Here is a 71,032-nt window from a genome sequence, read left to right as displayed (position 1 = left end):
TTTTTCTAAAAAGAATTATGTTAATTCTTTCCTAGAGATTTTTCTAAAAAGAATTATGTTGATTCTTTTTTAGAAATTTTCTAAAAAAATTATAATAATTATTTTTTAATAAATTTTTCTAAAAAGAATTATATTAATTCTTTCCTAGAGATTTTTCTAAAAATAATTATGTTGATTCTTTCTTAGAAATTTTCTAAAAAGAATTATACTAATTCTTTCTTAAGAAATTTTTCTAAAAAGAATTATGTTAATTCTTTTCTAGAGATTTTTTCTAAATAAAAATCTATTACTTTTTCTACTTTTTTATCTGGGGCAAAGGGTTATAAAAGGAGAGGAGGTTGTGCCACAAAAACCAACAATTCAATTAAGAATTGATAAGTTCCTCTCCTTTCCCTTAAGGTCGGGGCCCATTTTTTTTTTCTTTTCTTTCCTCTAGGGTCGGTGCCCCACTTCTTTTCTTCTTCCCTTTTCTTCCCTCTAGGGCCAGCGCCCCATCTTCTCTTGGTGGCCAGAGCTTGGAGGAAAAGAAAATGAAGAGACAAAGCACCTTGGTGGCCGGCGATTTGGAGGAGAAGAAGAAGAAGAAGGCGTTGCTTTCTTTGCATCTTTTGGTAGTAGGCGGCTTGGAAATAAAAGGGGTTCGGGTGTTTTTTTCTTGGTAGATTGTCACCCACACGACGTCCAAAAAGAGGAGAGGAATACGGCAGAAGATCAAGAGATATTTATCTATGAAGAAAGGTACAACTAGTTATTTATTCTGCGGCACAACTAGTTTTGTTTTCTTCGTATGGATCCTGAAATACCAACACAAGAGGCTAGTGATTTTGTGTTTTCATTTTTGTGCTTCGATTTTGTATTTCGATCTTGTGCTTTGATTGAGGTCTCTGTAGTTAAACCTAAGGTTACTGTGAGAAGTTTAAATATTCAATTTCTTTGAAAGGATTTGTATAGGAAGTGGTCGATGATCCCATAACCAAGAAGGCCTAGTGCCTCGCCAACGACCTGGAAGTCAATCCTTGAAATAAATATTTAATCAACTTCTGTAATATGGTTTAATTTTATAAGAACACAAGGGTTGAACTTGGAGTAAAAATGTAAAGTTTCGTTTCCAATCCAGGTTTAACTTTGAAGACCGAACTTAGAGTAAAAATGTTAAGTTCCATTTTCAATCCAAGTTTAACTTCTGAAGAGCACATGGGTTGGTAGAAAACGTTCTGTGCTTGTACAAATTTTTGTACAGGGGAAACAGAACAGTATTTCGAGTAGCACACAATAATTGGTATCAGAGCTAGTTTTCTGCCTCTGTGTGTTTGGTTTTCGATTAAATTATGCACTGCTCATACATAAGTTTAGGCCGAATAATAGTAGGATGTGCTAGATAGATTAACTCTGTGGTTGCAGGCATCTTAGATCCAACTATTATGGTTTTTGTGTGCTTGTGTGTGATTTGAACCCTTGAGCATGTCGAGGTTGTTATGTGTGCATGATTGTAATAATTAAATATGGTTGGTTGCCTTATTATTATTATTGTTCTTTTACATTCTATTTGATCTAGATTACATGTACATTTCCTTGTGGAATATAGGATCGATAACTATAAACTTTATTTTTGTTGCGGATGGTATCCTTGTAAGGCATGGTGCTATTTGAGGACCAGAGGCGCAACGGAAAAGGAAGCAATATAGACGCGATGATATGACCCGTTGGTGGCGGTTAGGGTCAACGGTATACGGAGGACAGCTATGGATGAGGCCATAATAGTTGGAAAATTATTTTTTCATATTTATTGCCTTTAGGTGTTGTGATGTGTATGCTTTTGTGTGTATGTGTGTTATGTGTACATGTTAAAATTTCTCGTTTAAATAACTAAGTGGGAGAGGGTTTATTTAAATAAATTTCACGGTCTCCATTACTGGTTTATAAGTGATGCATTCAAACTTGCGTGTTGGCTTTAAGTGCCTTCCTCCACATCGGATGAGTTTGTTTGCAGATCACTAGATCAAACTTCCTCTATGGATGATTATAGGAAATTATTTAGTTTTGTGTGATCTTCTCCATCTGAAGGGGCACAATCCTAATTAATGGACTAAGTATCAAGTAATGGTATACACTTAGGTGCATTTAATAGTATCCTCCCCATCGGAGTCACTGCTATTATTTTGTGTGACCGAATACAAACCAACTATTAATTTTATTTGTTATAAAGTTAGGTTGACAAGATAATAAAATTAATGGGTAAAACCTCCTCTTACAAATGTTTGAATTAGTATACGTCCACACTATCGTGGCATAATAAATTCACGGTGTTTTGAGGTGTTGGTGAATTTAAATTATATTGTTTGAGGGATCAATATTATTTTAAATTCTAAAGTTTTGACCAAATATCTTATTTTGTGATTCTCAGGATTTCAAATGGTTTTCAATCCTCTCGATGTTATTTTAAAAGAAAATAAACTTACTGGTCCGAATTATATTGATTGGAAACAAAACTTGGGTTGCCCTCACAGAAACAAGAACAATGAAGGTGTATCTTAGTCATTAGTTGTCGAAACATGTTTAGTGGTGTTATCTAGCGGTATCTGGTGTGTAGATATGAGAGCCACTGATCATGTCTGCAATTCATTGCAGGGGTTCCAGGAAACCCGACGACTACATGAAGGAGAAATCACCGTCTACATGGGTAATGCTATGAGAGTGGCGGCTGTTGCAGTGGGAGGTGTTTTATTATCTTTCGATAGGAATAAAACTTTGATTTAAGATCAACAAAGATGTTTATTTTAATCAAGCTATAAGATCAACAAAGATGTTTTCTTGTTTATATCGTGCAGGGAAATTCACTCTCCTCTTGCCGGCCGCAAGGGACCAACAATTCCAAGCGCCCATAGTGGATTATAAAAGGAGGATTCGACTAGCACCTTAAACACAACATTCCGAACAAGTTTCTCTCTTGCGCGCTGCTCCAATAACCGAAGTCAAGAATCTTAAAATTTGTAGCTGTCGATAACCTTTAAATATTTGCATTTGTATTGTAATTCAAATACTCTTGTAATATTCGAACTGATAGTAAATTGCCCAATCAAAGCAATTGATGATCGAGGGCCTTGGAGTAGGAGTCGTCAAAGACGCCGAAGTAAGTAAAAACAAACTTTTTAGCGTTGTTTTTACTTCTATTCTTTATTGATTCCGCTGCATTTTACTCGATCAATTTTAAACGAATGTGAAAGCCACGAGTGTTATCCCCCCTCTAGCGCAATAATCTATAATTGGTATCAAAGTGGGGTAGATCTGAATCAGTACAACTACCATATGAGCATTCTTTATCGTTGCTTTTTCATCCGTTTTTGGTAAAAATAAAATTCTTAACCTTTTTTTCATTTTTAAATTTTTACTATAAGTTAAAATTGGTCTAATAACCTCTCCTAATAAATTTGTCAATTCATCAAATTTTTTCTCGAAATTGGTGCAACACCAGTTAGGCTATTTTTCTATCTTTTTTTTATACCGCACTACTAATCCAAAACTAAGTCTTGGAACAAGTTTTATTATTTTTGTCGGTGCATGATCTTAACTACAATGGTCCACCAAGAAGGCTATAGTACCACTCGCCTGCCTCTTTTCTCTAGCGAGGACTTCGGATACTCGAAAAGCTGGATGAAGTACCATCTCAAGACCCAAGTAGAAATATAGATCATAATTCAAACCGAATTCACATTTTCCACAAAATACGGAGTACTCATCATTTCTGGTAAGTGGGGCGCACCAACAAAGAGGAAGATTGAGGTTGATGTGAAAGCCACTCAAACTTTCCAATGTGGCTTAACCAAAGAAGAGTTGAACTGAGTCAGCCCCTTCAACAATGCTAAATAATTATGGAAAAAGCTAATCAAGCTGCATGAGGGCACCTCCGACACTAAGATAAGCAAACGGGACTTAATTCTAAATAAATTATACAATATTAAAATGCAGGATGGTGAGTCAGCAAGTCAACTCCATGCTCTGATTTAAGACCTGCTTAACGAACTACATGCAATCGGCCAAAAGGTAGAGAATTGTGATATAATAAGGTACGCATTAAATACTTTTTTGAGAAATACCTTATGGGCATCGATGGTAGATGCTTACAAAATATCCAAGGACCTTTCTTTAATTAGACTAGACGAGTTATTTTTAGAATTTGAATTGCATGAATAGACTAATGCACTTCTGGCCGAAAAATGTATTGCGTTGGTTGCAGGTACAAACAAGACCAAGGAGTCTAAGAACAAGCGCTGGACCGAACCCGAGTCTGAAGACAAATCTGACTAAGAAGATGATGAAATTACCGACGAACTCGTTAAACTGATACGAAAACTATACAAGAAGAAGAAGGGATTCACAAAATGTGAGATCAAGAAGGTAACTCAGTCAAACATAAAGATCAAGCCTGAAATCACCTGCTATGACTGCAATAAGAAAGGGCATATCATGTCTGACTATCCAAACCAAAAGCAAAGAAGAAGGAAAGCTTTGAAAGCCATGTGGTTCGAATCCTTGAAAGACTCTGACAAAGAACACGAGCAAGCAAACTTCCTTGCTCTACCAGTACAAGCTCATGTTGTCGAGACTGAATCTGAGTCCAAGATAGAATTGGAAGCTGAGTCCGAGCGAAGCCACGGATCCATATCCGATTCAGAAGGTTCTCAATCCACTGTAAGTATCTCTTTAATTAGATCCCATAATTTAATTTCATACTTGTCTAGAAAATTAGCTAAGTCCAATATCTGGGTCAAGACACTCCAAAAGGAGATTGAATCCCTTTAGGAGGAGACTAAATCAAGTCATTTGACTGAGCCAGTTCAAAGTGGAAATTCAACCTAAGTCCAACAACATGAGGAAGAAAATTTCAATTTAAAGACTCAAGTCAAAGGACTTAAGGACACGTTAGAACGATTCACTTTGGGTTCCAAAAATCTTGACCTAATTCTTAGGAAACAAAGGGTCATACACAACCGAACCAAACTTGGGTATAAGGCTAAACATAAATTTAAATCTTACCTATCTTGCGAATCGATCAAATAGAAACCTAGTTCAAGCATGAGTTCCCAAGTCTAACTTGATTAATCAAGTTGGACTTAATCAATATTGAATCCCCAAGAATCAAATTCACTATCTTGATAGACCTTATCGAGGCTATGATTTAGGGGGAGTCAATAAAAAAACCATTTTTGTTATTAAATAGAATTGTGTGATGCTTGATTTACCATTTTCTTATTTATGCATAGATTATGGTAGATAAGGACTTAGGCTTGATCGTCACTTAACTAGTTAGACTAAGGATTTTTAGAAAGAAAATTAAATATTTAATTTCTTTAAAAGGTAGATCCGCTACCTTAGCGCCCCCTTAGTGTTGGCCCCACGGATATGGAGATTCAATTTCTTTAAAAAGTTTATCTAAAAGTGGTTATTGCTCCAATAACTAAGAAGACCTAGTGTCTTGCCACAACCTAGAAGGTAATTATTGAAATGAATGTTTAATTGATTAACTGTTAAAGCTTAGTGATCCGGCGGTAAGGACAGGGGACCCCCTTTAAGGGGAGTCAACGCCACGTGGAGGTCAAAAGTCAAATGGCCGATCGTAGAAGAGTAGGGTCAACCGGCCGAACGTCCAAGCGGAATCAAAGACAACCCGACTAGGAGTTGGGTTTCCGACGCTTATGGTGAATAGAGTCGTCGGGCGAGCGTCCTTCCGCTCGGCCGAGGCATAAAGCAGCAATGCTGTGAAGGAAGTCTCAGCCGAGCATGCGACCGGGCATCTTCCCGGTCGGACTGATAAGGACGTCCGGTCGAACGTGATGCGCCTGCCGAGCGGCTGGACGCTCGGCGCGGGAATAGAAGAGACAAAAGGACAAGGGGAACATCTTCTGACAACAAGCGTGTTCGACGACTAAGCCATACGCAGAAGCCTATGACGGAAGGTTCTACTGTCCTATCAGAGAGGTGCTCGGACTGTAGCAGTATGGTGTCAGGCATACTTCTCTGGCAAGCCCATACTACGGTATGGGAAAGGACACGTGTACACCTCGGTAAGTGTGCACAAGCCTCCCCACAGCTCTATATAAGAGACCTCAGACTTCGATGGAGGTATGCAATGACGCATTCTCTGAGATTCGAAGCCACTTCATAGTTTCCTTTTGCCTGACTTGAGCGTCGGAGGGTCGTCGCCGGGAACCCCCTCCCGGCCCGACTTCCTTGCAGGTTCGCCGGAGATTGGTGCAGCTGTTTGGAGATAGAGGAGAGCGCCACGTCCCCAACGTCCGTCGACTCATCATTCGGATAGGATCAAATTGGCGTCGTCTGTGGGAACGCACCTGCATCCGAGCGGAAGAGATGGACGAAGCTGGACGATCTCACACCGTGATGCTCTCCCAGGAGGAGCTCGACGCTCAAATCGAGGCAAGAGCAGCTAAACTCGTAGAGCAGCAGAAACAGAAGGCGCAAGCCGAGTGCCTAGAGCAACAGGCGACGTCAGCATCAGCTGGCCAAGTGGCAGCAGAGTTCCGACCGAAAATTATCTCAACAGGGGGCCGAGATAAAGATCCGGTCGGCATTCAAGGGGAAGCACCACTTACCGAGCGGGGTGAAAGGTGCGCCAATGTAATGTATGCTGTATATTTTTCATTCGGCTGTATACTTGAAATGCAGGAGTAAAAAAATCGGAAAATTAGCGCAAGTATAAGGCATCGTCACCGTCGAGCTCCAACGTTAAAAATCGAGAGTCGCGCCGGCGACTATAAACCCTCCGGCCGGAAGACCGTCGAGCTCCGACGTTAAAAATCGAGAGTCGCATCGATGACTATAAACCCTCCGGCCGGAAGACCGTCGAGCTCCGACGTTAAAAATCGAGAGTCGCGCCGGTGACTATAAACCCTCCGGCCGGAAGACCGTCGAGCTTCGACGTTAAAAATCGAGAGTCGCGCCGGCGACTATAAACCCTCCGGCCGGAAGACCGTCGAGCTCCGACGTTAAAAATCGAGACGCGCCGGCGACTATAAACTCTCCGGCCGGAACGAAGCTCCGACGTTAAAATCGAGAGTCGTACGGCGACTATCAATAATCGAACCACGACTATAAACCCTGAGTCAAAGAAGTCAAGAGTCACGCGGTGACTATAAACCCTGAAATCAAAAAATATCAAGAGTCGTACGGCGACTATAAACCCTCCGGCCAGAAGACCGTCGAGCTCCGACGTTAAAAATCGAGAGTCGCGCCGACGATTATAAACCCTTCGGCCGGAAGACCGTCGAGCTCCGACGTTAAATATCGAGAGTCGCACCGGCGACTATAAACTCTCCGGCCGGAAGACCGTCGAGCTTCGACGTTAAAAATCGAGAGTCGAACCGGCGACTATAAACCCTCCGGCCGGAACACCGTTGAGCTCCAACGTTAAATATCGAGAGTCGCGCCGGTGACTATAAACCCTCCGGCCGGAAGACCGTCGAGCTCTGACGTTAAATATCGAGAGTCACGTCGGCGACTATAAACCCTCTGGCCGGAAGACCGTCGAGCTCCGACGTTAAAAATCGAGTCGCGCCGGCGACTATAAACCCTCCGGCCGGAAGAAGACAATAAAGAAGTCGACTTGTGAGTCATTTAGCCAATCGTCCAAGTAACCAAAAGTACTTCATGAACATCTAGCGAAAAGTTCATTTGTGAAACGGGATATATTCTGCCGAGCGGACTAGCTATGCAAAATACTTCGTAAAAAATCCCTTTCGAACCCAAGAGAAGTGGGATGAGAGGCGAATAACGGGTAGAAGTACGGGAACATGAACAACGGTAGTTGGTGAGCCGAGCGGACAGCACGCGTATTGATTAGCAAAAGAAAAAGCAAGCGAAAGGATAGCATATCATTAGAGAAATTAAGGCCGAGCGGCGGAATTACAAAACAAGGATAGTTTTTGGCCGAGCGGCCTAATTACATAAAAACTTCTATTCAAGGAAATCATAAATGTCCTGGGGGATGGTGCCGAGGAGCGCCACCTAGTCTTGGGCCGGGATGAGGATGGAGTCAGTAAGAAGACCCTTGGATTTCAAATAAGTTGTGGTGGCAGTCATAGCAAGCTCAAAGGCAGTGTACATCCGTTCGCAGACTTTCTCCGAGAATTCGTTCGAACGGATGTAATTCATCCTCAGGGCTGCGACTCGGCCAGGCTCAGCCTCTTGATATTCCTTGAAGGCCGCTTGGGAGGCTGCGAGGGACTCCTACAGAGTTTTCAGTTCATCCTTATGCTTAATTGCCTCGGCCAAGCGGCTCGCCTTCTCGCCATCCAGCTGATCCATCAGCTCCTTAACCCGTTGCTCCAGACCCCGAGCCTCGACATTCTTCTTCTCCAGATCGGAGATAGCCGTTTTCTTCCGCTCGGTGGCCAGGCTTATTTTGCGATCCAGTGATTTGTTCTGGCGATCAAGTTTGGCCAGGGTGTGAGCCTGGTCGGTCGTCTTCTTCCGCTCGGCCTCCAACAGATTTTGGGTCTTCTTGAACTCCCTCTGCAGCTTGGCATATGATGGACCCTGGGAAGGTGCGCCGCCCGAACTCCTTAATCTTTTTAGCTCCTGGTCCACCATGGCGAGGCGGTTGCAGATGGCAATCTCCTCCACCCATCTCTGGCATAAACAAGATTGTTATTGGCCGATCGGAAAGAATGCGTAAAGAACTTGAGAAAATACGCTTACCCCAATGGCCTGCTGCATGTGGCTGTTGGCCAAATTACTGAGTGGAATCATAGCGACGCGTGCCCGAGCGTCGGCCCACATTTCGACTAAAGGCCCCTTCATTGTGATCATGTGCTCGGGCGTAGTTGGCCGATCGGTCTCGGGCATCAATTCTTCGGTTGGAAGATGCAAGGAGACCCTGACGGTACGACACCGACCGGGAGTCGTCTGAGCGGAAGCTGGGGAGGGATCGGAGGCCGGTGCAGACATCTGGGACAAAATGGCCGAGCGTTGGACTCGGCGGGGAGAAGGCGGAAGGACGCTGACTGGAACGGCCTCGAGAGGGTCCGCGGATGCGTCCAATTGGGACGGGGTCCGATCGGACGAGATTGCCTCCACCGCTGGGGCTTTGCCTCGGGAATCGGCGGTGGTCCGCTCGGGCGGCTGGACTGCGAAAGTGGCCGATCGAAGGGGTGTCTCCGCTCGGCGCCTCTTCTGTCGAAGAGGGCGTTCTTCCTCTTGAGCGGAGCCTTCCTCCCGGACGAAAGCCCCTCAGCTGGAAGTTATGCCAACCGCCGGCTCCGGGAGAGAAGCCTGAGCGGCCGACTCCCCCGCATTCGTCTCGCTCTCTCCTTCATTAGAGCCGATCTACTGAATGCAAAGCGACTCCATCTCTTTGGCAGCCGCGGCCTCGAGCGCCGCTGCTTTTCTTTTCAAAATGCCGGCCATCACTGACTCCATGACAATGTCCGCTGCAAAGAAAAAAAGGAGAAAATCAGTTAGCAATCAAGGCAAATGTACCGAGTAAAATTCTTACCGAAGCCGCTCGGGAGGGGGGTTCTGATCGGACTCAAGCCGAATATGTACATCACCCCTTCAGGCAAGAATTTATTGATGTCAAACTTCAGACCGGCTAGCATGTTGGCCGCGTGAAGATAGTCCGGTCGGGTCTTGAACCTTTTGAGCTCTGGGGAGATTGGCGGTCCGACCTGCCACTGGGTTCGGAAAGAGGCCCGCTCGGGGAGACGAAGATAGAAGTAAAACTTTTTCCAATGTTTATTGGAAGAGGGCAATTTATTGAAGAAAACTAAACCGGGCCGAGCCTGGAACATGTATGTGCCCAGCTCGGACTGTTTAGGGTAATAAAAATAATAGAAAACCTCTGGTCGGAGGGGGATGTTGTGGATTTTGAACAAGACGACGACGCTGCATAGAAGGCGAAAAGTGTTAGGGACTAGGCTTCCGAGTGGAATGCCGAAAAAATTATAAACTTCTATGATGGATTAGAAAGCGCAGACCGGCTGTGAACTGGTCGCAGAAAACACAGAAAGCTCCGCGTGGAGGCTTGTGTGGCCGAGCGGAGGGGGAGGGTAGGATAATTTCAAAATCAGAGGGAATTTCGAAAGAGTCCATCAGAATATCGGTGTCGCGCCGATCGAAGCGCGACTCCATGGTAGTATACCATGGGCCGAGGGCTTGGTCTTGAGGCTGAGAGGAACTAACCATTGTCCGAACGGCAGAGCAAGCGAAAGGCAAAAAAAAAAAAAAAGCCAACGACAGAGGAAAGAAGAGGAGGAACAAGACAACGACTAGAGGACGAAAACACAACAAGAAACACAAGGGTAACAAAGAGAGAAAGTAGGAGAACCTTACAATGAAACGGAGGATCGAGGGAAGAACGCCGGAGATCGTCGAAAAACAGAAGAGCAGGATCGCCGGAGTGCTTAGATAGAAAAACTGGGGAGCACGCGAAGGCAAAGATGCGGCTGGGGGAGAAGGCGAAGGCTTTATAGGGTTGGGCCCGAGCGGCCTCCACCGTCGGATGCAGGTCGCGAGAACCGGAGCACACATCGCGCCGTCCATTTCAAACCGCCTCGATCCCGTCGGACACCACGCGCCGTCGTACGATGACAGCAGCATCGCCACGTGGCATTCAGCTACTGGAGCGCATTTAATGAGCACGTGCTCGGCCTTAATCATGAAGATTAGCGCAAACTTCGAAGAGATACGAGGAATGTTGGCGTTGACCGACGTTATAGCTACCCCCGTGGGGGCCGAGCGGAGGATAGTTACATATAGACGCCGCTCGGCGTGACTGATGGTCCAGTCAATCGGACTAATCGCCTCCTTCGACTAGACTTGAAGGGGAGGCAAGTGATCCGGCGGTAAGGACAAGGGACCTCCTTTGAGGGGAGTGAACGCCACGTGGAGGTCAAAAGTCAAATGGCCGATCGGAGAAGAGTAGGGTCAACCAGCCGAACGGGTCCAAGCGGAATCAAAGACAACCCGACTAGGAGTTGGGTTTCCGACGCTCATGGTGAATAGAGTCACCGGGCCGAGCGTCCTTCCGCTCGGCCGAGGCATAAAGCAGCAATGCTGTGAAGGAAGTCTCAGCCGAGCATGCGACCGGGCATCTTCCCGGTCGGACTGATAAGGACGTCCGGTCGGACGTGATGCGCCTGCCGAGCGGCTGGACGCTCGGCGCGGGAATAGAAGAGACAAAAGGATAAGGGGACATTGGGGAACATCTTCTGACAACAAGCGTGTTCGACGATTAAGCCATACGCAGAAGCCTATGACGGAAGGTTCTACTGTCCTATCAGAGAGGTGCTCGGACTGTAGCAGTATGGTGTCAGGCATGCTTCTCTGGCAAGCCCATACTACGGTATGGGAAAGGACACGTGTACACCTCGGTAAGTGTGCACAAGCCTCCCCACAGCTCTATATAAGAGCCCTCAGACTTCGACGAAGGTACGCAATGACGCATTCTCTGAGATTCAAAGCCACTTCATAGTTTCCTTTTGCCTGACTTGAGCATCGGAGGGTCGTCGCCGAGAACCCCCTCCCGGCCCGACTTCCTTGCATGTTCGCCGGAGATTGGTGCAGCTGTTTGGAGATAGAGGAGAGCGCCACGTCCCTAGCGTCCATCGACTCATCGTTCGGACAGGATCACTTAGTGTAACTCAAATATAAATCAATGCTTATAATTTTATTTAAATTGAAGATAAAACTAACCATCTCACAAAACAGATAAAGTTCCATGATTGACAATCTAGAAAAGGGGAGAGATAGATTTAGGTTTAAAATTAGTTAATCAAACTTAACTATACTTAAATTTAATCAAACTTAAACCTAATTTAATCTTCAGAACTTAATGTCAAATGTTAATTAATTTTCAAATCATAATTAATTTTTAAATATTAATTAATTTTAAAATCTTACTTATTTTTAAATATTAACTAATTTTTAAATCATAATTAATTTTTAAATTTAATTATTTAAACTTATATTTTCAAAATTCAAAATTAAATATTATTTTCAAAATTTAAAATTAAATATTTTTAAAATTTATAATTAAATATTATTTTCAAAATTCAGAATTAAATATTATTATCAAAATTCATAATTAAATATTATTTTCAAAATTTAGAATTAAATGTTATTATCAAAATTTAGAATTTAATATTTTAAAAAAAAATCAGACTTAAATATTTTCTAAAATTTAGAGATAATATTCTAAAAAATTAAAGTCAACTTCAACTCCATCTCATACAAACTCATAAACTTAATATGTTTAATAACTTAGAAAGGGTGAGATATAGAATCAGGAAAATTAATAATAACTTTTATGTTTTCTTCCTATGTTTCGAGAGGAGAGGGAGGGGGGGGGGGGGGGGGGGACATTAATCAAGCGAGAGTGAAAGAAAATAAGTTAAACTTTTTTTAAAAAAAATGGTTAAATGTTTTCTCAAAGTTAAAGTATTTTTAAAATTTTTAAAGTTAAATATCTTTATAAGTTAAAGTTGTTTTTAAATCTCAAGTTAAATTTTTCAAAATTTAGTTTTCTTAGTAAAGAAAGTAAGTACTTTTCAAAAAATAAGTTACTTCTTCAAAGTTAAGTTTTTTTTTTTTAATTCCTTTTAAAACTAAGTGTTTAGCTAACTAACTTTCAAAGAAATCCTTTTCAAAGATAAGTATTTAGCTAAGTTTTTTTTAGAAAAACTTTTTTAAATCTAAGCATTTTTTTGGAGAATCATTTAAAAAGTTAAGTACTTAACTAAATTTTTTTTAAATATTTTCAAAAAGTTAAGTACTTAACTAAGTTTTTTTTAAGGAAATCTTTTAAAAAACTAAGTACTTAACTAAATTATTTTAATTTTTTTTAAAAAAAAAAAACTAAGTGTTTAACTAAGTTTTTATAAAAATCTTTTCAAAAGCTAAGTACTTGACAAAGTATTTTTTTCAAATCGAAGAATTTAGCTACCTTTTTTATTAACAAAAAAGCTAAGAAAGTAATGATTTGAGGGGGAGCTTAAGGGAAAAATATTAAAAGTTAGCTTCTCAAATTTGAAGTTTTTTTAACAACTTTTCTCTCTCTACTTAGTATTATTTTTGATATATGTTAAAGGGGGAGAGAAAATTTAAAGTTAAGTTAACTTAAGTCAAAACATAAGGGAGCATTTTTTTATAAAAATTGTCAAATGATTTTACTTATGTTAATGCTCAAATGTCTTATATTACATTAATTTTTGTTATGCTTTACTTAACTTTGAACCGAATTGTCATAATAAAAAATAAGGAGATAGTTGGTGCAGGGAGCATTAAACAATCGAACCTAAGTTTTGATTATGCAAATGGTTCAAAGTTAAGGTTTCTTGTTATCCAACAAGTGTGACTAAGTGTATAAGAAAGTTCTAGTTAAGACTAGCCAGGTGGAAAGTCCTAACTGTGGTTAGACAACGAAGTCTTGATCTAAGGGATTGGGCAAAGTCTTGGTGGATCAAGGACTTTGGGTGAAATTCTAGAGTCGAGTACTCTAGGTGAAAATCTTAAGGGTCGCGGACACCAGGTGGAAGACTGGATGGGTCATGGATCGGACGTTCAGTATTAAGACCTGAAGTCTCGTACGTTAAGCAAAAGTCAGATGGTTTGGAGGAACAGTTCGACAAAAGGTAATTTCTCCTGAGAGGAGTAGGTGAGGATGTGCTCCCCGAAAAGGGAACAGTAGGTGTCTGTCTGACCGAGAATTTCATGGAAACTCAAAGTCAGGATCGGACAGCCCGAAGGCTGTCAAAATTTATCATTATTTAAATATTATATGCCTAGACTAACATTGTTTTGTAGAAAAAGAAGTAGGCAGAAAATGGTGGTCCAAGCATCCAGAGGGAGTCTGGGCACCCGGACTTCGGGCCCCCTCAGCTGCTTCAGGCACCCAGGATGCCTTCACCGAGTAGCAGGGTGCTTGTCCAGGCACCCGAATGGCCAAAAATCAATCTGCACGGCGAGATAGAGCGCGATGATTGGCGGACCTACATCATGGTCCGGGCACTTGAGGGTGGTTCGGGTGCCCGAATGTGGATAATGTTAGTGCAGGAAGCACCAGACGATCAAACATGTATTTTGATAATGGCAAAGGGTTCAAAGTTAAGTTGTCTTGTGATCTAACAAGTGTTAAACCAAGTGTATAGGAAAATCCTAAGTGTACTTAGGCAAAAGTTTTAGTGGATTCTAGGCAAGTGGAAAACCCTAGGGAAAGGTAAGCCTAGGTCCTAGGGGATGGTAACCCTAGGTTATGGAAAGTCCTGACTGTAGTTAGGCACGAAGTCCTGGTCCGGGGGAACTGGGCGAAGTCTTGGCAGGTCGAGCACTTTGGGTGAAATCCTAGAGTCGAGGACTCTAGGTGAAAATCTTGGTAGTCGCGGACCAGGTGGAAGTCTAGACGGGTCATAGAGTGGACGTTCAGCATGAAGACCTGAAGTCTCGGATGCTGAGCAAAAGTTTAGATGGTGTGGAGGACTAGTCTGACAAAAGGTAACTCTCCTGAGAGGAGAGTGTGAGGACGTGTTTCCCAAAGAGGGAACAGTAGGCATCAGTTCGACCTAGAGTTTCAGCGAAACTCAAAGTCAGGACTGAACAGTCCGAAGGCTATCAAGTTACCTATTTACATATTATTTGTCTTTAACTCTAACTCTATTTTATAGGAAACTAACATTTTTGTAAAGTTAATTTCGGCCTTGATCGGTGATCGAACATCCGGATCGATCAACCGAACCCCTGAATAAAAAGATCAGATCTCTAACATGTTGATCGAGTTTGACCAAGGGATCGGTCGACCGAACCTTGAGATCGATCGACCCAACATTGGATATGTGGTGACCAAGATCAGGCCGGATTGATCTGATCAGACCAGATAAGCCAGCGAGGATAGTAGAATCGGTTGATCGAATGAAGGGATCGGTCGACCAAATGAAGACTCATCTGAAGCTGCATCTGGACGGTAAGATGGACAGATTCAGGCAAGATCGGTCGACCAAATGGTGGGATCGGTCGACCGATCCCACCATTCGGTCGACCAATTCAGCGATGAGTCAAATCTGATCTTAAGATCATTGAATCTGGATCAGGTCAAGCTTGGCTATTTAAGGAGGGGTCGACCAGTTGCTTCGACAAGACACTTTCTAAGATCAAGAACGAACAACTGCTGCTTTCTTCTACACTACTCCGACAATCAACGAACAACTTTTATTTCTATTGTTGTCGATAACTTTATTATATTGTTGTTGTACTTCAAGTTTGCAATCTTTGTTTGAACTATTAGTGATTGCTCACTGAAAACGATCAACAAACGCGAGCCTTGGAGTAGGAGTCGTCACAGACTCTGAACCAAGTAAAAGAAACCTTGTTAGCATTGTTTCTCGTCTCTTTCTATCTTCCGCTACATTATTCTATGTTTTCCGAAACGAATGAAAAAGATACGAGTACTATTCACCCCCCCCCACCCACCCTCTAACACGCATCGATCCTATAGATAACTCTTGTCGGATCAAGTTTTTACAAGAGCATGCCACATCAACCCTGTGGGGGCGCCCGGGGGAGGTTACAGGTGCCCTGAGTGGGCTATAAAAGGAGAATTTGACCAGCACCTTAAACACAACATTCCGAACAAGTTTCTCTCTTGTGCATTACTCTAGAAACGACTCGACGACGTCCAAACGCTGTTCCGACAACCAAAGTCAAAAATCTTTAAATCTATAGTTGTCAGTAACATTTAAATATTTCATCTATATTGTAGTTCAAATATTTTTGTAATATTCGAACTGATAGTGGATTGTCTAATGAAAGTGATCGTCGATCACAAGCCTTGAAGTAGGAGTCGTCAAAAACTCTGGACCAAGTAAAAACAAACTTGTTAGCATTGTTTTTACTTCTGCTCTTTATTGATTCCATTGCATTTTACTCGATCGATTTTAAACGAATGTGAAAACAACGAACGTTATTCACCCCCCCCCCCCTCTCTCTCTCTTGTGCAATGATCCTACAGACCCTTCTCTTAGCATACACAAGGAAAGATTGAATACATAAAAAGATAATAGAAAACAAAATGGTTAAACATGACTAATAAGCATATTCGAGAAAATAAAGTTTTAGATACGACAAAAAGTTCATTTACATAGTTATCTGTAAGAAAAGGAGACGGACTACTTCAGAACCAGAAAGAATCCAGGTGGGCGCTCCTTGATTAATCTTTAGTAGTCGAAGCGAGCAGGGGGTTCAGATGCTAAGTAGCCTCCCTCCCTAAGTTGCTTTATAGCACCATTAGCCCCATGAAAGAGAGTTTTGTTGATTGAGTTGAAGATGGGCACAACGAAGTCATGTGATTGGAAGAAGGTCATCTTTCTCACCTCAAACCACTCATACTCTCCCACCTGATAAGTTACTAGCTCCGCCCGAGCTGTTGTCAGCTCTGAAGAGAGACCGACTGATTCAGATTTTAAGACCGTTAAGGCATTCTGGTCGGCCTCTAAGTTCACCCGGAGAACTCTAGTTCCGCCATTTGGGCGTCAAGGCTTTATTGTCACTCAGATGCCAATTGATCTTGGACCACCCACTCTGCCACGTGTGTGGTGTTCATTTCCTCTAGTTGGGCAGAACGGTGCTAGACTTCTGATATCTTCTCGTCTAGTTCAGCCACTGTGTTCTCTCGGCGGACTATCTCCGAGTGAAGTCTATCTTCTGCACTTTTCAAGGCAGCCTCTGATGTTCCTGCCCACTCTACCTCATCCTTTCTCGACGCCTGAGCCACGTGAAGTTCCTTTTCTACTTAGCTCAATCACTCAGTCGCTAAGAGGACCGGCCTTCCATGAGACCGGTCGAGAATTTATTCGGCTAGGCCTCAAGGACCCAGTCTTCCCCTCTTAGAGTATGACTCCATATGCAGCTGGTCTAGCATATGGACTTTCATTGCTCATTATTCCTCCCTCCTACATAGATACTGTAGGACCGTTGGGCCGGCTAGAAGGGTTGGTAAATAACCTGTCAATTAAAAACAAACAACCCTTCCTCGTACGATTAAGCTAACACTTGTAAAATGAATTAAGCAGATAAATAAAAGCATAAAAGAAAAGACGAGGCACCAGATGTTTACTTGGTTACAACCGATGTGGTTGTTAATCCAAGGAAGATTAAGCTCAAAAACTCCTTCAGGCGGAGAAGCCTCTTACAGCGTTTAGGCACAGAAAACAGAAGCTTAACTACAACTAAAGCATACAAGTGTTTGGAAATAGAATGATCGTGATTGTTGAAAAGCTTCTGGACCAAGCCTATATTTATAGCCTTGGTCGGGGCGCCTGGAAGGGTTCCGGGCGCCCTGGGGGGATAAAATTTATCCCCCAACGGTTGGATCGGTTCCAGGCGCCCCGGACAGCTCCGGGCGCCCCGGACAGTTCCAGGCGCCCCGGAGCCAAAAGTCAACCCAGTTGACTTTTGGTCCGTGCTCTCTTCTCCGGTTCAGCTCGCCTCTGGTCCGGATCTTTCTGCTCCGGCTCCGCTTGCTTGGGTGGTCTCTGACATCCGGAATAGGGCTCACCCGAACCCATCTTCCGGTCTTCTCGAGCGTGCTTCCCTCCGGCTTCTCGTCCCTCGGAATTGCCGCGTGTCCCTTCTCATCCACCAACGTACTCATCCGCAGACTTCGTCCCTCGGTCGCACCCCGTGCTGACCTTCGCACTAGCTGCGTCTCTTGCTCCCCGAGCAATCTTCCGCTCCAGCTTTCGTATCTCGGAACCACCGCGCGCACTTCCTTCTCGTCCGCCGGTGTACTCTTCCGCAGCACCTCGTCCCTCGGACGCACTGCGTGCCATCCTTCTCGCTAGCTACGTCTTCCGCTCGAGTACTTGTGCTCCTAAGCTCCTGCACACTTAGACACAAGGTTAAAACAACGCAGGACCTAACTTGACCTGTTGATCACACCAAAATAACCTTGGGGTTCCAACAATCTCCCCCTTTTTGGTGTGATCAACCCAAGTTAAGCTAGGGTCAACAATAGATATGAAATTAAACAGTTTATTGCAATAACATGCAACATGATAGAAAAAATTAAATTTCAAACATTCCAAATTTTAATTTTCAATTTTCTACCTCCCCCTAGACTTATACTTTCCTTCTCCCCCTTTGATCACAATAAAAATGGGGAACAACCAAAATCTAAGGGTTGACATTAAAAAAAATTTGAAAATATATTTCAATAATTTTCAGGGAAATATTTCTAAGTCAAGACAAATTTCTAAGTCAAGAAATAACCTTTTTTTAAAAAAAAAAAAATTCAAGTATTCGTCATCAATAATTAAAAACTTTCTAAGCTGAAAAATTTATGCAAAAAAATTTTAAGAGAATTGATAACATTAAAAGAAATTTTCTATGCATTTATTTATTTATATATTCTAATGTTTTTATCAGAAAATTTTAAATTTCCATTTTAATTTATCATAATTTCTTAACTTTGAAGCAATAAATTTTGAGCATGTAGAAATTTGTGCAAATTGTAACATGTCATTTTGAATTTCTAATTTGCAAAGATATTTCGATAATATAAACTTGATAAAGTTTTTCGACAATACTTCTGATTTGCAAACTTCGTTCGACAAAATATTTTGTAATTTCCAAAAGTATTTTGACAACATAAATTTGCAACAATCTGTGGATAATAGATTTACTACTCCGAAAAACTCTTTCGATAATATCTCTAATTTGCAAACTTTGTTTAAAAAAATGTTTCGTAATTTGCAAGATTCTTTTGTCAAATCATTTTGTGATTCAAAAAACTCTTTCAACGAGATAATTTGTACTTCGGAAAAAATTTTAGATCCGGAAAAAGTTTTCGAAAAATTACTTTATGATTTGCAAGAATCTTTCGTCAAAACACTTTGTAATTCGAACAAATTTTTAGATCCGGAAAAAGTTTTCGATAATATTTCTAAGTTGCATAATTCTTTCGTAAAAATATTTTGTAATTTGTAACAATTATTCAACCGAAGATTTTCTAATCCGGAAAGTTCTTTCGATAATTCAAATTTTGGTTCCCAAAAATCTTCAGGTAATTTGATTAATTGAACCAGTTGTTCAAAGGGTAGAGGTCATACCTTACTTACCTTGTCGGCCGTTGGTTCTCGCCCTGTTGAATTAATTTCTTCCGAAGATTCTCCCCCTTCATCAATCTCGGGATGTACTTCGGCTGTTGGGGCTGTCTTGGTAATTTCTTCCGTCTCGGATTCTTCTGATGACGGCTCGATGTCTATTGAGGAGACGACTTCAACCGGTTCTTCGTAGAGCATTAAGAACTTTTCCCAAAGTTCTTTCGCGCTTTTGTACTCTCCGACTCTGTCGAAATCTTTAGTTGGTATTGCGCTTAGAATGTGAAACTCTGCCCGAGAATTCGCCATGGACTCTTCACGTTGCTTCTCGTTCCAGAGGCGTATGCCGATTTTCTCTCCGTTCGTGTCTTTCGGTGCTTCATAACCTGTTTTCATTATTAGAGAAATATCAATATCAGAGTTAAGAAATACCTTAATTTGTTGCTTCCATAAAGAAAGCTCCCCCTCGAATGTTGGTGGGTAGTCGTTAGCTCCGGCCATTGTTGCTTCAGACGGCGGTTAGTCCTTCTGAGGCGTTTCGGCTCTGATACCACTTGTAGGACCGTTGGGTCGGCTAGAAGGGTTGGTAAATAAACTGTCAATTAAAAACAAACAACCCTTCCTCGAACGATTAAGCTAACACTTGTAAAATGAATTAAGCAGATAAATAAAAGCATAAAAGAAAAGACGAGGCACCAGATGTTTACTTGGTTACAACCGATGTGGTTGTTAATCCAAGGAAGATTAAGCTCAAAAACTCCTTCAGGCGGAGAAGCCTCTTACAGCGTTTAGGCACAGAAAACAGAAGCTTAACTACAACTAAAGCATACAAGTGTTTGGAAATAGAATGATCGTGATTGTTGAAAAGCTTCTGGACCAAGGTTATATTTATAGCCTTGGTGGGCGCCTGGAAGGGTTCCGGCGCCTGGAGATAAAATTTATCCCCAGCGGTTGGATCGAGTCAAAGCTCGATCCGTGAAAAACTGACGCTCCGGGCGCCTCGGAGCCAAAAGTCAATCAAGTTGACTTTTGGTCCAGGCTCTTCTCTGGTTCAGCCCTCCGGATCTTCTGCTCCGGCCCGCTTGCTTGGGTGATCTCGACATTCGAATAGGGCTCACCCGAACCCATCTTCCGGTCTTCTCGGGCGTGCTTCCCTCGTCCCTCGGAATTACTGCGTGTCCCTTCTCGTCCACCAGCGTACTCATCCGCAGACTTCGTCCCTCGGTCGCACCCCGTGCCGACCTTCGCGCTAGCTGCGTCTCTTGCTCCCCGAGCAATCTTCCGCTCCGGCTTTCGTATCTCGGAACCACCGCGCGCACTTCCTTCTCGTCCGCCGGTGTACTCTTCCGCAGCACCTCGTCCCTCGGACGCACTGCGTGCCATCCTTCTCTCTAGCTGCGTCTTCCGCTCGAGTACCTGTGCTCCTAAGCTCCTGCACACTTAGACACAAGGTTAAAACAACGCAGGACCTAACTTGACTTGTTGATCACACCAAAACAACCTTGGGGTTCCAACAGATACAACCGGGTATAACTCTAATCGGGATTATAGGGCTCAACATCCTTATCTCTATAAGGTAAACATACAAGGCAACTCTCAGAAAAAACTCGACCGAATTCCTAAAGCTCAAGATATCACTTCAAGGATAGGCCTCCAAACATAAGAATGACCATCTAAAAGTACAGGTCGGGCCTTTTGGGGCTCAACTCCCCATTCTCTAGAAGCAAGCATCCCTACATAAGGTCAGTCGGTCATGAAACCGCCCGGACTTAGGGGGTTCGGTTCTCTACCATTTCATAATCAAATCTACATCACTAACATATATCTGAGCGACCTCAAGGGCTGAACGTCCTACCATACTCGGTACTCTTCATATACAATATGCAGTCAGTTGGCTAACTGCCCAACCAGGATATACTCAGGAGACAACATTATCAGAGAATCACAACAATCTGCCAAAAAATAGCAATCGTTTGTCAGATAATATTTTTCTGTTATTACATGGGCATTCAATGGAACCTTCCTCGAAAGTGACTTTACACTTTCTCTTAGCCAACATATTATGACAGTATATTTTTTCAACCGTCTCATTAATAGCGTCAGTTACAAAAAAGGGTGTACACGGGTGAGGGAAGATTCCTCAGACGATGATTATACACCTCCTAGGCTATACGTATTCCCTTACTCGATAACTTCTGACATCCGACATTATCTGTCACCTCATAATTACAGAGGTTATAGAGATGATATATAAAGAGAGATCCTCTCTGATGGCAAAGTACATGAACACACACACTTAATACATTTACTACGCGTGCGTCCTGCTACTCGTTTACTGTTCTACTTTCCGTTTGGACAATACACTAACTTGAACATCAGATGACCTTTACCACGAACCCTTTGGTTTTTGACACTGATGTTCTGTCTGTTCATTTGAGTGTATAGAGAGGATTTACATACCAACCCACAACCCCTTCATTTGATCAAAAGGTCTTCATCCCGTTAATATTACAGCTATCTACTCAATGCATCATCTACAACTTTAAGATAGTTACATATGAATGCAAGTGTTATAAGTAATAACAATTGTTATCATCGTTGCTATAACAATATTAAATCTATTTTAGCCAACTTTAGTAAAGAGCATTTTAATATAATAGTATTTTATTATTATAAAATTTTAACCATGTTACAACGGCATTACAACATTATGATAAGAGTATTTTTAAAATAATAAATAAATAAATAAGTATTATTTTGATTTTTTAGAAAAAATTATTTTTTGATAAAAATGATAATAAAATGGTGTTTTAAAAAAAAATGAAAATGAACAACAAAAATTCATTATTTTATTTTCCTATATTTTCCATCATGATGTCAAAAAGTATACATTATTTTTTGTTAATGTAATAATCAATCCAACCTCCCCATTACGATTGACTTCCTGTCGATAATTAATTATTAAACTACCCTTTCATCTCATCACCCTGCAAACCCTAGCTTTTAAGTACCATTAGGGGCAGCATCTCTGCCCAGGATAAGCTTAATTAAGACCTAATTATTCTTAATTATTTGCCATCCCTAATTATCTTCTCCATGCACTATCATTGATTTTTGTCGTCATGCCCTACAACATTAATTAATGAGCATGCAAACAAGGTGTAAGTTAATTATCTTTGTTTAACAAAGTATTATAACCCTCTAATCCCCCATTAATTCTCTAACCTTTTCAATCCCTAAATTAACTAATACGAGGCATGGGGAAAGCTTTGCAAGCATGACGTGCATGAGGTGGGAGGGCGGTGGGAGGCGGTTGACTTGTTCATGGTCATGATGGTCAGCCGAAAGAGAAAGTGGAGTTTTGGTAGTGACGTTGACTTTTAACTCAACCTCACAATTGAATTAGATTTGATAATGTATATTCATTGTTAAAATCTAATTTAAATTACAATCGACATTATAAAATTTAGAAAGATCACTATATATATTTAAGGAAAAAATGATGATAAGATCTTTCGCTAAATTTCATTGTCCATTTAGTTAATAATACTGTGGCATTTAGAATATAAATGTGATTATGTTTATTAGAGGCCATGCTAACCTTAATCATGTAAACCATTTCGCTATCAAACTATATAAACTATAGAGTGCCTTTGAGTTTAAGCAAAGTCACGTCCAACCGCGACAGTGTCATTTTTGTTTTTCAAAAAAACCAATCGAATAAAAGGAAGTAAAGGATGCCAACGATGTGTGGAGAATTGAGGAGACGAGGTCATGTTTACTACCAAGGAAGCCAGAGAAGTTGAGAGCCAAGTCGATGAAGTGTACCTAACTTTATCGTCAAACTCAATCTAATTCGATTATGATTTAATCTCATATAATAATTTTGAAATCGTCTTCATTTGAGTTAAAATTTACATCATTCTGTCTTGTCCTTTCCAAGGAAATAAACAGGGCCGGTGGAAACCTTTTTCTCTCCTTTCCAGTAAACACGGCCGGCCAAAGTCAGTGCCCCGCACCATTGAGCGCGTGGTCAGCGCCTGAGGGAATCACGAAGTCGACGTGTCATGGCCAGGTGCGCCGGCCGGGTCCACAGGCATGACTAGCAAAAAAAAAGATGTTGCGTGGCGGGCCCCGCGCACCGACTGTTCCTCGGAGGGCAAAAAAAAATATCTGCATTTCTTATTTGTTTTACCCCGCTGCTTAAATCGCTGTCCGCGCAGCGTCACCAAGCACGCAAACAAGCGCTCCAAAAGCCACCACGCTTCTCGCCCCCTTTCGCTCGAGATCAAATCCCGTCTCCCCATTGGCCCGAGCGCAATCGCGGCTCGCCGGCCGGTCGTCCGCTCTCTCAGCCATTTGGTCGAACGACTTGCGTTCAGTCCTTCTGCTTCGGCTCTTCCATGGAGCGGGCGGCCGGTTCGGGCGTGGAAGGCGAGGAGAGGGGCGGCGGAGGGAGGAGGCAGAAGGGGAAGGCGCAGCAACAGCAGCTCGCGGTGTCACCGGAAGGAGCACGGGCGGCGTTTGAGGAGGCTGGTCCGGCGTCGCCTCGACCGCTGAAGAAGATAAGGAGCCCCGATCGGTTGGGGCACTCTTCGCTGAGGCCGATCTTTCCGTTCTCTTACGAGGACGCGCAGCCCGTTCCGAGCTCGACGGCGCTGCACCTCTCCGGTACCGGCCAGTTCCTTAAGCAGCAGATGATTTCCTTTTCGCAGGGTCGTCCGTTCCCGATTCGCGGTCATCTTCCTTCTCCATTGATCTCGGCGGACGGAACCGCCACGGCGGCGGCTGCGGGACAGCAACAGCAGATGCACCAGGAGCAGCTGCTCAACTACTGGAGTGAGGCGCTCAACCTGAGCCCCCGCGGCCACTTGGCGATTATGGGCCACTTGGCGGGGCAAGAGGTTGCGGCACAGCGTGCGCCGTCGATTTACACAGGTCTCTTCCGGGCGGCGCCAATGTTCTCCTCGCCCGCCCCCGCGCCGGCGAAGCTGTACCGCGGCGTGCGGCAGAGGCACTGGGGCAAATGGGTGGCGGAGATCCGCATGCCGAAGAACCGGACCCGCCTCTGGCTCGGCACCTTCGACACCGCCGAGGACGCCGCCCTCGCGTACGACCGCGAGGCATTCAAACTCAGGGGCGAGAACGCCCGGCTCAACTTCCCCAACCTCTTCATCGGCAAGGGTGGTTCCACTGCCAGCGGTAGTAGCAGCAAGGAAGCACCTTCTTGCTCCTCCTCCTCCTCCTCTGCTCCGGCTACTCCTGAAACGCCCAAGCAACCCCCGCAACCACAAGTGCAATCCAACACTTCAGCACCTCCGGCTGCTGATCCAATTGCCGATACTCCCGCAAACTACGATCCTGCTTCCGTCGTTGCTCCGCCGGCGGCATTTCCGCCAGGCAACATGGTTTGGGGAGATGCCGACGAAGCCTGGTTCAACATTTGGGGCCCGGGGAGCCCTGTGTGGGACGACATCGACGGAGCCAACAGCTTTCTCTTCCCCTCCTCCCAACTCACCAGCATCCCCGAAACCGATATGGATTACCCGAACACCACTGTTCCTCCTTCCTCTTCCCCTTCTCCCTCTCCTCCCTTTTTTACGTGAAAGGAGTGATGTGTTCACATCCTCTTCTCTCCTCCTCTCTCTTCTTCCATGCTTCGATCTTCATTCCGGAAATTAGACAAACACATGATTGGCACATTAGAACAGTTCACAGATTGCAGAATTTTAATGGCGATCCGTGAAACTTACATTTGCAAGCGGAGGAGTATGATTTAGAGCATGTATTCCTCACTGCTGCTTCTCTTCTTACATTCCAAGGGCCTTCCTGTTCTGGCTGCTTTTTTTTCAGGCCACAGAAGAAAGGACCTGCTTCTTGCTTCCCCATTAATTTCATCTTTGATCATCTCTTCTGTTCACCAAGTTTAAGTTTTTAGATTTGATCATATCATTTTAGTTCAAGAATTAGTCACACACAACTTGCATGGATGAATGTTGTAGAACTTCAACAGACAATGTCCTCTTGCATTTGCATGTAGGTCATGAAAATGCAGACAGTTTTGGGGTTCTCCTTTCATGTGCAGGGTTTGATATGCTTGTTAGGCAATAGCCAGTATGCTAAGCTTTTGTTAGTTGCTTGTTCCACTGTTCTTGTCAATAAAAATATACATATATATATATCTATATATATATATAATAGTTAAGTTTATTTTTCTTTAACTCATATGTAATGGCAGTGGAAAGTGTCAATATTATTCTGTGTGAATGTCCCTTGATGGATGTCACTGGTTTGATCTAACTAGTTAGTCAATGATATGGATATATCATGTGCCCAACCATGCAAAAAAAACTAATTGTTCTTCCTTTTGCGTGTATGGACTTGGTTATCGACTCTCTATGAGTTCTTCCTCATGAACTAAGTCCTTAGATTTCTAAAGAATATCCATGCCTAGGTAAGTAGGGATTTATATCACGAGCCCTTGATCCGGTCAAGAGGAAATCCGAGTGGTATTCTCTAGAATTTGGTCAATATAAACTTAACGCAGCGTGCCAAGTTTGACTTGACCAGCCGAGTTGTCAACCTCCTGACTTCCCTAGCGGTCTGATCTATCGAGCTGAGCACTCCGATTCGCTGGCCAACCAAGTCGATCCGACTTGCCGACCACCTGACTCGCCAACCTGTTGAAGACCCGACCTGTTAACTGGCTAGATCGGCAGGACCAAGCTCCACAGTCATTCAGCAGGACACAAGTGGACATGCTTTGGAAAAAAGGATCTCTAAAACTCTAACTCTTATACACTCTCTCCTTCTTTATCTTTACCTACGTTCATTATATTTTCAATCGGCTTGGTAATGAGTTAGAGTATCTATATCATATTCACTATTCAAAATTTAAAATTTAAAGTAGATGAATTAATTTATTAAATTTAGATATCCATTTTCATGTACATCAATTTTCCTATAATTTATCACATCTTTATTTTTTTTATTATTTTTTCTCTGCTCTCTATACTTTTTTATTATTATCTATGAAATGGCAAACGTGAAAGTTGAAAGTAAGAATTAGAGGAAATAATATTTTAATATTTAGAGAATGAATTTTATTTTTTAAATTTAAAGAAATACTGTTTATAAAATTTAAATTTAGGGAATAGATAGGGTAATTAATGTAAAGGTTTTTTTTATGTAAATGTAAAATTTAAGATAAAAATTTTATTTAGGAAATCGGATGTAGATGCTCTTAGATATTAGAATGGCCTCATCGGGATAACCCCTGACGAGTCCTCTGACGCGTGTTATTCACTGTAGGAATCGTCATTGTAGGATTGTAGGCACGTGAGAGAAGATGAATCATGTGTATTTTTAAAACGTTTCTTTTTTGAACTTTAGAAAACAAGTGCGCAACAGAATAAAACAAACTAAGAGAGAATTTAAATAGAAAGTCGAAAACAAAAACAAGGTTAGTTTTACTTGGTTCAGAGCCTTAGACAACTCCTATTTCAAGACTCAAGCCCCTTGAATCTATTAACAGGTAGTCCACTAAATTCTCTACCGATAAACTTCGAGTAATCAAGTATAAAGAAGAAGAGGAAAGTGTAACAAACTTACACTTCCTTATGCAATAGAAATAATTAACTTTAAATTAAATTGTTACTCACACAATGATGTCAAAATGGATGTGCTCGTGTGTTAGTGTCGGTCTGTCGGCAGCGATCGAACATAGTCGAGTAGTAGTACGACAACGGCGCGAGGTTGTAGTAGTAAAATAGTCGTAAGAGCTCATATAGAAGATTGTGTTTCAGCCACTAGTTGAGCCCCTCTTTTAAACAGTGTTAGCAGCGCCTCCAACAATCCAAGGCGCCTCCAACAGTGCTTATCCGATTTGAAGACTTCGATCTTTATCCGTGAGAGGGAGCCTCTATCAGCTCCAAGGCACTTTCAATGTGCTCTGAGGCACCTCTAATCACCTCTGAGGTGTCTCCTCGCAGTGAAACTCTTTCAAAACTTATATGTACGAGGGTGCCTCCATTCAACTCCGCAACGCCTTCCCGTAGCTCTAAGGTACCTCTAGTACTGTTCATCTAAGGCATACTCTATGCATTTCATTCCTGCAAACACGTTACTCTAAACAACAAAAAATACATTGCAAAACAGAATTAGCACATTAAAAACAATATCAATTTATGACTTAGATCATGTCTCACCAAGACCAGGATCTAGTCGTGATCTCAACTTAGACTTTCAAAATAGATCTAAGTTGGATCAGTGCCTACAACCTCACTGGGGCTCATCCTCACTAGATCACTCTCCTCTAGTGCTTACCTTACTTACCATTGTAGACATACTCAACTCTTGACACACCAAGTCTTCTTGCCAAATGCCCTATCTAGACTTTAGCCAGTTATCAGGTCTCATGGACCCAACTAGACTTCCTGTCAGATATCAACCTATCTCGTCTTCCTACCAGTTCTCAACTGGAATTCAATCTGATGCTTATGGAGGGCGCTCTCCACCTGAAGGTGGCGGAGGTGCTGGTGCACCTCAGAGGCGCCCTCTATTCCCATAGAGGGCGCCTTCAACAGCCTTTTCAGCCTCTCTATGCTCTGTTGCTGCTATGATTACCAGGGTGATTGCGGCCAACCGAAATAAGGCTCACCTGAACTCAATTTCCAGTCTTCTTCTCTAGCAGGCTTCCGCTTCGGCTTCTCATCCCTCGAACGTCGCGTACGTTCTTCTCGTCCACCGGTGTACTCTCTGCAGTCCCTTTCATCCCTCGAATGCACCGAGCTCGTTGGCTCCCTTCCCGTGCCATCATTCTCGCTAGCTGCGTCTTCTGCTCAACTTCCTGTGCTCCTAAGCTCCTGCACACTTAGAGACAAGGATTAAAACCAAACAGGACCTAACCTAATTTGGTTGATCACATCAAAACAACCACGGGGTCCAACAAGTACCAGGTATCCAGCTTATGTTGACTAATCCTGAGGTGATCGGCTCGGCCTCATAGAAGTTTTCCACTAGCCACCAGGGTAAATCAAGAAGTGCTCACAGCAGGCGACCTATCAGCTCAATATTCTTAGGTCAACTGCTCATTAAAGAAAATTCATCAGTTAATTTGCCGAAGTTAGGACTCGATTCTTAGATGTTTGAAAAACTGAAAAGGCGTACTGATATTCAACTATTGCCTCAAGCACCTAGGGGCATTTATGATGGGTGCATTCGTGATAATTTGTGTCTAAAGGTGATAATGCTTACCTCAGACGCCTCAGTTTCACCGGCTCCTGATTAGATATAGGCAGATAAATTATAAAGGCTTCGTCCAATAACAATAACACATGTAGAAGAATGAGATAACCTACAGAGCTTCTGCACCATTGAAAATCTACCCCAGATTTATCTGCATGCATAATCTTTTTCTACGAAAGTCATATGTTGACAAAGCATCCTAGATGATCGATCTCATCATTATTGATCTTGTCCGAATGCTGAATCAACGGACGCTGGGCACGTAGCGCTCTCCGGGTCACTGACGTGGGTCGACGACTGGTCGTATGAACCTCCGGCGAACCTGCACAGAAGTCGGGCCGGGAAGGGGTTCCCGGTGGCGACCCTCCGACGCTCAAGTCAAGCAAGCGAACAGTAAAGAAGTGGCTCCAAAAATATCAATACGCGTACCTTCGGCGAAGCATAAGGCTCTTTATATAAAGCAGTGAAAGAGCTCACGCACACATACCGAGGCAAACACGTGTTCTTAGCCCATACCTCGGTATGTGTTTGTCAGAGAGCTTACCTGACACCATACTGCTACAGTCCAAGCACGCTCTCGATGGGACAGCAGAACACCTCGTCGCCAGATTAGGAGTATGGCCTAGTCATAGGACTTGACAGCTGTCATAAGATATAAATAGTCCTTCTTTTCCTACCCCATGACGAGGTGTCCGGCCGGCCGGCTGGACGGGGCGTCCGGCCAGCACTCATCTTACACCTGGCCAGACGGCACTCACATCCCCTTGTCTTCGGCCTTCCGCTCGGCCCTTCGTTACTGTTCAATCGAGCGCCGGAACCCCGACTTCTGTCGGGGCGCCTTTTGCCATCGGTTATTCACTGGTCGGCCGACCGGGAGGTCGGCCCATCCTTCTCCGGTCGGCCACCTGACCCTTTGACTTCCACGTGGCATTGACCCCTCCAAGTGGGGGTCCCCTGTTCTAACCGCCGGATCACTTGCCTCCCCCTCAAGTCTAGTCGAAGGAGGCGAAGTCCGACTGACTGGACTGCTGCTCTGACTGAGTAACGGCCGGTACATTAGTTCGCTCAACCAGGCTTAGAGATGCTCATCCGTTCGGCGGTATCTTGCCCGTGCCTTGTATTCCCTTGGAATTCATGCCGAATCCTCTTCTCTTGTTATTTATTTGTTCGACCAGCATCAAATCTTCAACTTTTGCCTCGGTCCTAATTTTCTTGCGCCAAGTATATTTTATAAGGGAGCCGCTCGGCCGTATGATGGTTTCATTCTCGCTATTACAGCCGGCCCGATCACAGTTCGACCCTTTCAACTAAGGACCACGCACAGAGCCATTCGTCCGACAGCCTTACAGGCTCCGGTTGCCGGTCTTTTAACATCGAATTTTATCATCGGAACTCGACTACCTTCCGGTCGGAAGGTTTATAGATGCCGATTCGTCTCTCGATTTTTAACGTCGGAGCTCGACGATCTTCCGCTCGAGAGTTTATAGACGCCGGCTCGTCTCTCGAATTTTAACGTCGGAGCTCGACGGTCTTCCGCTCGGGAGTTTATAGACGCCGGCTCGTCTCTCGATATTTAACGTCGGAGCTCGACGGTCTTCCGCTCGGGAGTTTATAAACGCCGGCTCGTCTCTCGATTTTTAACGTCGGAGCTCGACGGTCTTCGCCGGCTCGTCTCTCGATATTTAACGTCGGAGCTCAACGGTCTTCCGCTCGGGAGTTTATAGACGCCGGCTCGTCTCTCGATTTTTAACGTCAAAGCTCGACGGTCTTCCGCTCGGGAGTTTATAGACGCCGGCTCGTCTCTCGATTTTTAACGTCGGAGCTCGACGGTCTTCCGCTCGGGAGTTTATAGACGCCGGCTCGTCTCTCGATTTTTAACGTCGGAGCTCGACGGTCTTCCGCTCGGGGGGCTTTCCCTTTTTTGTCGTCTCGTCTTGGCCTTTCATCCGAAGAAGATCCCCGATCTCGATTAGTTGCTGCGGCTTCAGGAGTGCGGAATAGGGCCCGATGGAATGCAACGGTGGCCTGAGGTGCTTCCGCTCTGCCCGCTCGGCTGGTGTCTTCTGTTTTTGTTCCACAAGCTTAGCGGCCCTCGACTCGATTAGAGCATCGAGTTCTTCCGTGGAAAGCGTTACCGTGTGCTGTCGTCCAACTTCGTCCATTGCTTCCGATCGGATGCAGGAGCGTTCCCACAGACGACGCCAAATTGATCCTATCCGAATGCTGAATCAACGGACGCTGGACACGTGGCGCTCTTCGGGTCACTGACGTGCGTCGACGACTGGTCGTATGAACCTCCGGCGAACCTGCACAGAAGTCGGGCCGGGAAGGGGTTCCCGGCGGCGACCCTCCGATGCTGAAGTAAGGCAAGCGAACAGTAAAGAAGTGGCTCCAAAAATATCAATACGCGTACCTTCGGCGAAGTATAAGGCTCTTTATATAGAGCAGTGAAAGAGCTCACGCACACATACCGAGGCAAACACATGTTCTTAGCCCATACCTCGGTATGTGTTTGTCAGAGAGCTTACCTGACACCATACTGCTATAGTCCAAGCACGCTCTCGATGGGACAGCAGAACACCTCGTCGCCAGATTAGGAGTATGGCCTAGTCATAGGACTTGACAACTGTCATAAGATATAAATAGTCCTTCTTTTCCTACCCCATGATGAGGTGTCCGTCCGGCCGGCCGGCCGGCTGGACGGGGCGTCCGGCCGGCACTCATCTTACACCTGGCCGGAAGGCACTCACATCCCGTCCGGCTCTTCGCATGCCTCGGTATGCTGGGGAGATCCTCGGTAAGGTGCTGTGGGAACTGCTAGCAGTATGTCACCTTGTCTTCGGCCTTCCGCTCGGCCCTTCGCTATTGTTCAATCGAGCGTCGGAACCCCGACTTCTGTCAGGGCGCCTTTTGCCATCGGTTATTCACTGGTCGGCCGACCGGGAGGTCGACCCATCCTTCTCCGGTCGGCCACCTGGCCCTTTGACTTCCACGTGACATTAACCCCTCCGAGTGGGGGTCCCCTGTTCTAACAGCCGGATCACTATAGAAAAATAAATAGATAAAAAAATAAAGTAGCCCACTATATAAAAAAAGGTATTTTTGATGAGACATATTCTCGGGTCTATAAAAAAATAAATTAGGAGATGGACCACTTGTAATTACTGTTGGATCGTGATCGTGATCCAGTTATAATTAGTTAGGATCCCTTTCTTGATTCACAGCCCCCCTAAGTTATAGTTTGGATTAGAGTAAGTGGCCAGAAGCTGCACGAAGACCGCCCCCGCTCAGTGCCCAATAGTTTGACCACTTATTCATCGTCCATGATATCTGATTATCTACCCGATCTAAATTATAATATAGAAGAATAATAAATCTAAGAAGAAATTATAATTAATTATAATAAAATTATGATTAAAATCTAATTATAATTATAAATGATCCACCTACTTGTCCGGTCCCTCCCTGGTCGAGAGAATCTGGTCTCATTTTGGATCGACTTGGTAGAAACCAACCTTCATGTATTTCTACATATCAGTGATCAGCTGGGCTTATCTGCGTGCATAATCCTACATTATTACTAAGTATCCAATTAATATTATTTTATAAACAGAATAATATTGAAGGATCTCGCGTGTTCATATATTATCGTGCCAAGTGCGAATCTGGAAAACATCATAAAATTACAGTCAAACCATCTCTCAGCAACCCGCTTTCTCGAGCGCTCTTCCAGCAGCGAGAAGAGGAACAGGTGGCGATTTGGCGAAGTCGTAGAAGAAACGGAGAGAGAGAGAGAGAGACCAACCATACGAGGTACCGCAATCGAGCAGATGGCGTCCGACTTCGACACCTTCAGCGAGGAGGCACCCGCCGTCCCTCCTTCCTCCGCCCGCCCTTTCGACGAGGATGACGACGACTACCAGCCCTACAACTCCTACTCCTCCTTCAACCCCCACGACGGCGCCACCGACCTCCCCGCCGCCGACGTACCATCCGCCGGAGATTACGGCTTCCCCGCCGAGGAACATCCCCGCCCCGACTACGGGGGCGGGGAGAGCATGCTGCTCTCGCCCGAAGGCTACGGATTCTCGTCATCGCAGTCCCCGTTTACGATTCCGGAATCCAACGGCAAGGGTTACGGCGAGGCGGGGGATGACGGCGAGATTTTCTCATCGGACGGTCCAGTTCTTCCCGAACCCGATGAGATGCGGGAAGAGGGTTTCCTCCGCCGCGAATGGCGTCGGTGAGCAGCTTCATTTTTCGATCGGTCGCACTATCTGTTAATTTCTTCGTTTTTTTGTTCATCCATGATGTCGCAGATGCTAGATCTAGGATTAAATGATTCAATAAATGTTTGAAGCTTTGGATTAAGAATTTACCTTTCTAGAAATTTATAGGTTGAATTTACGTTGGCATATGAAGTTTGAATTTGGTTGTCTTTGAATTTCTTGCAATAGAATATTATTGTTATTCTACAAATTAATCTCATTGCCGTCTCTCAGATACTAACCTGAATTTATCTCTAGAATTTCAATTAATGATCAATTATCTGTCATATTTCATCCTTTACTTTGAATTCTTTTGGATGTGCAAACATTTGGGGTACAAGAAAGAACATTTTTAGAAACTACATACCAATGTTCAGTTGTTCTGTTTACAAAGTCTATGATACAAATTTTGAGATGATTCTGGCTTCATTTCTCACCTGAATTTGTCTTTACAATTACAAGGCCTCTTGGTCTTGACATTTATGTTTGAAAATCCAGAGTTCTTATCACAATATTCTGTCTATATGATCTCTATCGTTCCAATGAATTTTGAATTTTCTCATGTTACCATGAGACCTAAGCTACTCAAAGTAAGGGACTTGTAGTTCAATTTCTTTACTGAACGTGACTGCTTCATGGTTGCACAAGTTTTGGCCTCATCAATATTTCATACCCAATCAAAAAGGTACAAATTAAATTAGTTGGTAAGTGCCTTGTTGTGTAAAACCTTGGAAGTCAATATGTTGGAATACTATTCCCAAATATTATTTTTCAATCCACATTAACTATAGTAAGCACCATCTGAGAAGAACATGTGCAAAATAATTTATGAATTATGATAGAGTTAGAAGGATAATATCTGATCTTTTTCTCCCTTATATATTGACCTCACCTGCACAAGCTTAAGACAAATATAAGCAAACAATAGTTAGTTTAATAAAATCCTGGAAGCATTATGTTACTCTAGTAAAGTGTATTTTCTACCTCATATGTGCCAATTTAGCTTAAAACACAATTCTTCCTGATCTGTCCTAATTCTTTTAGTTAGAAATTTATAATAATTACTAGAAGTATTTAATATTTTAAATATTATTTAATATAAATGTTAGTATTCATTTTTCTTGTTTATTTTTTATATTTTTATAGATTTGTTATCATTTTAAAATTAAAATATAGCTCTGGGCTTGAGCCAACATGGGCTTGAGGCACTCAAACCTGGACCGGCATGGACTCACGGCACATGGACCCTAGGCTCATGAACTGGGGCTCAGGCTAGACAAAAGTAAATGGACGAATATGTAGTAATTTTTTTGCTCGTCAGGTTTGACCTGACATGGAAATAAAAAAGGTCTCAGGACCATGTTGTGCTTGACCCAAACATGACCAATTGACACTTTTATTGGGACTCCCCTATGTAGACATAGCTATGAGGAGTGTGACAAAAATGTTGAGCTCTGATTTGACCGACAACAATAAACGCTTATTAACTATACTATAAATTTAGTCTAATAGATCATAGATTTTATATGTATATTACCTATGGTTTTTTTTGTTATTATATTTGTAATCTTATTTTTATTTCATGAGACTAAAGATCAGAAGATGGTTGAGCGTTTTAACACAGTAGCTAACCTGATTCAGCCAACTTCAAGTTGAACTAATCTATTCCTCCACAGATTACCTGGGTCAGCATCATCAATAGCAAACAGTTCCTCTAGCAACAAATGTTGTTCCAACCCAAAAAATTCTGTTGGTAGAGATAGGGAGGATGAAAGCTCTGATGTGTTGCTAGTGTAAGCAGAATAAAAGATAACTAGAGGTTGGAAAGGTTAGGGAGAAAAGAAAAGCCTCTACGTCCTACAACATTCAGATCATGCCTTTAAAAGAGTATGGTTATAATGTTTAGAGCCATTACCCAATGTTAAGCCACTTAAATCCCAATTTAATGTATTTGATCATGTGGTGAAACAGTTCTCAAAGAACTCTTTAGAGATTATAAATAATTTTATTTTAATCTTAGGTTATAGTGTTGTATTATTTTAAATTTTCCCCAACATTGTATTTGTGACTTATAAGCAAATGCACAATACATATCATGTTTAAAAGTACCATATTGGTCTTTGTACCTGTTCCATAACAAAGCATGTATGAGCAAGGAAATTATCCTTCTTTTAGCAATGTAACTTGGAGAAATTCTGGACTGAAAATCTGGGAGAAACCAAGTCTGATAGGCATAAATTGATTCACCATTCGATGCATACTTTAGCCTCTAACTTCTGCACTAGGGATTTCAAAGCACTTCAAGATGAGGTCCTAGGTTTCTTGATAGACTTTTCCCAATCCTCACTAGCAACTATAGCAAGATTCCTTTAGTGTGCCATTACAATGTGACATTGCAATTTTTATGCTATAGATATATCTATATAACACTTTTAATCACAGTATGTGTATTGGGCGTATATTTTCATATGCATCATGACTAACAAACTTGAAATTGTAAAGTTTTTAGGTTGTTCATAATATTCCATATGGTTATGTGCCTTAGAAGTGGTTCGATTGGACCTCATAGCATCCTTCACTTCTCATTTTGTTGTACCAAGTAAACTCATTTGATGATTACTGCATTCTATTATACTTTAGCTGTGAAATTCTGTTAGAAACTGATCAATATGGTAATTTCTCTCTGAAAAAGGTTTAGAAAAAGAAACTTTTCTGTTATTAAGAATGAATAGGTAATCAAATTTCTTATCATATGCAACGCACACAGTGAAAACACACAGACACGACCTTCTAGGGACTTCTTTTTGTTAAAGATTTGAGAGTCTGAAAGCGGAGTTCTCTTAACCTTGCTTAAGAGTCTTTTAAAATTGACAGTTTCTCTCATGCTTTTGTAATTTCTGAATTCTTAGCACATGTATCATGATAGCATGTCTTGGCAAAAGCTTATTAATTTAGTTTACTTTTTTTATGCATGAGTATTGCCAGAATTTACAATTTATCTAGAAACTTGGGAGGGAGGGATCCTATGCATCGCTTCAAATTACCAGCAGGCATTTATTTTCATTTGGAGAACATTTCCATATTCTATAAAATCAGATGAAAGAAACAAGACTATTAATAGAATACAACGTTCTCTATATGTGCTCTTAATATTTGATACGATATTCTTATCTCAGTTAATATATGTAAAAAATGCTTAATATATGTCAAAAATGCAGCAAAAATACTCTTGAGCTTGAGGAGAAAGAGAGGAAGGAAAAGGAGCGACGAAATGAAATTATTGCTGAAGCTGAAGAATTCAAGCGGGCTTTCTATGAGAAAAGGAAATTGAACTGTGAAACGAATAAGACCCAGAACAAAGAGAGGGAAAAGGTAAGTAATTCTTCCTGTTCCTCATGACGCTTTATTTGTGCAAAATAACAATTTTATATACTTGTGAACTCTAATTTTTTGCTGAAAAATATTGTTTTTTCTGTTTTTGGTGACTAGCTATTCCTAGCCAACCAGGAGAAGTTCCACGCTAACGCAGATAAAGAATACTGGAAAGCAATTGCAGAGCTCATACCACATGAGATCGCCAACATTGAAAAGAGAAGAAGCAAGAAAGAGCAGGAGAAGAAACCTTCCATAACTGTGATCCAGGGACCGAAGCCAGGAAAGCCCACTGATCTCTCCAGGATGCGCCAGGTACTGGTGAAGCTGAAACATGCTCCCCCACCACATATGAAACCTCCACCTCCACCAGCACAGGAGAAAGCGAAGGATGCCAAGGATGGCCAGAAAGACAAGGATGGTCAAACGGCCAAGGATTCCAAAGTTACTGCTGAGGCTACTGAAAAACAATCAGCAACTGAAGCCAAAGATGGTGTCGAAACTGCTCCAGACAAGGAGGCCAAAGCCAATGGTACAACTGATTTACCAAAGGGAGAGACCTCCAAGGAAGAAAAGCAGGCAGACTAGGACCTCGAACCTGCTCCCAGTTATTGAATCTAATAGTCATCTGGCTAAGAATAAAAAAACTGATGTGTTAACAATGAGTTATTTGAATTTCGTAGCAACTCAAAGATCCTTTTTTTTTTCTTTTTATCTTTGAAACTTTGTTATTTGTTTGGTCTATTTAACAACTTAACCTCTAATACTTTTATTGAGATATTACTCTGATTTTTAGGTGTAATAGGTGCAATTTTAAAATTTACCAAACTATCTTCTGTGACAGTGATAAAGGATAGGGATGGCAGCGGCAATTACTTATATATTTAGTGTTAAAAATATTATATAAACTCTAGTTTCAATATTATTTTAATAAGTTAACGGATGATTATAAGAATATTAGATTTTTTTAATTTATAAATAAATTTTCTTTTATGATTTAATTATATATTAATTATATTATTATTATTATTATTATTATTAATCATGTTGGTATTTCAGATACCGCAATGTTTTCTCGGACCCCGACGTGCCAACGTTCGTTATTAGTCGGTTAAGTGGCAGTTTAGTAATTTTCTTCAAAATGGATCGCGCGGGGATAGTTGGTGTCGTTTCCCAAGTCCTCGTCCCATAAAAACCCTCTTCCAGATCTAAAATTGACCACATCCCTAAAGGATGGAGTTGCGAATTCTTGAAATAGCGAGGCCTCCGTTAGAATTAGATAGTATTTTTTAAGAATTCTTTGGTAAAATCACACGCAAGAATTCAGATATATTGGACCACATATATGAGATTGTTTTGAATTTTAAGGACTGATTTAGATTTTTGACCGAAAATATGCCCTAAATTCAACATAAGGGCGTATTGTAATATGTCTCAAAGATAAGGATAGAAATGTCCATTAGAACTATTTTGCCAATAATTTTTAATGATATTTAAAATCCGAGCCCCATTCCAAGCATTGAGATCCGGAGGCAGTGGAGGCGGGAGAGGGAACTCCATCCCTGCAACCGCCGAAGAGGGAGAAGAAGGAGACGGCGAGAGAAGCGAGCGAAAGAGGAGCCCCGCGAGCTCAACACTTCACCAATGGCCTCTTCCTTCGCCTTCTCTCGCTCCTCCCACTCCACTCGTCTGCTCCTCTTCTTCTCTTGCTTCCTGAGCTTCCGCTCGGGCGAGTCGCACCCGCCGTTCGACCTGCAATGGTACCCGGCGACCGCCACCTGGTACGGAAGCCCCGACGGCGACGGAAGCGACGGTAAGCTCGCGATCCCTGGCTCGTACTTCCTACTTCGTTCGTCTCAGCCGTTAGATCAGGATCGGGTGGTCGAGGATGCCCTCGATAGGGTTTGGGCGGCGCATGTGGAGTTCGCCTCAGGCTTTGCGCAGCTTTATTTTTGTCGTGCGGATTTTTGATGGATGAGATTGACCGAGTTTCTTTAATTCGATCCCCAATCATCTGATTTGCTTTGGTGAAATGATTCTCTTGGGAGTGTCAGGCACTAGCGAAGTGCTCAGTCAAAGAAAAATCCTGAGAACGTAGCATACGCCCACTGGAGCTCCATGATCTATCTGATACTTTGAATAAATTAATCGAAGTGGTTGTTCTTCTGCACAAACACCATTTGTTAAAGATTATTTTTTTTTTCCCTATTTCCCCTTTCAAAACTGGTTTTTAGAATGTCCGAGTAAAGAATTTTGATGCGGAGATGATTTGGGAGCAGGCGGGGCGTGCGGGTACGGGACGCTTGTGGACGTGCGTCCGTTGCGGGCACGGGTGGGGGCGGTGAGCCCGGTGCTGTTCAAGGACGGCGAGGGGTGCGGCGCCTGCTACAAGGTGCGATGCCTTGACCGTGCCGTCTGCTCTCGTCGCGCGGCCACCGTCATCGTCACGGACGAGTGTCCCGGTGGCTATTGCGCCTCTGGCCGTACCCACTTCGACCTCAGCGGTGCGGCCTTCGGCCACATGGCCGTCGCCGGAGAGGCCGGCCCACTACGTGACCGTGGCGAGATCCCTGTCATGTTCCGCAGGTGAGTAAAAGATAGTCCAAATTCAAGGTTGTTGTTGAACCAAAATCATAATTGTAATTTGGAAAAATGGTTAATTGATGCTTATCTTGCGTTTGATAATTGCTGCCTACTGAAGTAATCTTAATGACACACCATTGTCTAATTTGATTCTTAATCTTGTATATGTGATTTTATCGAACATCATCTTAGAAGTAATACTTTTCCAGGACTGCATGCAAGTACCGGGGGAAGAACATTGCTTTTCATGTCAACGAGGGTTCTACAAACTATTGGCTATCTCTTCTTGTGGAGTTTGAGGATGCTGATGGAGATATTGGATCCATGCACATAAGACAGGTACAGACGTACAGTTCTGCTATCTTAACGGTATTTTTTTTTTTTACTTTGTTCATTGTGAATTTTAGGTAGTTAAAGGGGAAGGAAATTCTGTAGAGACACTCCATGAGTCATTCAACATGATTGATGTTCAGCCTCCAATGAAATTAAAATCATTTAGTTGTTAATTGCTAAAACATTTTGGGTAGCATTCCATGCCTCATTGCCTGTCTCTATCTTTTGCTAACTGGTGACTTCTCTTTCCACTACAAGAACTATTTAGCTCCTTATCTGTGACTCATCTAGTTCTCCTTTGGTGATAAAGAAAAATGTGATTACAGGACTGTTTATGCTCCAATTTATGTTTTCAGATAGAAATGAAGTTCCTTGTTGCACAAATGTATCTTATATCCTATGGCGTTAAAGGTTTTCTATTGACATGGTCAGTTGGTGTCATGTAGACCATATTCTGCTGTCATGTGATAACCATGTCGATGACTCAGTTACCACTGCACATGGTCTAAAAGAAGCCTAGGCAGTCATGCTTGGAATATGATAATGGCAAGAATCTTAAAAGAACTTCTCTTCCTGCTCTTCATCCCTTTGAGCTGTGTCTTTTTCATCTTTATCATTTATAAGTCACTTTTCCTTTTGCACTGTAATACTGCTTCCAAGATTGTTCAATCATAGAATTAAAGATGATTTATAGTCTTCTCTCCAAGTTGCTTTATAAATTCTTTATTTTCTTTGGCAGGCAAACTCTGTGGAATGGCTAGAGATGAAGCACGTATGGGGAGCAAACTGGTGCATTATAGGGGGGCCACTTCAGGGACCATTTTCAGTGAAGCTCACCACATTGACCACCCAAAGAATGTTCTCTGCTCGCGATGTGATCCCCCGGAACTGGTCTCCCAAGGCCACCTACACCTCTAAACTTAATTTCCTCTGATCTGAATCACAAAGGAGATTCAACAAGATCATTGAATTCTCATTCTCTTAACATTCTTATGTTTGGAATTTTCTCTGAGTGTGTGTTCTTGTAGCCCTCTCCAAAGGGGAGAGCGAGCGCCTTGTTCAAGGGTTTTTTTCTTCTGACAAGCGCCTTGTTTAACTTCATGTGAGCTTTTTTATTCTCGATGTAGCAGTTTGTGACATTGAAGCTCTTTGAGAGTGCTGTTCTAGTTTTATGTAATGGCTTGAGTGTTAACCTGTAATCTTATTCCCACTCTATTTTGCTTGTCTTGTTTACTTACACAAAATTTAGTAGAAAGAAATGCTCTCGATTGAAGTAAACCCAACCAAAACGGCATTATAGCTTTGCATTAAACAGTACAAAAGTTCAAATGCAAATATTTGTTCTGCTCCTCCTCCTCAGAGCGTTAAGCTAGATAATTTGGAAGAATGGGCTTCTGAAGCTCCACCGAAAATATTTCTAAAAACAGCTCACATTCATCGAAGAGAACAATCTTACCTCTAGATGTACTTGTCAATAGATGTTGCCAAAGTTGATTCTGGCACGGCTCCAATCACAGCTTCCTTCTTCTCACCATTTTTGAAGATCATCATGGTCGGGATGCTACGAATCCCGTATTCGTTTGCTATTTCAGGGTTTTCATCAGTGTTGAGCTTATAGCATTTCAGTTTTCCCTCATAAACCTTTGCTAATTTGACGACAACCGGCTCGATCATTCGACAGGGTCCACACCATGGAGCCCAAAAGTCTACTAGAACGGCAACATCTGAACCAAGAACAAGCGACTGCCATGTGTCTTTAGACACGGTTGGAACTGTAAACAATAAACAAAAAGTGCTAAGTTAAACTGAGAGACAAAGATCTTTGAATGAATAAAATGAAGTGATTAAGAAATAAATGATAAAGGAATCGCTTCCACATGAGTCGGCAGATGATTTGTTAAAAAAGGTAACACATTAGATTTCCAACCATGTTGTCTGGAATCAGAAGGCTCATTTGAAACACTACACACATCGATGGTGTCTGTCACCTTGAGCAAAAATTTCATCACTAAATTAGAAATATCTAGTTAAGTGCCAAAAGATGGTAGAATATGAATTAGGTTCAATTGTAAGTTAAAGAAGCAGTTTCCAAATTTAACTCAAACAAAGGCCTTCTATGGTTTTTGCACAACAGTGGAATATTTTGATGATCAAAATGACGAGCAACTACATAGGTCTCTGCACATTGGCTAAATAAGGTTTCTCTGGGATGTTCACTACAAGCAGAACATAATTGGAAATCTTGTGTTTCATTGTAGCCTTAGTTTTGTGCACATAACAGGATCGAAGCAAAGACAATACACCTTTTGAGAAAAAACAGAAATAAGGTTCAGTTAAAGAAACTCTTTGTAAAAGCAGTAACTTCCCTGAAACATTATTTTGAAAGGAAAAAAAAGTCATTGCAGCTGTTTTCAGTATAACAATGTTTTTTTACCTAAACATCATTTTGAGAGCAAAATTGGTATTACATCTTTTATGGGCAATGATGAATTTATAGAAATGGGATCCTCGTGTGGATATAAAGGTCCTTATTTGAGTTTATTGCCCTATATAAAAAAGATTTAAGCAATTGCATTCTCTACCAGTACAACGAACAATGACCACTCAAGAAATAAGGGCATACTTCTCATAATCTCACCAAATCCCACATCTATAGAAATATAATTAATATACATTATGTATTACACACTCACATAGACATACACATGCACACCCATATAATATCATGTTTTATAACACTCGCAATTAACAAAATACTTAATATTTTAAGAAGTGAGTGTTTTTTTTAATTCTTTTAGTAAATGGATGGCAATCATTTCACCATTCTGAACTCCTCCATCCTAATATGTCGCTTCTAGTATTCAAGTGTCAGAGTAGTTGCTTTAAATAGGATACAAAGCTTCCTTTAAAATGATGGGATTAGGATCAAAGAAGAATTAAGTCGACAATGCAACCAAAGCATTTGATTGTCTTAGAAGCTCAGGAGACCATCATAATCAACATTCATCAATAAGTTGACTTATACAATTAGAACTATAAAAAACTTCTCGTTTAAAGATTGTATGCATCAGAGACCTACCAAATCCAAGCATACCTAATTTTACATACAAACATGTTCTCCAATTGAAGCAAAAATATAATTACATAATTGGTTTTAATGGAAAAAAATCTCACTTCATATTGGCACAAAGCCAAGTGCAGATTGGCAATTACTGATTTATCATCAAACATCACTACAGTATCACCTAAAATACATGGTTAGTTATATTGGAGTTAGGACCAAGAAACACCTCAAACTACTAGAAAGAATCATCTTTATAGATTTCAGCCATAATCATGATAGCAATAAACTTAGGTCCAAGTAATGCAATAAACTTAGATCCATGTAGGACAAAGATAAGGTCAATGACTTGTGTGATGCAAAAGGCTAATATGAGTTCTTTAAGGTGAACAGTCTCTTCCAAATTAAAAGATTTATTCTAGACATGACTTGCAGGATGCAATGGGTTAAATATGAGTACTTCATAGCAAATGAACAAGACCAAGTTAAAATGATTCAATTGACAATCACAGGGAAACGAATCAAGCCAGACAATATTTTTTAAAAAGTAAAAATAAAATGTAAGGAAATAAAAATATATCAATTTCCCAACTCGTCCTCGTTATAAGCCTTGCTCATAGGAGAGATCTTTTTTCCCCTCGGCATCTAAAACTCAACTGAAGAGGACCTAGCACCTGTAGTCTCAAAAGAATGTGATCTTTCATACCATTAAGCAACAAAGAAACAAGCAGCAACTCTAGACCGCTATCCAATAAAAAGCTACATTTCACTCCGAGTATTCCGATCCAATATTGGCGAGAAGACTGCATCAAGTTCCAAGTTTGACAATTTAGTCATTCAAGCTTCAGAACGCGGCGGCAGCAAAAACCATGCGCGAGATGCAGAGAAACCCTAATTCTAAATTCGATCGATGAACTGTGCCAAACTAAACGCGTTGATTTCTATGGAAACTATGCAAAGCCAAAAGGCGATGACTTTTCAAAACCACTGTAAGATTATCCAAACCCTAGATCGATAACTCAAGGAAGAACCAAAAGAGTGAGCTAAACAAATGATCGCGTAAACATTACGCTGGACTGCCGTCTCCTGCGCCTCGCACACGACTGCGGCGGCGGGCAACCTCCCGACGGCATTCACTCTCCTCGCCGCGACCCTCAGAGGACGCGAAGAGCACCTTAGGCCGCTGAATCGGGGGATGAGCGACGACCCACGGCGAGCGATCGGGGAGCGAACGGCCGCTGATCTCGGGGAGACCGGTACACCTCCGGAAGGGCAGAGGACGGCGAGCGGCTCCAGGACTGCGGCGGCCATGAGTGGAGGAGGAAGAGAGTCGCAGGCGGATTGGGAAAGAAAAATATGTGACGAGAGGGAATTCGGAGGGGAGAGATCAGAGATATTACGAATAAGAGAGATTAGCGAATGGAAAATGAATGGATATGGTTTCAATTTCAACACTTTCAAAAAATTAAAGAAAAAACTAACAAGAATATTTCCCATTGTGAAATTTATCATGGTCAAGATTTATTGGCATTTTAAAAAAAAATATAACAAAAAAACAAACATGAATACTTTACATTGTGAAATTTATCATGGTCTAGATTTACTGATATTTTAAATAAAAAATAAAAAGTAATAACAAGAATATTTCTATTATGAAATTTATCATGGTTTAGATTTGTTTGCCTCATCGATTCACCATGTGTTAACCCTATTCTAGGGTCCAAATTAATTTAGGACCAAAAATTAAAAGGATGTAGATTGTCAAAGTGATTTTTTTTTTCAAAAAATAAAAGTTAAAAAAAAATATCGCATCAATTATTTTATCCTTAAAATACTCCTTGAGGCATCAATTTGGATGAGTTGGATGTATTCGAGTCGGGTTGAAATAAGAATATTATAAAAAAATCTTAATCCGAACTCGACTCGAACCCGAACTCAATTTAAAAATCATAAACCCAAAGTTGAATCTGGATAACTCGATCAACTCGAATAATTTGTTCGACCCAAAAAAAATTTTATTATTATTTTACTATAATTCTTCATTTTTATCTCAATATTTTTTTATTATTATATTAACATTTTACTATTCGTGTACATGAAACATCTTAATTCAAAAAATGATTTAACAAAAAAACCTCTAAATCCTAAATTTGGGTCAACTCGACCCTAAACCAACTCAAATCCAAAAACCTCTAACCCGAAACCCAAAACCCAAAACCCCCAACTCTAACTTGATATTTTTCAAATCAACTCGAGTTGGGTTGACTAATTGGGACCATTTTTTATATCCCTAATTGTAGTAGCTATCAGTAGCTTCTAAGATGTTGTTCCTTACTTCATGAGTTATTGTAGCAATTGCCACTAATTACTATAATGGGTAGAAATTATTTTATACATGTTATAATATATAAAAGCTACTAAATAGATGCTACTAACTATTTTAAAAAAATTCAAATAATTTTGATGAATTTTAATTAATTTTGACTAAGTTGATATTTTTTTTTTTGATATAATAGTATTTAGAGTTTATTATCATTTGTAGGATTTTTCCTTCAAATGGAACGCACAACTAGAAATGTTGGACTTCTGGACTATTCGTCGTGAGTGTTTCCCGATTTACTCTAACGGTAGGTTGGAAACTTCTATGGAGTCGAGGCAATCGTCCCATGTTAGATGTTATCTGATTCATTATTTTTACCATATAATCGATATAACGCATAGAAGTTACTATGAAGTTACTACAAATACTATATAATATTATATTAAATGTTACGTTATACATTATAACTGCTACCCAATATCTTCTACATGTTGTAAGTTACGACTAATGGCTACGATAACACTAGAAGTATTAGTGATCTGTCCTTTTGACTTAGTTTTTTTTTTGAAAATATGTCTATTTTGATAATTTACTTAATTTTAATTTGGGAGGCTTTTTTGATTTTTACTATTAATTTAATCTCCCATCCCACCTAATCCAATCCTTTAACTAATGGTTATATATATATATATATATATTCATATTATCTTTGTATCATGTCATCAAAATTTGCATATCAAATAATACTTTGTACGTGTAGGCTATCACTACCTAAACATAGATTCAAATTAATTTAAACCATAAGACCTAATCTAACTCGACAAGTGCTCACTCCTTAAGTCTTTGCATATTATCCCGCCTTAAACAATAAGTATCTTATTGGACACATATCGATAACTCTCTTCTAATAAATTCTGATACAACTTAAAACGATGTCGTGATTTGCTTGACATGGTGATTTATATCTACTTCTGATCGAGACATTATCTTTAGATCATAAATCATATATAGATTTGTTTTATAACGTGGAAGGATCATCGACTTGTTAGCGTGGGCTATGGTCGCACAAATTGCTAACTAATACCTAGTCACATATCTATCAAAATTGAATTATTCAACTCTAATTTATTATAAAAAAATAGATATAAAACTCTTATAAATGATTTTTTTTAATCACATGCGCCATTTATTTAATAGTATTAAAAACAATTAGCTGGCGGCATACCAATCATAACAATCATCCTTCCATAATTGCGTCGGTGATTTATATTTGTTTAAATATAATAAAATTTAATAATTCCCTTTGTTAGGCATTTCTAAATTTATAAAAATAATAATAAAATATTTAAAACTAGGAAAGCATGGACTTCGTGTTTTATTTTATTTTATTTTTTTATTTTATTTTAAAAATAAATAGCAAACGTGGCAGTCCTTTCCTCCTCCCTCGATAGGCATTACACGCTTCTGGTGGCCGGGCGACTTTGTCGCTTACCCATCGCTGAATCATACGAATGAAATTAATTTTAGCATTTTATTTAAATTTATTTTCCGAATATTCTGGAAGTAAAACTGGATCGTTGCGTGCTGACGCGGCGAAGAGATGCCGCAGGACGTAAATTAATTTAATTAATTCAATGTGATTAAATTAGGTTTGCCCGAATTGTTAATTGACGGGAAACGTAGCGTGTCGGTTTATTGATTCGCTGATATGTTAATTATCTCGGATGTTATATTGGCGATATAATCGTATCGTTTTCGAGTCGGTTCGTCCCGTCCCCCTTCCCGTTCGCCTATAAATTGTAATCCCCTCCTCTCTGGCCTTCGCAAGACACGGATATTTCCCCAGCTTTCTGTTTCGATTTCGAGAATGGCGGCCTTCCGGAAAAGCCTGGCTAGGCGATTCGCTTCCCTCTTGCTGCCTACCGCCGCCGATGGCGGAGTCGGTCGTCCCTGCGGATTTCTCTTTCTTCAGAAGCGGCCCCTTTTCCAGCGGGCGCTGCCGCCCGACCGCCAATTGATGCTGCTGGCGGCCGACCGGATAAGCGAGCGGGTTCGCAGCCTGAACCCTTGCAGGATCTGCCTCGACGTGATCCTGCCGCCGGCGCGGTCTGAAGCGCCGGTATTGAGGGAGGAGGGGGAGGTTTTGGTGGAGAAGAAGAGGGTGTCTTTGGTGGAGGTGAGGAAATTGGCGAGGGCTTCGCTGGTGGCGGTGGTGCGGGCGCGTCTAGCAACAGTAGAGAAGAGTTGCATCGCTTACTCCGAGTTTGTACGTATCTGCTGCGAGGCGTCTAATAGCGAGCAGGGTTTGGAAATCGCCCGATCGCTCGACGAATCCGGAGTTGTTGTAGTGCTTGGAAACGTGGTTTTCCTGAGGCCTGAAGAGGTATTTTTCTTCTTCTCTTAATTACTGTTTCTTTTTTAGGGTTTCGGTACATTTTTTTTTATTCTTTCCTGTAGTCTAAATCTATTTTTGGAATTTCTTTGAATTCGGAGGTTGTTTTTCACACGATTGATGGAGATCTGATCAAGTTTTTTCCCGGGTTTTCATGTCTCCTTTCTAGCAGGAACTATAACGAAGGGGTTAGAAACCAGAGATCGGTGGCATTACAGCTTCTGGAGAGTATTCTATTGAACTTTTTTTTGAAGCAACCCCTCTGGAGTTAAATCTTCACAAAAAAAGCAAAAAAAAAAAAAACATGATTAGTTTTTTAGGACGAAAGAAAGAAAATTTGGGAGGAATCTCTCTTTGTTCATTCAACACCCTGTCATAACCTCGCACAAACAAACACGCACACACAACTCCCTGTCAATAATTCATTCTCATACATCAGTTTAGGTTTCTTATCTGGCCTTTTCGTCATCAAATTTCTTGTCTGTCTAAATAACTGCATTTAACATGGTTTTTTTTTATGAAGAGACGTGTACATCAAGAAATTAGATAATATGGAAAACCTTATTTCTTTTATTTCTAGATAAATATATAAATCCTTGAACACTTGAGGGGGAGAACAATGCCGATTGTTTGCTGTTCTAGTTGAAATTATTTTCCAGGATCATAATATTGCTGTTGATTAGCATAATTGACTTCATATATCATTGGACGGTAGATAAGTAGACATCCCTTTAGCACTTATGGTTTGGAGTTAATTACAAGTGTCCTTTTTTCCTTTAGTTTTGTTTGGTGCAAGGCTTTCTTTATTTTGATGGGTATCTACTGAACACTAGAATAATAAATTCCAGAGAACTTCATGGAAACCGTTAATGATTTGGTTTAGTATGTGATACTTTTTTCATGATGATTTTATTGGGGATAAGTGGATATCAAATCAGGAGGGATTTTAGTTAACGATACTATATGTTTTTTTGGCCTTGTCTCTTTTGTGATTTATGGACTGCTGGAATTATGTACTTGGATGTCTTTGCTTCATATATGTTAAATGGTAGATTCATGAGAACATCATGGAAACTAGTTGGCAGAGAGCAAAGAGTAAGTCTTGTATTTTTCCCCCTGCCCTGTCGTGTCCTGCAGGTGGCAAAAACAATTGAGAAGTTGATCCCATTGTCATCGAGCCATGAGAGTTATCACACGAGAGAAGAATTGAAGATGCTGGAAGAGAAGAAATCTGAGATTGATAAACAAGCAGCAGCTCAAGTCAGGAAGGAGTTGTGGCTTGGGCTGGGGTTCATGGTGGTGCAAACAGCTGCGCTGATGAGAGTGACTTTCTGGGAGCTTTCATGGGATGTGATGGAGCCAATCTGCTTCTACCTCACCTCTGTCTACTTCTTGTCGGGCTATGCATTCTTCCTCAGGACGTCCAAGGAACCATCCTTTGAGAGCTTCTTTGCCAGCCGCTTTGCCACAAAACAAAGGCGTCTCATGAAAGTACAAAATTTTGATTTGACTCGCTTCAACGAACTTAGCCAAGCATTCTCTCACTCTCTACCACCACCCCCTTATTCAAAGTTTGCTTCTGCTTCCTGCCATTGTGATAGGGATAACTAATCATTAGTTGGTTCATCACATTTATGAAGTTCAATATTTTTAGTTATGGTAAACATGTTACACTAAACCAAGGAAAGTTGTTCCTGAGCTACCAATTTTGCGGCATACCAACAAGAGAAAATCATATATCTTCGAATTCACTTGTTATGAGGACAATACAAAGGGATACATGCATACCATCATGCAAAGCTACTCTCGGAGCAGATTCTCAAAATTGTGTTATCGTTAACAAAGGTGATTCTCTTGATTTTAAGATGAGTGACTTGAAGCCTGTATTGTGGCTTCAAATGATACTTGTGATTGAACTCAACTTGTAGTGTGATGATCTACACAAGCCTGGTGTTATTTGTTTGATTGAAGCAAAACAATCCAGCCATGAATGTACAAATTTGTCTCTTCTGGTGAAAATTGACTAGTATGTTGCTTATTCTGTCAGTAATTGGAAAATTTTGAGAAGCAGCAAACGATTACATCGACATTAACTGTGGTAAACTTGAAGTTTGCTCAACTAGTTGTACTGGAATGATGCCATCTGAGAGTTAGTCTGCTTGTTTGTTGAGTGGTAAAATCTTTACTGATTTCGCATTGGAATGCAATATCCTAGTGAAGTTATATCTTCATTCAGTTATGTTCTCAATAGCATTCAGTGAGGTAAGGTTGATTTCTGCATTGGAATGCAATATCCTAGTGCAGTTATATCTTAGTTCACTTATGTTCTCAATAGCATTCAGTGAGGCAAGGTTGATTTCTGCATTGGAATGCGCAATATCCTAGTGCAGTTATATCTTCATTCACTTATGTTCTCAATAGCATTCAGTGAGGTAAGGTTGATTTCTGCATCGGAATGCAATAACCTAGTGCAGTTATATCTTAATTCACTTAGAGCATCTCCAATACAAGATTTTTAAAGAAATTTGTAAAATGAAAAAGCTAAATATAAAAGTTCTAACTATTATGGAGGTAAAGTTTGAAGTTTGTTGTTAAAGAGTAGTAGTGAAATTTGAAAGTTGTTTTTTTTTTGTTGAAATTGATGTAATATGCATGTCATGTAATTACATATTATAAAATGGAGCACACAAAAATCATTTAAAATTATATTATTGGAGATGTTTCAATAGATTTTTAGAATGTTGATGTGGCATGATGTGATATATTAAGATCATAAAAAAAGTTTTTGTAAAACTCTAACTATTGGAGATGTCCTTATATTCTCAATGGCATTCAGTGAGGCAAGGTTGGTTGATTTCTGCATTGGAATGCGCAATATCCCAGTGCAGTTATATCTTTATTCACTTGTGTTCTCAATGGCATTCAGTGAGGTAAGGTTGATTTCTGCATTGGAATGCAATATCCTAGTGCAGTTATATCTTCATTCACTTATGTTCTCAATAGCATTCGGTGAGGTAAGGTGGAGGATTCCCTCCACTTGACTTTATTACCGTTCATTTCCTTCGGCAATGAATGCTCTGCTTTTCTCTATTTTCCTTCAGTAACGTTTGTTTATCCTCTTTCCATGTGCAACTCCATCATCATCCTTCTCTATCAAGAAACTTCAAAATGGAGCTGCAAAGGTGGCACACTTAATAATCATAAATAGATGTCGCATGGCAAATAGAAGTGCAACATGGCCTACTTTCATTGTTAATTATTTTCGTGGCCGATATTGAAATGTAGCTGATCTCATCTGGTACATTAAGATTTGATTGTTGTTATTGTATGGATTAAAATGATAACTTATTGGTTCCAAACTAGTTGTACGATTGTGTGGCATCGCAGATGAAATGAAACAGAAGTGATCTAACTCCGTAATTAAAAATAGCCAAGTCATAAAGGCATGAAACTATGCTGTCTAAAGAATATATTATTCAAAGTTTTTTCTCTTATAAGTATCGAAATCATAAGACCATTGGCATCGTGTTCCATATTAATATCTCCTCAGGTATTTACTTAATCTCTCTTGCCTTCCTCAGCTCACATAAGATGTCCAAAGTTATCTCGTCGACTAAGCCTTTTCTTCAACAATACACATCAAATCAACACCTCAAACCAACCTAGAGAAGCATTGTAATTTTGCTACGATAAAGTGAGTATTGAACCCTTTAACCTAGAGAGAAAATTAGTCCAGCCAACCTTCTCAAGGCTCTAATCGTTTAAATTTAGCAACAAATAAATATTGTGGAGGTGGTTCTTGAATTCACAAAATGTTGTTTTTTATTGAATGATGAAGCTTTGAAATAGACAATTGTAGTAAAAGGTGGAAAAAAAATTTCATCAATCAAATATATTTAGAAACAGATATTTTAAATATACATTGATCCGGTGGTCAAGACAGGGACCTCATTGCAAGGGGTCAACGTCACGTGGAGATCAAAGGGCCGGGGGGGGGGTCCACCGGAGAAGGGTGAGCCGACCGGACTTGGGAGAAAGAGACAGACCGATCGGCCGACCGATGAGCATCCAACAGTAAAAGGTGCCCTGACAGGGGTCGGGGTTCCGACGCTCAGTTGAAACAATATCTAAGAGCCGAGCGGAAGGCCTAAGAGAAGGTGACATACTGCTAACAGTCCTTACGTAGCACCCGCCCAGAAGTCTCCCTCAGCATATCAATGCAAGCGATAGGCGGGACGGGATGAGCGTGCCGCCCGGCCGGCGCAGGGGAGGAGGGCCGTCCGGACGACGCTTTTCGTCCAGCCGGCCGGATGGACGTCCCGGCCGGTGATGGGTAAAGAAGGACAGGAACTTCTTCTGACAGCCGTCAAGTCCTATGGCTAGGCCATACTCCAAGTCTGACAACGAGGTATTCTGTTGTCCCATCGAAGACGTGACTGGACTATAGCAGTATGGCGTCAGGTAAGCTTTCTGACAGACACATACCGAGGTATGGGCTGCGGACATGTACGCGCCTTGGTGGGCGTGTAGGAGCTCTTTCATCGCTCTATATAAAGAGCCGCATACTTCGCCGGAGGTACGTGTTGAACACCTTTGGAGCTACTTTTTCCACCACTTGCTTATCTGACTTGAGCGTCGGAGGGTCGCCGCCGGGAACCCCTTCCCGGCCCGACTTCTGTGCAGGTTCGCCGGAGCTTCGTGCCACCAGTCGAAGATCCACGTCAGCAGTCGGAAAGCGCCCCGTGCCCAGCGTCCGTTGATTCAGTATTCGGACAGGATCAATTTGGCGCCGTCTGTGGGAACGCTCCTGCATCCGATCGGAAACGATGGACGAGGCTGGACGACAACACACGGTGACGCTTTCGAATGAGGAACTCGACGCTCTGATCGAGATAAGGGCCGCCAAGCTCGTAGAGCAAAAACAGAAAGCCACAGCCGAGCGGCCGGAGCAGCAAGCAACGTCAGCGTCTGGTGGTCGAGCGGAAGCACCGCCAGCCACCGTTGCATTTCATCGAGCCCTATTCCGCACCCCTGAAGCCGCAGCAGCTCATAGAGATCGGGGATCTTCTTCGGACGAAATGCCTAGACGGGATGACAGAAAAGGGAAAGCCCCCCGAGCGGACGCATCGCCCGAGAGGATTAATCGCCAATTTTCAGAGGCTATTCTACGAGATCATCTGTCGAAGCACTACGTGCCTCCGACGATCGACGAGTATAATGGGACAACCGACCCAGATGATCATCTGGGTAAGTTTGATAACACGGCAACCCTGCATCAATACACAGATGGGGTGAAATGTCGGGTTTTCCTCACCACCCTCTCTGGGTCGACTCAACGGTGGTTTCGGAGGCTGCCGGACGGATCTATCACTAGCTTCAAGGATTTCCGAATGGCCTTCCTCCACCATTTTGCGAGCAGTCGACGCTACCAGAAAACGAGCCTGAGCCTGTTCGCCATCAAGCAAGAAGTCTGTGAATCGCGCCGAACTTACATCCAGCGGTTCAACAAAGTGACGATGGACATTCCAACGGCCACCTCGGAGACCATGATGAATGCCTTCACACAAGGCCTAGTGGATGGGGATTTTTTCCGATCGCTCATCCGAAAGCCGCCCCGAGATTATGATCACATGCTACACCGGGCTAACGAATATATCAACGTGGAGGACGCGCAAGTGGCAAGGAAAAAAGAAACTCCAACCGAGCGGGCTCCTCCTGCCGAGCGGAAACAGCACGCCGCTCATCAGCCGCCCAGAGGACCGAGGGCCGAAGCAATCCGATCCCCCCATGCTAGATCCCACGTACAAGAGGTAGTTGCCGCTCGGCCCAAGCCAAAGAAGAAATGGACCCCGATGTTCTGCTCCTTCCACCGGACAGATACGCACAACACCAGGGATTGTCGAAGTCTTCCCTTCGTGGCTCATCCCGTGCCCCGGAATGGCGGCCGACGGTCTCCCTCAGTCGACAGGCGACAGAGAACTCATGAAGCCGATCGGACTCGAACTGATAGGCGACAGCAACATACGCCCGATCGGCATCGCTCTCCAAGGCAGGAGGATCGTCGAAAGTCACGAGAACGGTCTCGGCCGTCCGCACGGGAAGAAGAGAATAGAAGCAATACTTCCCGAGGCGAGATCAACATTATTGCTGGCGGGCCGACCGGAGGGGACTCTAATCGAGCCAGAAAGGCGAGCGTCCGGCAGCTCCAAATTCATGCAGTTGGTTGCAGCCAAGAGCGGGCGAGCGGACCGGAAATCAATTTCGGGCCCGGGGACTTGGAAGGAGTTGAAGTGCCCCACGACGACGCTATGCTCATTAAAGCGGTAATAGCCAATTACACTATTCACCGCGTATTTGTTGACACAGGGAGCTCAGTCAACATCATATTCAAGAGGGCGTTCGATCAACTACAAATCGACCGAGCCGAATTGCTGCCCATGACAACCCCGCTCTACGGGTTTACGGGCAATGAAGTCCTGCCGGTCGGGCAAATCCGGCTAGCTATCTCACTGGGAGAGGAGTCGCCCAGGAGGACGCGGACTGCAAACTTCGTGGTGGTCGACTCTCCCTCATCATACAACGTCATTTTGGGACGACCGGCGCTCAGCGAGTTCCAGGCGGCCGTCTCCACCTTCCACCAGAAGATCAAATTCCCCGTCGAAGACAAAGTGGGAGAGGTACGGGGAGACCAACTGGCAGCTCGGCGGTGTTACATTGAAATGGTCCGAGCAGAAGCAAGCTCTGCTAGGAAATCGCCACGAATTGAGGTGAATGCTATAACTGAAAAGCCTTCCTCTTTAGTTTATGAAGAAAAAGAGGAAGTGCAGATACACCCCATCCGATCGGAGGCTACGACATTCATTGCGTCCGATCTGGAGGTGAAGCAGAAAGAGGAGCTGATCAAATGCCTCAACAGAAACCATGATGTCTTCGTCTGGTCGACACATGAGCTGCCCGGAATTTCACCAAGTATTGCGCAGCATGAGCTCCACGTCCGACCGGACGCTCGGCCAGTCAAGCAGAGAAAAAGAGATTTCAGCGCCGAGCAGAATGCCATCATCCGGGCGGAGGTGGAGAAGCTTCTGGAAGCCGGCCATATACGCGAGGTGCAGTTCCCGAGATGGCTGGCAAACGTAGTATTAGTCTCCAAGCCGGGCAACAAGTGGAGAGTATGCATAGATTTTCGGGATCTCAACAAAGCCTGCCCAAAAGACTTTTATCCTCTGCCCAGGATAGATCAGCTAGTGGACTCTACGGCCGGCTACGAATTAATTTGTATGCTCGATGCTTACCAAGGCTATCACCAAGTGCCACTCGCCCATGAAGATCAAGAAAAAGTCAGCTTCGTGACGGCCGACGACACATATTGCTATAATGTGATGCCGTTCGGATTGAAGAATGCGGGAGCCACCTATCAGCGCTTGATGAATAAAGTATTCAGAGAGCAGATCGGGCGAAATCTGGAAGTGTATGTGGACGACATTCTCATCAAGACCGTCCGAGCGGCCGATATCTTCAAAGACATGGAGGAAACCTTCCGAACGCTGCGCAAATATGGAGTCAAGCTAAATCCCCAGAAGTGCCTGTTCGGAGCAAAGGAGGGCGTTTTCTGGGATACATAGTGGCCGAGCGGGGAATCGAAGCAAATCCCAGCAAGGTGAAAGCTCTACAAGACATGCCACCTCCAAGAAATACAAGGGAAGTGCAACGTTTGACCGGTCGGATAACTGCTCTGTCCCGATTCATCTCCAAAACGGCCGACCGGAGCCTCCCTTTCTTCAAAATCTTGCGCAAGGCCACTAAGTTTCACTGGGATGAAGAATACGATCGGGCATTCGAAGACTTAAAGGCATATCTGAACTCTCTCCCGGTATTGGCCAAGCCGACTGCGGGTGAGCCACTTTATAAGTACCTGTCTTCAACCGAGCATGCAATCGGCTCGGCGTTAGTGAGGGCGAGCGGAGAAGAGCCCGTGTATTTCCTTAGTCATATTTTAAAAGATGCTGAATCTCGCTACACTGGGCTTGAGAAGCTGGCTTTCGCTCTAGTCCTGGCCGCTCGGCGCCTTCGCCCATACTTCCTGGCGCATACCATCATTGTCAAGACCAATAGCCCACTCGGGCGTGTGTTATTGAATCCAGAAGCATCCGGGCGGCTCATCAAATGGACTACAGAGTTAAGTGAATTTGACATCCAATACCAGCCCCGCTCGGTAATCAAAGCGCAGTCCTTGGCCGATTTTGTGACTGAGGTGCAAAAACTGGAGCCAGAAGCTATGTGGAGAATATATGTGGACGGGTCGTCCACTCGGCTCGGAAGTGGGATTAGAATACTACTGCTCTCTCCCCAAGAAGAGAAGATGCACTTATCCGTCCAGCTGGATTATAAAGCTACAAACAATGAGGCAGAGTATGAGGCCCTCATAGCCGGCTTGCAGGCAGCTCGGCATGTAGGCGCCGGTCGGGTAACACTTCATTCGGATTCGCAGTTGGCCGCGCAGCAGCTCTCTGGCACTTTTGAAATTAACAGCGCCCGACTCAAGCTCTACGCTGAAGCGTTTGAGAAACTTAAAGCCAATTTTAGAGAAGTTATTGTCCAGAAGATACCCAGAGCAGAAAATCAAGCAGCCGATGAGTTAGCCAAACTCGCGAGCTCAATAACGTCGGTCGCCATTCAGCAGCCAATTGAAAAAGTACTGTTGGTGGCGCACGTCGACCGGATGGAAGGCCTCACGTTTCCAAGCGACTGGCGGACACCCATCATAGAGTTCCTCCGCTCGGGCACCACACCATCCAATGAGAATGAAGCCCAGCTGCTAAGGAGGAGAGCCGGTCGGTTTACACTCATCGGCGATCAGCTTTACAAGAAGGCTTTCTCACATCCGCTGTTAAAATGCGTGAGCTCGGAGGACTCGGCTTACATCCTCCAAGAAGTGCATCAAGGTTCGTGCGGAGAGCATCCGGGCGGACGATCGCTGGCTGAGAAGATCCTACTGGCCGGGTACTTTTGGCCAACTTTACAAGCGGACGCCGCTCGGACCGAGTCGACATGCCTTTCGTGCCAAAAGTACCATAACTTCTACCACCGACCGGCAGAGGAAATGAAGGCCGCCATTGTGTCTTGCCCATTCGACCAATGGGGAATGGATATCGTAGGTCCGTTTCCTATGGCGACCGGACAGCGAAAATTCTTATTGGTGGCGGTTGATTATTTTTCCAAGTGGGTGGAGGCCGAGCCGCTAGCCAAGATCACCGAGCAGATGGTCAAGAAATTTATTTGGCAGAACATCATCTGTCGGTTCGGCATCCCCCGTCGACTTATCTCCGATAATGGGCGGCAATTCACGGGAAAGTTGCTCGAAGATTAGTGCAAAAGCTATGGCATCGAGCAACACTTCACATCCGTGGCATATCCCCAGAGCAATGGTCAAGCCGAAGTGACCAATCGGGAAATTCTTCGTATTCTGCGCGCTCGGCTCGACCATTTGGGAGGAAGTTGGGTGGATGAAGTGCCGGGCGTCTTATGGGCCATCTGAACGACTCCAAAGGAAGGGACGGGCGTCACGCCTTTCCACCTGGTGTATGGCGGCGAGGCAGTCATTCCTGTTGAAGTCAGCGTCGAATCTGCTCGGATCCAGAGCTATGATGAGGGCAACGCCGAACGGAGGAACATGGAGTTGGATTTGGTTGACGAGGAGCGGGCCAAGGCGTCCGTTCGGCTTATGGCGTATCGGCAGCGGATGAAGAAAAACTACAATCGCCGCGTAATCCCCAGATCATTCCAGGTTGGCGATCTTGTATGGAAAAAAGTCAAGCCGGTCGGCGACGTCGGCAAACTGGAGGCACCATGGGCGGGCCCCTTCAAGGTTATTGAAAAGCTCCGCTCGGGCGCTTATTATCTGGAGGATGAAGATGGACGTCAACTGGGCCGGCCATGGAGCGCGAATCATCTACAGCCTTATCGGGCTGGGTGAAAGGTGCACTAATGTAACTTATTTCTGCATATATTTTGGTCGCCCGTGCCCTTGTAATGCAGGAAGCAAAATTAATTCAAAGGATGGCCAATGGGTTTGCCGGGCGGCTGTATTGAAGTTAGCCTTAAAAAAGGCCGTCGAGCTCCGACGTTAAATATCGAGAGACGAGCCGGCGTCTATAAACGTCCGAGCGGAAGGCCGTCGAGCTCCGACGTTAAATATCGAGAGACGAGCCGGCGTCTATAAACGTCCGAGCGGAAGACCGCCGAGCTCCGACGTTAAATATCGAGAGACAAGCCGGCATCTATAAACGTCCGAGCGGAAGGCCGTCGAGCTCCGACGTTAAATATTGAGAGACGAGCCGGCGTCTATAAATGTCCGAGCGGAAGACCGTCGAGCTCCGACGTTAAATATCGAGAGACGAGCCGGCATCTATAAACGTCCGAGCGGAAGACCGTCGAGCTCCGACGTTAAATATTGAGAGACGAGCCGACGTCTATAAACGTCCAAGCGGAAGACCGTCGAGCTCCGACGTTAAATATCGAGAGACGAGCCGGCGTCTATAAACGTCCGAGCGGAAGACCGTCGAGCTCCGACGTTAAATATCGAGAGACGAGCCGGCGTCTATAAACGTCTGAGCGGCTCGCATTGCAAAAATCTAGCGAAAACCCCTTTGAGGTAAGGCGCAAAGCAAAGGATGGTTAAATAGAATTAAAAATGTGAGCACGTGAACGGGTGACGTTCGCGCGCCGAGCGGCTGCCCGATTGCATGGCGAAAGACGTTATTGAAGGCAAGCGGCTTGAGTCCACGTTAGAGCGTGAAGCCGAGCGGAGGAGTTTTAAAGAACACTTAATGTGATGAAAGAAAAATTTCTTGCCAAAACAAAAGTTGAAGGAATGGAAAAGATAATCTATTTATGCCGAGCATTGGGCAAACCAAAAAAGTTACAGCAAAAAAAACAAGTTTGGCCGAATGGCAGGGGAACAAAAAAGTTGATGAAAAACACTCCTCACGCGTCAAAATCAAAAAGTGCATCAGGAATGGCGCCCATCACGGTAGCCAGATCCTCTGGGGGGATGGTCAGCTCGACGGGAAGGTGGCCCTTGGTCTTCAAGTGATCCACAGCCGCCTTGATCGCCTCTTCAAAGGTAAGGGAGATCTTGTCAGTAAATTTCTCCCCAAAGGTATCCGAGCGGACGAAAGCCTTCCTCACTTCCTCAGAACGAGCCGACTCCCCCTCCTGATACTCTTTGAGCGCGGCCTGGGAGGCATCGTTGGCAGCATGGAGAGCCTTTAAGTCTTCATCAAATTTCAGCAAATCGACCGAGCGGCTCTCCTTCTCGGTGGTCAGAAGGGCATCCAGATCCTTGATGCGTTGCTCTAGCCCTCTGATCTCCACCTTCATTCGGTCCATGTCATCGATGGCCTGGCGCTTCCGAGTGGTCGCCGTCTTGATCTCCTTATCTCGTTGTTTGACCATCGCTTCAAGCCGAGCGACCTCGCTCGCCAGATCGGAAGCTCATTTCCGTTCGACTTCCAGTAATCTTTTGGCCTTCTCCAGAGCGGCCGTCGGTTGTCGGTTGTCCCCTGCGGCTTTAAGTTTTTTCAATTCATCTTCCAGCTCGGCCAACCGATCGCTAATGGCAATCTGCTCCACCCAGTTCTGCGAGCAAATGTGAACAAGTTAAAAACTTAATTCAAATTCACGAACAAAGAAAAGGAGCATACCCCGGTGGCCTGTTGTAGGTTGCTATCGCCTAGCTGCCCGGGAGTCAACGCGGCTACTCGGCGCCGAGCATCCTCCCAAGCTTTTGCAAGAGGGTCCGTCAAGGTGATCTGCTGCTCGGGGACCACTGGCCGATCAGCAGCAGCCATGTATTCTTCCGAGGGGAGGCGCAGGACGGTTTTAATTAAATTCTGGCCGCTCGGCTCGCTCTGAGAAGCATCGGCCTTACCGGATGGCCCACCGGTGGACGAGGAAGGAAGCTCGCCCAAACGCCTGATACGGCGCAGAGTTCTTGAAGGGTTGGACGGCGGCACCTCATAGCTTGCCCTCGGAGAGCCATGTGGGGTCGGGGTACTCTCTAAAGAAATGGTCCCCGATAACATCGGAGCATCCGCGCCCCGCTCGGGCTGTGGCTCATCAAAGGCAATTGATGCAGATGCCGGCTCTGGCCGTCTGCGCTTCCGAGTGAGCAGGGGAACGTCATCGGCCGAACGGCCCTCCACCTCGTCTTGGGTAGAAGGTTCTGTGCCGCCCGCTGCCTCGTCGTGAGAGGTAGTAGCGGCTAAGGCTTCAGGGGCATCCTGAGTCCCCTCACCTACTTCGCCGGTCGGATCAGCTGGATGAAGGCCCCGCTCGGCGACTTCCTTGTTCTTCGCCGCCTCAATCTGAGCGGCCTTCAATTTGAGCTTCTCGGTCGCCTTAGCACGCCACATAACTTCAGCTGCAGAAATAAAGATTAAATCAATTAGAACAAAAGAAAAAGGAGGGATGAGAATCGCTTACTCATGCTGTAGGGCAGATCGGCTGGGGTAGAAGACATGCCGAATATATACATTACTCCCGGAAGGAGCAGCTTGTCAATGTGATAGCGCTGACCCACCAACCGCTCGGCCGCATGAAGGTATGCCGCATTGCCTCTAAATTTGCCGAGCTCCGGTTGCGCCGGCATCGCCGTCTGCCACTTGGTACGGAAAGTTGGCGGCTCGGGAAAACGCACATAGAAGAAGTGCTCCTTCCAATGTTTGTTGGAGCTCGGCATATTATCAAAAAGGATGAAACCTATCCTAGACTGGAAAATAAAGGTACCCCACTCGGCTTGCTTGGGATAAAAAAAGTAGTGAAAATTCTTAGGGTCGAGGGGATGTTGTTCAGTTTAAAAAGGATTATCACTCCGCTCAACAGCCTAATGGAGTTGGGGACTACCTGGCCGAGCGGAATGCGAAAATAATTGCAAACTTGTAAGAAGAACTTGTGGGGTGGAAAACGCAGCCCGGCCAAAAATTGGCCTCGGAAGAAAAGAACGGTGCCGGACGGCGGTTTATGTGGCCGGTCGGTGGAGTCAGCTACTATGATGTGGTGGTCGGTCGGCAGATCATAGGTTCGAGTGAGGCGCAAGGCGTCCTCCTCGTCGAACCGACTTTCCATGGTCGAATACCAAAGACCAGGAGCACCGCCGGTCGGCTGTGAGGTACTGGTCATGGTATAAGGCCAGGGATGGACGCGTGATGGAAGGAAGTAGAAATAAAACTAGGAAAGAGCGCGGGATGATAAAAGAAATAGCTAATAGAGAGAAGAAAGGAGAGGCAGCAAGGAAAAGGAAGCCTTACGGGCAAGGGAGATGATCGGAAGAAGCTGTAAGGTCGCCGGAGAAGAAAGGAGCAGCGAGAGGTCGGGAGAAGATGAGGCCGAAATGCGGGGGAAAGCGGAAGTCGGAGCTTTATAAGGGCGGCCGCTATCAATTTCAGCCGTCCGATCCAGGTCGTCGATAACGAGGTTATCATCCAGCCGTTCATTTCAAACGGCGGCTGTCCCATCGGAAGTGACGCCACCGCCATACCCTGACAAGAGAAAGGTAGCCACGTGTCAGCAAGTTACTGGTTAATGCACGTGGTTGACAAACGCCTCGACATAATTTCCAAGGCACGGGCAAGATATCGCCGAACGACCTAGCAACCCTCAGCCTGTCCGAGCGGACTAAGGTATCGGTCACCACTCGATCAGATCGGCAGTCCAGTCAGTCGGACTTCGCCTCCTTCGACTAGACTTGAGAGGAAGGCAAGTGATCCGGTGGTCAAGGCAGGGGACCCTATTGCAAGGGGTCAACGCCACGTGGAGATCAAAGGGCCGGGGGGTCCACCGGAGAAGGGTGAGCCGACCGGACTTGGGAGAAAGAAATAGACCGATCGGCCGACCGATGAGCATCCAACAGTAAAAGGTGCCCTGACAGGGGTTGGGGTTCCGACGCTCAGTTGAAACAATATCTAAGAGCCGAGCGGAAGTGTTAGGACCAAAAGTAGCTAGAGGGGGGGGGGGGTGAATAGCTCGTCGCGTGCTCGTTGCTCGGCGTTGCTTGTTTCTTCTAAGATGTGCAGCGGAAAATACAAAGAAACCAATCACACAACGCTAACAAGGTTGGTTTACTTGGTATCCACCTCACAAGAGGTGACTAGTCCAAGGATCCACACCACGCACGCACCCTCCACTATGAAAACACTCCTTTTCGGTAACTACCGAGGGCGGAGAAGCCCTACAAGACTCTCAGTACAAGAAGAAAGGAAAGGGAAACAAAATACAAGCGCAAAGCTTACAATGAGTACAGAAAACCCTAACCCTAGCTTCTCTTCTTGCCTTTGATCCGCCTCTTGACTTGGAAAGCTTCCAAGATCCTTCAAGAACTGGCGATCTGATCTTTGAGAGCGCTGGGAGTTGGCGAGATCCGGAGTGAATCGGTGAAGAGATTACCGAAAACGCCTGCGGCTTAAATCGGCGCTAGCGGTTGGAACCCGATCGATTCAAATGTTCCCAATCGATCGGGAGGCTTTGGATCGATCCACGGATCGATCCGGCGCCTCGATGCTCTGGAAAACGCTGGATCGATCCACGGATCGATCCAGCGCTATCGCAGCGGCGTCCCAATCGATCCAGGATCGATTGGGACATCTGAATCGATCCACGGATCGATCCGAGTTTCTGGAGAAAGCTGGATCGATCCAGCGATCGATCCATCTCCTGAATCGATCTGATCGATCCAGCACTTGGTTTTTGCCCAAAACCAAGTTCCAAGACTCCCAAACCAACATCCGGTCATCCTTGACCTGTTGGTACATCATGCCTAGCATCTGGTCACTCCCTTGACCTGCCAGGACTTCCCACCAAGTATCTGGTCAATTCCTTTGACCCATTTGGACTTTTCTAGTCATGCCAAGTATCTGGTCACTCCCTTGACCTACTTGGACTTTCCTATTCAGATGTCTGGTCAATCCCTTTGACCTATCTGTATTTCCTCGTGCCAAGTATCCAGTCAATCCTTTGACCTACTTGGACTTCCCAACACCAGATGTCCGATCATCCTTGATCCATCTGGATTTTCCCTTGCCTGGCTTCACTCACCAGGACTTTCACCTAGCTTCACTCACTAGGGTTTTTCATCTGCCTAGCTTCACTCACTAGGTCTTTCACCTGGCTTCACTTACCAGGACTTTCACCTAGCTTCACTCACTAGGATTTTCTATCTGCCTAGCTTCACTCACTAGGTCTTTCACCTGGCTTCACTCACCAGGATTTTCCTTCTGCCTAACATCCCAGTTAGGACTTCCCAGTCAAGTATTCGGTCAACCTTGACCTACTTAACTCTTCTTCAATTAACATCTTATTGTCAAACATCTAAACTCAAACCAAGACTCAGCTTGGTCAACCAGGTCAACCTTGACCTGAGGGATGTTGCACCAACAATCTCCCCCTTTTTGATGTTTGACAATACCACAATAACATTTACAATACCACATGTAAGTTAGGCTAATCCCATAGCCTCATTCTTCATGCCACTAGGTAATGAAAGCATAAGTTAAGCTCTTCATTCTCCCCCTAAGAGGGCAAACTCCCTCTTAGATAATGAAAGCCTAACTGACTCCCTTTCAGTAGTCTTTTCATTCTCCCCCTATTGGCACACATCAACCCACATGGGGCACACTCAACCCATCTTTGAGCACACATCAACCCATGCCTCAATTTTGGGTATACTTGACAAATCCATTGTTGAAAGACTCTCCCCCTGAAGAGTTGCTCATCGTTGTTCACAACATCACTCGTTGTGATCAACACGATAAAGAAGGTCCCATACCCTTCATTTATCCTTAACTTCTCCCTCATTGTAGACAAATACTCAACCCTGAGCATTTTCTAATCACGTGAGTTCCCACTTGGACTAATGAGGATATCCACCCCCCATTTCAAGTTCCAAAAGCTCATACATGAGCATTTTCCTTAAAAGAAGGTTAACCACCTTCCAAGGTTCATGAAAAGATAATTTTTCATGTCTTTAAAGAGTCCCTCCCCCTAAAGACATGGTGGTAACTTCTGTCATTGCACCAACAATGACTTGGAATCCCTAAACCTTTAGGAAACCCAAATTTAGAAGTTTTGAGGTTCAAATATTCAAAATTTGAAACAAACCTCAACCTAAACTTCAACTTAGCCTTCCTTAACCAATCCATCCTTGTTTTCACATGAAAACACCCGTTTTATGTATACAAATGTATTTTTAGGGGTTTGGAATGGTTACCTAGACTAAAATAGGTTTAGACTGCTGAAATCAGGCCTTCCCAGCCAAAATCAGCATCCTGGATCGATTGGAGTTGGGTTCCAATCGATTCAACCTATTTGAATCGATCCACTGATCGATTCAGGATGTATGGATCGATCGGCTGATCGATCCAGCGAGCTTCTGTTCGCAAGAGTTGCCTTATGAATCGATCCACGGATCGATTCAGGCACTCCAATCGATCCATGGATCGATCGGAACTCTGATAGTTGCTGAAATTCCATTTCAGTCAACTTCAGAAACCCCTAGAGAATTCTACAAAAATCCAAAAATTATGAAATTTCGTGTAGACATTATTTAGGGCATACTTAATCATGGAAAAATAGTTTTCTATGAAAATACATCATATTTTCAAAGATTGACACAAACTTGAAAACTTGCAAAAACTTTAGTGTTTTCTTCAAGTTTGTGTCTAACTATTCAATGGTGATTACTATCAAAAGATAGCCTTCACCAAGGTTTTCCAAAAACATCTTAAAAACATTTTCAAAACCAATATCCCATCATGTTCCTTGGGCATAATGCACATGACTTGTACATTAGCTTTCCCAATGATGGGAAAACACATAACTATGTGTTTTGATGAACCTAAAACTCAAAAGAATGCACTAAATCAACATCTTGAGTTTTGTTCATCTTCCTAACATCTCACTTGTATCTAATGTACACTAAAACACGTACAAGTCACCTTATAGTCCTTGTGAGATGTGAGATTTTGGTTTTGCCCTAATCTAGGAATCATGCATATCTATCTAGGCATTCTAGAGATATTAGACATCCACCTAGGATGTCACTTGCCAATAATTGTTGTTAAATGCCATTCGTCCTTAATTACAAGGAAATAACCTAATGCATGATAATGTTATGGCATACATCAAAATAAAATAACTTTCAAAAGAAAGATTCCTATAACTACATGATGTATGAATGTCATGACATGGTATTTTTGAATTTTGCATAATAAAACATGAATGCAAAAATAGACATGATGTCATGGCATATGATGGGCAAACAATCATGGCAAGATTTAGCATAAATAAAATATACCTAGATTAACTATCTAAGTATCCTTAAAACCTTAGCTAAACTTACAACTTAAACCTAGATTGCCCTAAAGTGCTTAAAGAAAATGCCAAAGCCTAAATTGGCATTTCTAATTCCCTTGATTAATGTATGCCAATTGAAAGTAAGCATATCCTCAAATGTTGGCATATTTCATTTTTCCACAAGAGTAGCACTTTTAAATTAAGGCCCGGATTGCCTTAAATTTCCTAAGAACATACCAAAATCCCAACTTGGTATTTCTCTAGGTTTTCCCAATTTATGCCTTTTTAAGATAAAATCAATTTTCCACCATTAGGCACATTTTACTCTTTCAAGGAGTAAATAATAATTCCATTTCATTTTCAAAGGTTAACAAAAACCTTGAAAATGCTCCTTGAGTGTCAATTTCCTCAAAGTTGGGTTAACTACCCTTCTAATCGGAGTTGACACTCTCTAACCCATCTATGGGGTAGAGAAGATGCTCCTAGGAACCCAACACCTATTGATGCTCCTTGGATGCTCTAGGTATTCACTAGGGATAACTTCCCTAGATACTTTCCTAGTGACCTTGTTTGGCTTCTTGGAGGCCTTGGTCACACTTTCTAGGTCAACTCTAGGGATAGCCTCCCTTGTGACCTTGTTAGTGACTTTCTTAGACTTCTTAGAAGCCTTAGTCACATTTGTTGCAAAAACACTCTTAGGGATGACTTCCCTAGTATTTTTGGCTTGACCACTAGACCTAGGGTTTGTTCCATAACTATATGGAACTCTATGGTAAGAGGGCACATCCTTCTTAGCCTTTGGTTTGTATCCCAAACCTCTATGGCCATTGGATGGCTTTTGTACCCCTAAACCTAGGTTATGCTCTTTTTGCCCTAATAGGATATTTTCCATCCTTTTTAGGGTCTTTTCCATTTTATCAAGTCTTGACCTCAAGACTTGATTTTCCATCACTAAGTCCTTAGTTTTTGTTTTTCCATTAAGTTCATGAGCATTTTTGTTTCTAGGCTTGTAGCTACAATCCTTAGAGTTCTTGCCTAGACTTTTACCTACATTCCTAGCCTTAGGTGTAGTAGTTTTGGCATGTAGGGCCACATTCTTTTCCTTAAAGCCCTCATGCTTCCTATTCTTATGGTAAATCGTATTAAAATGATAAAAGTTAGAACTATCATGCTTTTTACCATAATGTAAAGGGGTAGGCTCAATAAAAGATACCTTCTTCTTTACCTTGGAGGCTCCCCCTTGACTAGTGCCTCCTTGAGCCTTGACCACCTTCTTCCCCTTGGGGCATTGACTTCGGTAATACCCCTTTTGATTGCAAGAGAAGCATATAATATGCTCCTTGCTCTTCTTTATGTTGGGGATGATTTCCTTGGGCTTCACCTTGCCTTTTTGTGCCACTTGGCCCTTCTTCTTGGCCAATTTAGGGCACTTGCTCTTGTAGTGCCCATGTTCCCTACACTCAAAGCATATAATATGATTTTTATTATTAATTGAAATATTTATACCTTTGCTTGTAGGGGTGGCATCTTTTCCTTTGGATCCGGAGGTAGAAGCTTCCTCTTGATCGGACCTTGATTCTCCTCCATTTGATTTTTCTTGACTTGTGGAGGTAGAATCTTCTTCCTCCTCTTCGTCTCTTGACCCGGATGTAGAAACTTCTCCTTCTTCTTGATCCGGCGTCACCAAGGATTGCTCCCCCTCAATCCTAGAGGTGGAGGCTTCATCATCTTGAATATGAAACAAGGAGTATGCTCCCTCCTTCCCTTCGTTGCATTCCTTTGAGGATGAAGCTTCTTGGATTTCCTCTTCTTCGGAGGTTGAGCATCTCTCAACCTCGGAGTCCTCCTCTTGGTCTTGCTCCAAAGAGTCACCCTCTCTGGATACTTCTTGCTCTTGTACAGTGGAGGGGATCTCTTCATGAAGCTTGGCCAATTTGCTCCATAATTCCTTTGCATCTTCAAATTCTCCAATTTTGCAAAGGATGGTGCTTGGCAATAAATTGACCAAAAGCTTGGTCACTTTGTCATTTGCATCGCACCTTTGGACTTGCTCCGAGCTCCATTTGCTTTTCTTGAGAAGCTTGCCCTTGGAGTTTGTTGGAGCTTCAAATCCTTCCATTAGAGCAAACCATTGCTCTATCTCCATCATAAGAAAGTTTTCGATTCTTGATTTCCAAGAATCGAAGCTCGTGGAAGTGTACGGTGGAGCCACCCTTGTGTCAAATCCAAGTCCATCTTGGAATTGCATCTTGAAGTTGAGCTTTATAAAGTCTTGAACTTGAAGAATTTGCTCCAACTTCTTCACCCTTTAGCTTTTCTTGTTATGCTTGACCCTTCCGGCGATGATTCCGGTGAAGAGCGGCCTTGCTCTGATACCACTTGTTAGGACCAAAAGTAGCTAGAGGGGGGGGGGGGGTGAATAGCTCGTCGCGTACTCGTTGCTCGGCGTTGCTTGTTTCTTCTAAGATGTGCAGCGGAAAATACAAAGAAACCAATCACACAACGCTAACAAGGTTGGTTTACTTGGTATCCACCTCACAAGAGGTGACTAGTCCAAGGATCCACACCACGCACGCACCCTCCACTATGAAAACACTCCTTTTCGGTAACTACCGAGGGTGGAGAAGCCCTACAAGACTCTCAGTACAAGAAGAAAGGAAAGGGAAACAAAATACAAGCGCAAAGCTTACAATGAGTACAGAAAACCCTAACCCTAGCTTCTCTTCTTGCCTTTGATCCGCCTCTTGACTTGGAAAGCTTCCAAGATCCTTCAAGAACTGGCGATCTGATCTTTGAGAGCGCTGTGGAGAAGTTGGCGAGAGATCTGGAGTGAATCGGTGAAGTTCTGCCGCAGCCATCGCACGCCTGCAGCTTAAATCGACGCCAACGGTCGGAACCCGATCGATTCAAATGTTCCCAATCGATCGGGGAGGCTTTGGATCGATCCACGGATCGATCCAGAGCGCCTCTGTGCTCTGGAAACGCGCCTGGATCGATCCACGGATCGATCCAGCGCTTATCGCGCGAAGCAGCCGCGTCCCAATCGATCCACTGATCGATTGGGACATCTGGATCGATCCACGGATCGATCCAGAGGCTTTCTGTTCGCTGGGAAACTCCTGGATCGATCCACTGATCGATCCAGCTCCTGGATCGATCCAGCACTTGGTTTTTGCCCAAAACCAAGTTCCAAGACTCCCAAACCAACATCCAGTCATCCTTGACCTGTTGGTACATCATGCCTAACATCTGGTCACTCCCTTGACCTGCCAGGACTTCCCACCAAGTATCCGGTCAATTCCTTTGACCCACTTGGACTTTTCTCGTCATCTGGTCACTCCCTTGACCTACTTGGACTTTCCTATTCATGCCAAGTATCTGGTCAATCCCTTGACCTACTTGGACTTCCATCAGATTTCCTCGTGCCAAGTATCCAGTCAATCCTTTGACCTACTTGGACTTCCCAACACCAGATGTCCGATCATCCTTGATCCATCTGGATTTTCCCTTGCCTGGCTTCACTCACCAAGACTTTCACCTAGCTTCACTCACTAGGGTTTTCCATCTGCCTAGCTTCACTCACTAGGTCTTTCACCTGGCTTCACTTACCAGGACTTTCACCTAGCTTCACTCACTAGGATTTTCTATCTGCCTAGCTTCACTCACTAGGTCTTTCACCTGGCTTCACTCACCAGGATTTTCCTTCTGCCTAACATCCCAGTTAGGACTTCCCAGTCAAGTATTCGGTCAACCTTGACCTACTTGACTCTTCTTCAATTAACATCTTATTGTCAAACATCTAAACTCAAACCAAGACTCAGCTTGGTCAACCAGGTCAACCTTGACCTGAGGGATGTTGCACCAACAGGAAGGCCTAAGAGAAGGTGACATACTGCTAACAGTCCTTACGTAGCACCCGCCCGGAAGTCTCCCTCAGCATATCAATGCGAGCGACAGGCGGGACGGGATGGGCGTGCCGCCCGGCCGGCGCAGGGGAGGAGGGCCGTCCGGACGACGCTTTTCGTCCAGCCGGCCAGATGGACGTCCCGGCCGGTGATGGGTAAAGAAGGACAGGAACTTCTTCTGACAGCCATCAAGTCCTATGGCTAGGCCATACTCCAAGTCTGACAACGAGGTATTCTGTTGTCCCATCGAAGACGTGACTGGACTGTAGCAGTATGGCGTCAGGTAAGCTTTCTGACAAACACATACCGAGGTATGGGCTGCGGACATGTACGCGCCTTGGTGGGCGTGTAGGAGCTCTTTCACTGCTTTATATAAAGAGCCGCATACTTCGCCGGAGGTACGTGTTGAACACCTTTGGAGCTACTTTTTCCACCACTTGCTTACCTGACTTGAGCGTCGGAGGGTCGCCGCTGGGAACCCCTTCCCGGCCCGACTTTTGTGCAGGTTCGCCGGAGCTTCGTGCCACCAGTCGAAGATCCACATCAGCAGTCGGAAAGCGCCCTGTGCCCAGCGTCCGTTGATTCAGTATTCGGACAGGATCATACATGAATAGAAATGAGTACTTATGTTTGATGAAAAGTATTTTTTTATTTTAAAATTATATCAAAGAAAGATAATAAATTGACATAAAACTTGGTTTATATATGTTTCTCAACACGCGGGCCAACTCAAGCCCATGGCAGGCCAACCCGCGCGGGTCGTGAGCCTAGGCGGTTTGACCCACGGTGAGCTTGGGTTGATAAAATTTCAATCCAACCCGTTTAAATTGTTTGGTGGGATGAATCTGTTAGGGTCGATTGATGCTAGATAAGGGGGGGGGGGGTGAATAGCGCTCGTGGTTAATTCATTTATTTTTAAGATAATCGAGTAATCACAGCAGAAAATAAAGATCAAACGCAAACACCAAGAATTTACTTGGTTCGAAGCCTGTGGCAACTCCTACCCCAAGGCCCGCACGTAAGAGTGCTTTCGATGGACAATCACTATAGCTTCAGAAATATTACAAAAAGAGTACAATAATTAAAGTGCTACCAAATATTATACCGACAATAAGGAAATCTGAAATTGAGAACTTCTGGTTGTCAGAGTAGTGTTAGGACTTTGCCGAATCGATTTGTTAGCGGCACACAGAAGAAGTATTGCAAGTTATCATTATTTTTTTTTCCTCTGCTCGAACCAGACTTCAATAATCCATTGAGGGTGCCTCCAACCTCCATAGGAGGTGCCTTCAGCAAGGATGCTTATCCCGATTTCTGCGGTGTCGATAATCTCCGATGCATGTGCTGCTTATCCACCTGAAAGAGCCTCCAAGCTCCATGGAGGGCGCCCTCCATCTAGCGTTCAAGGTGCCTTACATCTCTTTGGAAGGCGCCTTCACTCCGTGCTACGCGAGACTTTCATCCAAGGCACCTGAGGCGCCTCCAAGCTCCATGGAGGGCGCCTCGGGTACTGTTCATCCGAGACTTCCCTTGCGCAACTTTATTCCTACAAAGCATATTAGTCCACAAACAAAGTATACCCTACAAAACCAAGTTAGTACAATAATATAAGTTAAATACAAGTATTTGACAGTCACCGGACTATCCGGTTTTGACTTCGAGTTTCTCGAAAACCCTAGGTCGAACCGACACCTACTGCTCCCTCTTCGGGGAACGCATCCTCACTTACTCCTCTCAGGAGAAGTTACCTGTTGCTAGATTGATCCTCTATACCAACTGGACTTTTGCTCAGCGTCCGAAGCTTCCAGTCTTCATGTTGGACGTTCACTCCATGACTCATCTAGACTTCCACCCGGTTCGCGACACTAGGATTTTAACCTACAGTCACTGACTCTAGGATTTATCCTGAAGCCCTCGACCCGCCAAGACTTTCCACCTATGGGTTATCACCCCCTATGACCTAGGGTTACCACCCCCTAGTATTTTCCACCTACCTAACCGCAGCTAAGACTTTTACCTAAGAACCCTCAGGACTTTCCTGCAATCTCATTCAAAGTTGTTAGACAACAAATAACCTTAACTTTGAACTCTTTGCCATTATCAAAACTCAGGTTCGATCGTCTAATGCTTCCCGCACCAATAATCTCCCTTTTTTTATTTTGGGAATAAAATTAAAAGTTAAGTAAAACATAATGCAATGATAAAGAACAGAAATGTAATGTTAAGAAATGTAGCATAAACACAATTTTTAAAATTGCAACATTTAGAACAACAATACTTGTTATAGCTCCCTCTTAATCACTTAACTTAATTTTTTTCTTAACTTTAGAATTTTCTAGCTTCTCTCCCCCCTTTGACATATATCAAAAAAATTGGATACTTTAGCTTTTAAAAGTATAGAAAAAATTTCATGAAGTTTGTTAGTTATAATAAAGACTTGACTAAATTAGATATGCTTTTGAAAATATTTAGCTTTTTCAATAAACACTTAGTTAAAATTTAAGCTTTGAAAGGATTTTGATAAACACTTAGGCTTAAAAATAATTTTACTTAAAAACTTAGCTTAAAAATAATTTTTCTTAAACACTTAGGTTAAAAATAATTTTGCTTAAACACTTAGCTTAAAAATAATTTTGCTTAAACAAAAAAACTGTCCCTTTTTTTTTTAAACAAAAAGTAAAAACTAAACTTTCTTTTTCAAAAAATACTTTTAACTTTTAATGAAAAATTTAGCTTTCAAATTTTGAAAAAGAATACTTTAACTTTTAAAGATATTTAACTTGGCTCCTTTCACTCCCACTTGATTAATGCCAAAAACTTTTTTAAGTTTTAGAGTCTTAGAGTCCAAGCATGAGTAACAACATATTTTTAAACTTAAACATCTACTTTTAAATAAATGTCTAACCTTTAGCTACTAGCTGTTTACCATGAGGTAATATCTTTCACTTGGTTAGTCAAATTAAGTAAGTATTCCAGTTAGTTTGACTAATCATGGATAACTTAACTTGATTAATTTGATTTTGGTATTTATTGCCCAAACTTATGTTGATGCATATACATAAACACTCTGAAGTCCAGGCAGTGTCCTATGCATCTCACACCATTC

At 43.3% G+C, this 71,032-nt stretch overlaps 5 protein-coding genes across 5 annotated transcripts; 4 read left to right on the top strand and 1 right to left on the bottom strand.

Annotated features, from left to right (window-relative positions):
• The first annotated feature begins 23,323 nt into the window (after window positions 1-23,323).
• LOC121992739 (ethylene-responsive transcription factor ERF054-like) lies at window positions 23,324-25,382 on the top strand. Its single transcript, XM_042547290.1, has one exon. The coding sequence runs from the start codon at window positions 23,504-23,506 to the stop codon at window positions 24,704-24,706; it is 1,203 nt and encodes a 400-aa protein (XP_042403224.1). The 5' UTR covers window positions 23,324-23,503; the 3' UTR covers window positions 24,707-25,382.
• A 6,637-nt stretch (window positions 25,383-32,019) lies between these two features.
• LOC121992736 (clathrin light chain 2-like) lies at window positions 32,020-36,762 on the top strand. Its single transcript, XM_042547286.1, has 3 exons — window positions 32,020-32,589; window positions 35,833-35,986; window positions 36,104-36,762. The coding sequence occupies exons 1-3, from the start codon at window positions 32,177-32,179 to the stop codon at window positions 36,572-36,574; spliced, it is 1,038 nt and encodes a 345-aa protein (XP_042403220.1). The 5' UTR covers window positions 32,020-32,176; the 3' UTR covers window positions 36,575-36,762.
• Window positions 36,763-37,501: 739 nt separating this feature from the next.
• LOC121992737 (expansin-B3-like) lies at window positions 37,502-40,113 on the top strand. The gene is made up of 4 exons (XM_042547288.1): window positions 37,502-37,799; window positions 38,266-38,572; window positions 38,779-38,908; window positions 39,642-40,113. The coding sequence occupies exons 1-4, from the start codon at window positions 37,631-37,633 to the stop codon at window positions 39,834-39,836; spliced, it is 801 nt and encodes a 266-aa protein (XP_042403222.1). The 5' UTR covers window positions 37,502-37,630; the 3' UTR covers window positions 39,837-40,113.
• Window positions 40,114-40,170: 57 nt separating this feature from the next.
• On the bottom strand, window positions 40,171-43,434 carry LOC121992738 (thioredoxin 1-like). The gene is made up of 2 exons (XM_042547289.1): window positions 43,034-43,434; window positions 40,171-40,674 (listed from the first exon to the last, which is right to left on the bottom strand). Exons 1-2 carry the CDS (start codon window positions 43,272-43,274, stop codon window positions 40,361-40,363), a joined length of 555 nt encoding a protein of 184 aa, XP_042403223.1. The 5' UTR covers window positions 43,275-43,434; the 3' UTR covers window positions 40,171-40,360.
• A 2,655-nt stretch (window positions 43,435-46,089) lies between these two features.
• LOC121992735 (calcium uniporter protein 4, mitochondrial-like) lies at window positions 46,090-48,721 on the top strand. Its single transcript, XM_042547285.1, has 2 exons — window positions 46,090-46,666; window positions 47,813-48,721. Exons 1-2 carry the CDS (start codon window positions 46,151-46,153, stop codon window positions 48,284-48,286), a joined length of 990 nt encoding a protein of 329 aa, XP_042403219.1. The 5' UTR covers window positions 46,090-46,150; the 3' UTR covers window positions 48,287-48,721.
• Window positions 48,722-71,032: the final 22,311 nt, after the last annotated feature.

The sequence above is a fragment of the Zingiber officinale genome, chromosome 6B, assembly GCF_018446385.1.
Source record: "Zingiber officinale cultivar Zhangliang chromosome 6B, Zo_v1.1, whole genome shotgun sequence".
Taxonomy (NCBI): Eukaryota; Viridiplantae; Streptophyta; class Magnoliopsida; order Zingiberales; family Zingiberaceae; genus Zingiber; species Zingiber officinale.
This window is presented reverse-complemented; position numbering and strand designations above follow the sequence as displayed.

Excerpts from the sequence above, each read along its gene's own strand:
- LOC121992739 (XM_042547290.1), top strand. The coding sequence starts at position 23,504 with ATGGAGCGGGCGGCCGGTTCGGGCGTGGAAGGCGAGGAGAGGGGCGGC.
- LOC121992737 (XM_042547288.1), top strand. The coding sequence starts at position 37,631 with ATGGCCTCTTCCTTCGCCTTCTCTCGCTCCTCCCACTCCACTCGTCTG. Across the intron at positions 38,573-38,778 it reads ATCCCTGTCATGTTCCGCAG|GACTGCATGCAAGTACCGGG; the intron begins GTGAGTAAAAGA and ends ATACTTTTCCAG. Across the intron at positions 38,909-39,641 it reads GATCCATGCACATAAGACAG|GCAAACTCTGTGGAATGGCT; the intron begins GTACAGACGTAC and ends TTTCTTTGGCAG.
- LOC121992736 (XM_042547286.1), top strand. The coding sequence starts at position 32,177 with ATGGCGTCCGACTTCGACACCTTCAGCGAGGAGGCACCCGCCGTCCCT. Across the intron at positions 32,590-35,832 it reads CTCCGCCGCGAATGGCGTCG|CAAAAATACTCTTGAGCTTG; the intron begins GTGAGCAGCTTC and ends TCAAAAATGCAG. Across the intron at positions 35,987-36,103 it reads AGAACAAAGAGAGGGAAAAG|CTATTCCTAGCCAACCAGGA; the intron begins GTAAGTAATTCT and ends TTTGGTGACTAG.
- LOC121992735 (XM_042547285.1), top strand. The coding sequence starts at position 46,151 with ATGGCGGCCTTCCGGAAAAGCCTGGCTAGGCGATTCGCTTCCCTCTTG. Across the intron at positions 46,667-47,812 it reads TTTTCCTGAGGCCTGAAGAG|GTGGCAAAAACAATTGAGAA; the intron begins GTATTTTTCTTC and ends CGTGTCCTGCAG.
- LOC121992738 (XM_042547289.1), bottom strand. The coding sequence starts at position 43,274 with ATGGCCGCCGCAGTCCTGGAGCCGCTCGCCGTCCTCTGCCCTTCCGGA. Across the intron at positions 40,675-43,033 it reads GCAGGAGACGGCAGTCCAGC|TTCCAACCGTGTCTAAAGAC; the intron begins GTAATGTTTACG and ends TATTGTTTACAG.